Here is a 67,436-nt window from a genome sequence, read left to right as displayed (position 1 = left end):
GAAATGTAAAATTTACTTTCATCTGAAAAGAGGACTTTGGACCACTGAGCAACAGTCCAGTTCTTTTTCTCCACAGCCCAGTTAAGATGCTTCTGACGTTGTCTCTGGTTCAGAAGTGGCTTGGTAGCCCTTTTCCTGAAGATGTCTGAGCGTGGTGACTCTTGATGCACTGACTCCAGCTTCAGTTGTCTCCTTGTGAAGCTCTCCCAAGTGTTTGAAACGGCTTTGCTTGACTGTATTCTCAAGCTTGCGGTCATCCCTGTTGCTTGTGCACCTTTTCCTACCCAAATTCTTCCTTCCAGTCAATTTTGCATTTAATATGCTTTGATACAGCACTCTGTAAACAGCCACACCTTTCAGTAATGACCTTCTGTGACTTACCCTCTTTGTGGAGGGTGTCAATGTTCGTCTTCTGGATCATTGCCAAGTCAGCAGTCTTCCCCATTATTGTGGTTTCAAAGAACAAGAGATACCCAGAATTTATACTGTAGGGATGGTCATTTATTCAAACTCAAATGTAAATATTCTAATATTTTGAGATACTGATTTTTGACTTTCATGAGCTGTAAGCTCTAATCATCAAAATTAAAAGAAATAAACATTTGAAATATATCAGTCTGTGTGTAATGAATGAATATAATATACAAGTTTCACTTTTTGAATGGAATTAGTGAAATAAATCAACTTTTTGATGATATTCTAATTATATGACCAGCACCTGTATATATATATATATATATATATATATATATATATATGTATATATATATATATATATATATATGTATATATATATATATATATATATATATATATATATATATATAAACTGAAATAATGGTATGTAACAATAACTATTGGATTGTTTCATTTTATACCTTAATAAAAAGATTTAAACACAGAACTGTGAAATTAAAACCGCCAGTAGGTGGCAGCAAATTACTGTTAATGAGTGAGTCATTGAGATTCAACCGATTCATTCAAACGACTGATTAATTCAGGAACAAATCATTTGACTGTCTTAACCAGTGAATCACTGAATCATTTATTCAACCGATTTGTTCAAAAAGCTGATTCATTCAATAAGTAAACACCGTCCTTTGCTCAGAGAAGCAAAACAGTGCTGTGATCTTTGTTTCGAACTATTTTCTTTGGCAAAATTGAGCAAAAAACAGTATTGTGTCTATTTGTGTCTATATTGTGTCAATATTGTGTCTAAAATGTAAGACATATAAATATATACTGTATATATAAAAAACATATAGAAGCACTTTTGTACAATTTAGAATGCCTTGAATTTTATTAGACTAATAAATCACATGTGTGCACTCTCTGTGTGTGTGATTTGGTGATACACTCGATAATGTCATACCACACATTATTACAACAACACACCAATAACACATTATCGCAGACAATATACTGTATATCGCACACCCCAGACTCGACTTGACTGGAAAATGAACCACTGGTAATAACAACTAATGCTGTTCAGAATTTGGCTCTATAGATAACTTAGCTGATAGGTAGTAATTGTAATGGCAAGCATTGTCTGGCCCACCACATGTTATTGTCTTGAAAAAGTAACCTGACATTTGAATATACTTGAATTCTCATCATAAAAAATATTGAAAACCATAACAATTTACCAAACACAGTTCAAAGTCAATCAGTCTGCTCTTTGAAAAATGATTATTGTATATGAAATTCTGTAAATAAATAAATAACCATAACATATAACGCATAACATCATGATGCTGCTGGTCATAAGTGTTATGATAAACCATTTTTGGTTGCAGGGGCTTGTGTTGCTTAGTAACATATTTGTTAACACTTTTGTGGGCATGAATAGCCTATATTCTTAATTTAAAGAAAATGAAATTTAAACTCTTAATATCTAAACAATTGAAATATTCAGAAATTAATAGACAATGTTGACTAACTTTTTTTATTCATTATTTTGAACTCAAGAAACACTCACTTAAAAAAAATGTACACTGCATAATGTGTAATATAAGGGACATCAAAGCAGTTTCAAGCAAACTGAAACATAGAGTGCACAAAACATTTGTGTGAGATTATAATAGATTATTACTAAAGCAGAATGCTTTAAATGCAGTACATGGGCCTATGTGCTGGAAATGACACTGTGGTAGAAATGTTCATAACTTTCTGGGGGAAAAAAAGAAAATGACAGAATTCTCCTGTGATGCATATGTATCCACTATGTTGGACATTGTTTGTGAGAGTGTGAAAAGTGTGTTTTAAGTACCTTTATTTGCTTAAAATCCACAGGGTCAAAAGTGCCCATAGCTGAAGAAACACCCAGGCCTGAAATGTATCAGTCCTGCCAGTGAGGTATGGACTCAAGTCAGAGACGTGCAGTTCGTGACGCACAGAAAAGGTGGACCTGAGAATTTGGTGATTCACCATGTCAAAGCGTCTGTTATGGCTTTCTAGTTATGTATAATGGCAATTTGTTAATTTTAAATGATTAATTATTAATAAGATTGCAGTGAAATGTTAGTGGGCACATAAAACCACCACTTTTTAGATTTTACTGGAAAGCTTTACGCAATTTGCCATTGTCACGCATATGTTTGTTTCAGAGACACATTTATTTAAACACTCTGTCTTCCTGATTCTGAGACAACACACACACATAGGTAGGTACAGGTACACCGTGATACACGAATGCCATTCCTGAGCAAAGATCTTATAGCTGATGTCAGCACTATCTTTTTTTTTTCTCAGAGCCTCCTCTGAGGACTGAGCATTGGCTTATAAGTAAATTTTTGCCAGTCTGTTTGTAGCCTGATCACAGCCCACATAGTATGTCAAAGTTTGGCTAGGTGGGGGTCACAGTGAGCTTCTATGTCACTTATGAAAAGCACATTTTATAAACAGCAAGGTCAACAACCTGCACATAACAAGGCTCCTTATTGAGCAGCCTCAGGATGCAAAGCACACCTTCTTGCTCAAACAGAAATCTGTGCAAATGTTTACACAGAACTTTTCTTTTAACAGACTTCCAGTTTTGTTTTGAGTGGGTAAGTGCAATTTGGGAAAACCGCAACATGATTTTGATCACAGATACACCACAATGTCTATATGTAAATAGAAAACAAGAATATAAGCGTATATGAATGTGACTATTAATGCATTACAACTCTGCCTTGTTCATGCTTCCTATTCTTTTGGCGCTCAGCAATTCACTTTTTAATATTTTTTAGTTTTTTTTTTTATATATATTTATTTATTTATCGTATTTATCAATTTACCAGTGGATAATGGTATACATTTTTTTTTTTTTTTTACAATTCTTATTTAGGTATACTATTTTTACATACAACTAATCACCACACATCTGATAAGCTTTTAACCAACAAGCAGCCATTCAGTAAATTCAGATCTGATACTTTCAACCTGGGATCAACATACAGAGGGAAGGACTGTGCGTTCAAGTGCTACAGTTTGGCAGATTTCATCACTTTGGCCCCTCACTCATTTTGACAAAAGCGTCTCTGTTGGAGAGGGCTCAGGAACGCACCTTACATATGTTCCTTATTTAGTCAAACCAGAAGTGTGCTGCTGATTGAGTGATTAAAGAACAATAGATTCCATTATAAAAGTGCTCTGTCCTCCTCTTTTGGATCTAATCACATAACTGATGTCGCCCCTTGGATAGATGCATGCATTTACGCGTGGTCGTAATCTTGATTGGCAGCTAGCACTTAATTGTCTATACTTGATTTTAAAGGGATAGTTCACCCACAAAGGAAATTTTGGTCATCATTTACTCACCCTCATTTCGTTCCAAACCTGTATGAGTTTCTTTCTTATGCTGAACATAAAAGAAGATATTTTGAAGAATGCTGATAATCAAACAATTGATGGTCCCCATTGACTTCCATAGTATTTCTTTCCCTATGGAAGTCAATGGGGACCATCAATTGTTTGATTATTCAAAAATCTTCAAAATATCTTCTTTTGTGTTCTACATAATGAAAATGTATACAGCTTTGGAACGACATGAGGGTGAGTAAAACAATAATCCACAATTAATCCAAGCGACTCCAGTACTATCAATTAAAATCTGTGTGTTTTTGATAAAAAAAAAAAAAAAAAATTAAGGCATTTTTAACTTCAAACAATTCCATCTAAATCAGGAGAACAATATGTATAGATCGAGCACAGTTTATATTCTGAACAAATATGTCAGTGCATTTTAATATGACAAGACAACAGGGGATGGAAGTTTTTACTGGAAGAAGCATTATTATGGATTATGGACAGTTTAAAGTTAAAACACATTAATGATGGATTTGTTCCTTACAAACATGCAGTTTTTCACTTCACAAGACATTAATTGGTCGATTAGAGTCGTGTGGATTACCTTTGGATTGTTGTGATGTTTGTTTTATCAGCTGTTTGGATTCTCATTCTGACGGCACCCATTCACTGCAAAGGATTCAATGGTGAATGAATGATGTATTGCTAAATTTCTCTAAATCTGTTCAGATGAAGGAACAGAGTTATCTACACCTTGGATGGCCTGAGGCTGAGTGTAAGTAAAGTTTCAGCAATTTTTTGGGAGTACTATTCCTTTAATATGCTATTCAATGGCTTCATGTATCTTTATATTTACATCAACCACTTTGTGCTTTTCAATTCATTGCTTGTAGTGTTTATTGTCCTCTACATTTAAAGTTCTGCCACAGTAATGACTCACCAGGACTTTCTAGATAAATGTTGTTGTATATATATATATAAGTTGAATTAAAGAAGTGATTTCATGGTGAACAATTTTTGTAACTTTTAAAACCAAAGCAATTATATTGAAATTTACATTCATAATTATTGTACATCAGATCATCGTTTTCATATTTACATTGTCTTTTTCTGTCACTCACTGGAAAAAAAAAAAAAAAAAAAGCCAAATTAAGTTAATGCTGTGAAACATTATATCAGGAAAAATGTATTATCATGTAACTACAAAGAAGTGATGGATATATATACCCACCATACGTCTTGTTATCAGTATGTCTCATGGGTTTTAATTAGAGCCGATTTTTATTTGAAGGAACAGACGCATTAAAATGCATGGAATGTCCTCAAGTCATAATCCAAACAAATGCTGTATTTGCAGCAACGGTGAACTAAAGCCAGCACTGGTTTTTTAACCATAAAAGGTGTCTGTGTTTTTTAAATGTTTCTTTCTTTCCTGATGCAGACTTTCTGCAGAATCGTTAGAGTATTCTTGTTGTCCACAGTTCCACAGTCAAATGCAAGTGTGCACCATACATGCAAAAACATGTGGTAGTGGTAAACTAACAAGTTTTCCAGTTTTTATAAGTAATATTCCATAAATGTGATTTCATAAACAGACAGTAGCTGGTGAGATGGGTTGAAATGTATAGGTATGTGAAACACGCTAGCAATGATCTCAGCTGTGGATAGAGGCTTTAATCAGCTGTTGAACTACAAGAATAATGTCAGGTCTGTTCCTGTGGATAAGGAAATACTGTTCTACGTCTCCCCTTAAACGTTCACACACTTAAGCAAACACACATGCTTGCATAGGAACTGCGTCTGCTCTAAATTCCTTATGGGACGTGTGGAGTGGGGTGAATTCATGCAAAGACCATTTCAATTTGTGAAATCTATCCTTTAAAAGGTATGGTGGGTGGTGGGTAGTGGATAACGGCAGTCCAGTTCAGAATTTCAGGAATTGTGTTTGCATTGATGATGGGGAAAAGTATAAATTTTCAATTTATATGATTACTTTTACATTATCTTATAATTAATATTAAATTTTTGGATTGCATTTAAATTCACCTTTTTCTTGAAATCCTTCAATAATTTTACAAATAATCAAATATTTACATATACAATTATTAGAATTCTGTTAAGGCTTGTTGGATGCAATTAAACAAGCTAATCATATGCTTTGCATCTTCTTGCATTTTTGTCAATAATATATAATATTATAATAACAGTAAATCTGTGTTAGATGCACAAAACAGTGACAATTAACAGACTAAATGAGGCATGCAGCAGCTTTAAGTGAGGGGTGTAAATGGACACTATTGAGAGAGAGCTGGCGTCCTTCTCCTCAGCTCTGGGACTTACACGGTGCTCTAGAAACCTATGGCGTACAATGCACTGTTCAGTTCCAGTTGGAAAATAAATATGTTCTGTGCTTTCCAAAAATACCATGTGAAGGCGCTCCCTGTGAAAGAAAGCCTATTTCCCGACAGCAGGGAGCCACTGAGTGCAAAACATCTTGGATCAGATTATGTTAGATATAGCAGCAGCAAAAACTCCATAAAACTAATTCAGTCATTCATCTATGTCAGGTTCAAACTTGCTCTAGAGTCAAATGTATAAAAAATCTATTTCATGGAGTCAGCAAGACGCATAACTGCACCAGTTAAATTCAAAGCTCCATAATGTCTTTCTAGATTGGAGATGAGGCAGTACTTTACCACTCCTCATTCTTCTCGGTAGGTAGTAGGGAAAACAGTCCAGTGGCACCACACAGAATGACAGAAAGCACCTGGAGTGACAACTGCCCTGAGGAATTCTGTTTCCTCACACAGGCTTGCGAAGAAGCTTTTGTATCTCTCCAGAGACCTGAGTTTTCTCTTCCTTTATAGAAACAAGATTGTCAGCGAGGAGAACGCCTGATGTCTTTCAATAGTTTGGCCTTTTTGATGAAAAGAGCCCTTCAGGACAGCTAAATGTGCACAGGTCCCTGAAGGCTTCACTTGGAACTGTGCGTGTTGTCAACGTCAATCACCAAACATCAGCTTGATTGCTTAAAATCTGATGAATATGCTGTCCCTAAGCTTGCAAGATTTTATACCTTCATTGCTTGTCTACTCAAACTCTTCTGAAACACAGCCATATACTATATCAGAGCGAACTATTGTGTAATAATAATTGAATTGAATTTACTTTTTAATTCTCTGTTTAAGATTTTAATTTAAACGCATTGCTTTCTGGACGTTAGAAGATATATTTAGTATTTTGAGGGGGATTTAAGGTAATGTGTCTCTTTAAAGGTGTCAAGGGACATAGGTTAACCTGAGCAGGTTAACAAACCAGGGCACATTTCAAACATACCTTTGCATCTCATTTCATACACACAAACTGCAGAATAAAAGCAAAGAGGACAAAGCACTCACACAAACTCACAGTAGGAACCTCCTCTTTGAAGTCCATTCCAAGCAGTTCAGTTACCGTTTTTAATCACCATCCAAAAGAAACAGAGAATGTCCCTCCCAAACTTAAACTGAGTTTAAACGCCAGCTCATGATTGGTTCTCTTTGTAGCTCTGCAGTGTAATCGGTATGTTAATGATGGAGAGATGGATAGACTAGGAGAAGGTGAGACTTAAGTTTTTATATTAGCATGTAAATCTCAAATTAAACACCTTCAGGAATAAATGAAAAATAGATCTTAAATGTCATGCTGCAGCTTTTTCCCCACCCAAACACAAAGCACACAGCGTTCTTTATTGGGTACTCTGTATTCTTATGCCTATGTCTTGTGAGACATTGCAAGGTTCTCAAATAGTGAGTCTAGTCAATGGGTTACGTTGTCATGTTCCTCTGAGAGGAAAGTTTGAGAGGAACAACGGGGTGGGCCAGGCTGCTGAATGAAGCCTTGTGTCTCTCCTTTCCACTCGTGTTAATGTTGCTGCTCTAGAAGACTAATTAATATGATGGATGTTTGTGACCAAGACACACAATATTTGAAAGCAGCACTTGGGATTTTGGGAAACTGAGAAAATGGGAAACAAATCTTGAAATAAATCACTTATTTATAATAAAATGTGAACACAGCAAAAAACTTAGATTTATTTTTTTCTTGTTTCCAGACAAAATATCTAAAAGTTCTTAAATCAAGAATAAAAAAACAAGTCAGAATTAAGTGAGTTTTTGCTTGAAACAAGCAAAATAATCTGCCAATGGGGTAAGCAAAATGTTTTCTGTTTGAAATAGGATTATTTTGCTTACCCCATTGGCAGATTATTTTGTATGTTCTAAGCAAAATCTCACTTAATTTGGATTTATTTATTTTTTATTTTTTTCTGAAAACAAGACAATTTACAAAAAATCTAAGTATGAAAAGCATTTTTTTTGCAGTGTAACATATACGGGGCTGGTGTCAGATTTTACTCCAGTGAATATTCTAGGCTGGAAAAATGAATAACAGTAAACAGCATATCTGTAGTTTAACAGAATAGTTGAATGAAAATGTGCCAAAATGTGTTCATTTACTCATCCTCAGGCCATCCAAGACGTAGATGAGTTTGTTTCTACGGATTTGGACAAATTTAGCATTACATCAATTGCTCACCAATGGATCCACTGCAGTGAATGGGTGCCGTCAAAATGAGAGCTCAAACAGCTGATAAATCACAATAGCCTAAGTAGTCCACAGGACTCAAGTCCAAGTTAACCTTCTGTGAAGTGAAAAGCTAATATGTATAGGTGTAAATAAAGTACAAAGATGTACCTTTTAGCTTTTGCAATTTCATAAAATGAATAGCCTACCTTGAATGCAATATGTAAGTGAACTGGAGTTGTTACACCAATGCCAGTGTCGTTTTATTAATTTGCTAATTATTTTTTTAAGCAAAAATGTGATGCATTTAGAGTTCAAAATTCTTAGAAATGATTCTAATTTAATTGGGTTTTGAATAAGTTGTTTGAACCAAGCCAATATAGCATTGCATTATTCAAAAGCTATAGGCCTATTAGTAAAAAGGCCGTCTTTGTTCCGTCCGATGATGTAGCTATTATGGCTCAAAACGGACCGTTGACACAAATATCGTCAGGATTTGCGCATGTTAGCCACAAACGTTTATAACCAAATTACATCATGCGTGGAAATTTTATGTGCGCCTTCACTCCACCTCTCATCCCCTAGCCCCCACTTCAGCTCCTGTTCAGTTAAAGTATTTCCCCTGTGAGCGGAGTTTCTTTCTGCTTCTCAATCTTCTGCCAGAAGCGCCTCTGAACTTCGCTGCACACGCGACACTTTTATTACGGGTTTGGATTGAGAGACGCGCGTGCCATCAGAGAGCTGGAAAGCATCTGCAATCAAGGAATATAAGAGTTTCAGAGGGACACTGCATCATACCGGTAATGTACAGTTTGGCTTTACGTTGTGGTTTCGCTGGTTGTACAGGTGAGCACTGTTACAGCATCTCTGGCTTAATTACAAGAATGCAAAGGTTCGGGGTAGATTTAATTGTTAAAGTAATGTGAGACTACAAACTGAAAGTTGTGAATTTTCACGCTGTTTTGATATTAAACACTAAAATGTCTGACAGAGTGACAGTAAAGTGAATCAGATTTCATCATTTGGAAATTTGAGCATTTGGAGCATAGCAATGTTTGTGTAATTGTTTTTGCAGGATGTTAATATAAATCGGAATAACCGTAATAAATGTGAAAAATTACCATTATGTTTTCAATCATGACTGAAGGTGGTTTTGTAATAGGACTTGTGTCAGATAGGCTTAACTGAGTTGAGTTGAGTTGAGTTGAATTGAAGTTAATTTTGTTGCTCTGCCATATCATATAGTTATTACAGAGAAACACAATTTATATTTTAATGTCTTGTTAAGATGCTGATGTTGTTATATGCAACCTTCCTGACCTAAAGTGACAAATAACTTGTCAATACACTTAACTTTCAGAAACACTGTCACTAGGTACCCTTTAGAAAGGTACTAATATCATTTGGTGGTAAATAAGGCAAATATTTTAAGGCACCTTTTAGCTTTTGTACGGTACGGTTTTGCAGTGATAGCTTTGTACCTTTTTTTTTCTGAGAGAGTTCTTGTGCCTATACAGGGATGCCTACTTAAACCTTTTTCTTTCGGTTGCTGTGATGCCTTAAAGTATCTGCTGAAGGTGATATTGCAGATGAAACTTTCTGTCTTGAGCCCTTTTCAACGTTGGCTGAAAGATGCTGTGTTTCATTTCATTGACTCTTCCTACTACTGTAATGTTGCTGGCTATGTAAAATGGTTATATGATATTATCGTCAATGAAATGCATCGAAATGTACTTGTTTCATCCCATTGTATTGTTTGTGCCATGTTCACAAACTGTTCGTGATCAGGCATATAGAAATAATGCTCACTGTAGTGACATCTTGGTTTGTTCATGTCACATACTGTATACTTAAGCAGGATTAATTGACCCATAAGAGCATTTTTCCAAGTGGGTTAATATATATTATATTTGCTTTACAAACTAGGTTATTATGTTGGACTTATAATGGCAAAACCCTAAACTACAGTTTTGTTGTTGACCCTTTGACATCCGCATGGTGGCACATGTTGTCTAAGAATTGCCTAAAATTAATTTTAGCATATTTCTGTCTGTGGGGATTATACTGAGATTAACTGTTGCAACATTAAATGATTCTGCCATTCAACTCACACTATATGTGACTTACAGTACACTCATTATAGGAATAATGTTGTTTATTAATCCTTGTTTTATGTGTTGTTAGCTGAGTTTGACAGGAACACACACAGCTTTTAATGTTTCACGTTTGAGCAATGATTAATATTTTCATAAGTCTTTTATCTTTCTATGACCGTACAAATCTTGAATGATTTCCATTTAAGCTTTAACTGGGACAAACACTGCACTTTAAGAAGGACTTAAAAGGAAAAAACAAAAAAATAAGACCAACACATAAGCCATTAAGCCCTTTTCCCATGAAACCAACTTTGGCAACTGACTTTATCTTATCTGTCTTTTTCCTTTGTGCATTCTCTAAACACAGTCCAGAGCACTTTAACAAAAACACTGCACACATTTTTCAAATAGCTTAATTGTTTTTCTGTGCTTTTTATAAAATGACATAATACTTCTAAATAGATTTAACATAATTTGTTTTGCTAATTTGAGGGACCTCGTACATTAAAAATGGCCTGTTGGTCATGCATGTATGCTCACTTTCTCAGGGTTTTTTTTATGTTGTTTGCTTTACAAGATTAGATTTGGATTAGACAAGAAGGAGAGGTGGGTGAGGACAGACTCGATATGGAATAGTGTATAAAAAGCTCTAGTTCAACTAGCTATGAATAAGTGGCTCTCTGCTCTAGCAGTATGTGTAGATAAGTCTATGTATAGGAAGCACTGTTGAATGCTTTGCAGCAAGTCAAAAAAATATAGCGTCACCCCTAAAAGCGAGCCAACACTGGCAAATATTTATAAATGTTGTATGTTTGTTAACTAAGGGCAAACCTTTTAAATTATTTTACCCAAAACTCTGTGAACTAGAAGAACAGAATATCTCTCTCTATCCATGCATGGCAGACATTCAGTAATTAACGGTAAATTAATTCCCAAACCGCCCCGGTACAGATACATCCAGCTTGTATTGGCATGAGAGCTGTACTGTTGCTGTGGTAATTTTGGGAACTGAAAATGACATGTTGGTTTTCTCTCTCAAAAACCTCTTATTTTACCAAACCATTGTTATGAACATGGAAAACCACATTTGGTCCATCTGATATGCTGTCGGAATAAAATCTTTTGAGCAAAGCACAGTATATAAGTTGCCTTCTCATGGATATTAAAAACTGAGAATATCACAGTTTTTGCTGAATATATTTGCAGATATGATGGTCATAACATTCTTTTAAACCTGTAGGTGAACGATGCTGTCCTTGCTTTTGCTGAGTATGTGTTTCTGGGTCTTCTCGGCCACAGCATCTTTCAATCATGTTTACACTGGTGCGTATTCATTGTGTAAATTACATATTGAAATTGCTAGTAATCTTGAAAAACTCATTAACCTGTATATGTTATCACAGAGCCTGAAAGCACACTGAGCGTCAGCATACCCAATGAGCTTCCTCTCCGGCCTCTGATGGGTGACACATTAGTTCTGCCCTGCTACTTCCAGGACAACACAGTCAATGACCCTGGTGCCCCCACCATTGGCCCTTTGTCTCACCGGATCAAATGGAGTCTGGTCACCAAAGAAAAGACCACAAACATCTTAGTGGCATCTGAAGGAGTAGTAAGCATCGACAAAGGGTATCTTGATCGGATCACCATGGTTGGATACCCCATGACACCCACAGACGCCTCCATTAAGATCACTGAGCTCCATTCCAATGACTCTGGAGTGTACCGCTGCGAGGTCATGAATGGGATAGAGGACGATTATGATATTGTTGACGTTCAAGTTCAAGGTACTGTTTGTGTGAATTAAGATCCTTAAATTACTTTATGACTGTATGCTTTTTTCTCACAGAAATGTGACATAGATGTACTTTTATTTTGCTTAGGTATTGTTTTCCACTATCGTGCCATCACCACACGATATACCCTTACCTTTGAGAAGGCCAAGGCAGCCTGTATTCAAAACAGTGCAGTGATTGCTACTCCAGAGCAACTCCAAGCAGCTTATGATGAGGGTTTACACCAGTGTGATGCTGGCTGGCTTGCAGATCAAACCGTCAGGTCAGTTACCTTCAATTTAAAAAAAATGCTGTAAAATTTACGGTAAAAATGGCAGCCGTGGTGTCCAGAAACTCACCATAAAAACATACACTGAAAATGTTTCAGGTGTTACTGGATGGCATATTGGTGGATGTATATTTTACAACTTCTGCATATCACTAAATAATGTAATGTGAATATATCAGTCTACTTGAAAACCTTAAAATGTAGGCCTTCAGATAATAACAGAGGTAGTTCAATAAAAAGCCACATGATGAATAAGAGTTCATTGTAAGTGGCCTGTCCGTAAAACATGGCCAATGCTTGTTTGTAAATGATGCACAGGACAAACACATAACTAAAATAAACATTAACTAGATAACATCAAATATAACACAACACACCCTAAAGGTCTGTTCACACCAAGAATGATAACTATAAAGACTATAAGAAAACTATATTAGCATCCACACCAGCAGACGATATCGTCTGTTTACTTGAGCGCAATTTGTCTGCCGCTTTCAATTCTCGAGCTCGTTATAGCAGAATTGATTCTGATTGGCTGTCAATGTTTTATCGTTCATCAGCTTGAAAAAAAACATACTGAAAGTTATTCCAACAATATATTTTCTCTGTGTCTTTATCGTTAGAGCCGTGGTGTGGACTCGGCTATTCTTTAATATTGGTAACAATTTTTAGAACTAAATCTGTATAGCACCCCCCTCCCCCCTCAATTTTGGTATGGGGACATAAATGACATACCCAAAATAAAAAGGTTGCTGCATGACTAAATACATAATCAACATACAGTGAGGAAAATAAGTATTTGAACACCCTGCTATTTTGCAAGTTCTCCCACTTAGAAATCATAGAGGGGTCTGAAATTGTCATCGTAGGTGCATGTCCACTGTGAGAGACATAATCTAAAAAAAAATCCAGAAATCACAATGTATGATTTTTAACTATTTATTTGTATGATACAGCTGCAAATAAGTATTTGAACACCTGAGAAAATCAATGTTAATATTTGGTACAGTAGCCTTTGTTTGCAATTACAGAGGTCAAACGTTTCCTGTAGTTTTTCACCAGGTTTGCACACACTGCAGGAGGGATTTTGGCCCACTCCTCCACACAGATCTTCTCTAGATCAGTCAGGTTTCTGGCCTGTCGCTGAGAAACACGGAGTTTGAGCTCCTCCAAAGATTCTCTATTGGGTTTAGGTCTGAGACTGGCTAGGCCACGCCAGAACCTTGATATGCTTCTTACAGAGCCACTCCTTGGTTATCCTGGCTGTGTGCTTCGGGTCATTGTCATGTTGGAAGACCCAGCCTCGACCCATCTTCAATGCTCTAACTGAGGGAAGGAGGTTGTTCCCCAAAATCTCGCAATACATGGCCCCGGTCATCCTCTCCTTAATACAGTGCAGTCGCCTGTCCCATGTGCAGAAAAACACCCCAAAGATGATGCTACCACCCCATGCTTCACAGTAGGGATGGTGTTCTTGGATGGTACTCATCATTCTTCTTCCTCCAAACACGTTTAGTGGAATTATGACCAAAAGTTCTATTTTGGTCTCATCTGACCACATGACTTTCTCCCATGACTCCTCTGGATCATCCAAATGGTCATTGGCAAACTTAAGTCGGGCCTGGACATGTGCTGGTTTAAGCAGGGGAACCTTCCGTGCCATGCATGATTTCAAACCATGACGTCTTAGTGTATTACCAACAGTAACCTTGGAAACAGTGGTCCCAGCTCTTTTCAGGTCATTGACCAGCTCCTCCGTGTAGTTCTGGGCTGATTTCTCACCTTTCTTAGGATCATTGAGACCCCACGAGGTGAGATCTTGCATGGAGCCCCAGTCCGAGGGAGATTGACAGTCATGTTTAGCTTCTTCCATTTTCTAATGATTGCTCCAACAGTGGACCTTTTTCACCAAGCTGCTTGGCAATTTCCCGTAGCCCTTTCCAGCCTTGTGGAGGTGTACAATTTTGTCTCTAGTGTCTTTGGACAGCTCTTTGGTCTTGGCCATGTTAGTAGTTGGATTCTTACTGATTGTATGGGGTGGACAGGTGTCTTTATGCAGCTAACGGCCTCAAACAGGTGCATCTAATTTAGGATAATAAATGGAGTGGAGGTGGACATTTTAAAGGCAGACTAACAGGTCTTTGAGGGTCAGAATTCTAGCTGATAGACAGGTGTTCAAATACTTATTTGCAGCTGTATCATACAAATAAATAGTTAAAAAATCATACATTGTGATTTCTGGATTTTTTTTTTTAGATTATGTTTCTCACAGTGGACATGCACCTACGATGACAATTTCAGACCCCTTCATGATTTCTAAGTGGGAGAACTTGCAAAATAGCAGGGTGTTCAAATACTTATTTTCCTCACTGTATGTTCACAAATCTGACACTTGAAAGTTTACTGTTTAAGATTCTGAATTACTCACTGTTATGAATATGAAGATATATAATCTCAAACATAAAAACAAAACAAAAAAAATATATATACTGAATATACTGTATTTTTTAAATGTATAAAAAATTATGTGAATGTGGTACACAATCTATGCGTGTTAAGAGGTTAACGGGTTTACTGTAGCTTTTTTTCCGAAAACATTACAAAAAATTTTAGATTTAGTTAATGTTCTATAGTTTTGTTCGAAAATGTGATGGAAGTATTGTTATTTGTTGTGGAATAAAGGTACCCTATTCATGATCCTCGTGAGGCTTGTTATGGAGACAAGTATGAATTTCCAGGAGTGAGGACATATGGAGTAAGAGACGTGAATGAGACGTATGACGTGTACTGCTTTGCTGAGAAAATGACAGGTACTTGTTTGAGATGGCAGAGAACTAAATGCCTTCTTTGAAGAACATCGAAATGCTAAAAAACGTTCCATTTCATCTCACAGGAAAAGTGTTCCACACTACTTCCCCTAACAAATTCACTTTTGAGGAGGCAGAACCTGACTGTGCAAAGCTGGGTGCCAAGTTGGCCACCACAGGACAGCTGTACCTGGCATGGAAGGGTGGTATGGATATTTGTAATGCAGGCTGGCTGGCAGACCGGAGCGTTCGCTACCCCATCAACATCGCCCGACCGCAGTGTGGAGGTGGCCTGCTGGGAGTGCGCACCGTCTATCGGTTTCCCAATCAGACAGGCTACCCTCTCTTAGACTCCCGCTATGATGCATTTTGCTACTCTGGTACAAAATTCTCTATTATTTAGCTATTCCTTCTTTATCATTTATGATTGTTTATCCACATACATATATGTTATTTGATTGTTTTATCCTTGTTGATCCACAATAATGTGTGTTTAATAGCTGGTGCTAATTGATTAGGTACCAACAGGTGTATACTGTTCATATATTTTCATTTAGAAACGGGAGAGGAAGGTTCAGGCCTATTTCCATTCGACATAGAGACGACCACAGAAGCTGAAAGTGGTGTCCTGAGCGTGGACACATTCACAGAAAGCCCCCAGGTCTTTTTAAAGCCCACCTCCACAGGAAGTGAATCTCAGGGAAACGTTGTAACATACAAGCCATCAGTGACCACAAGTGTCGAGTTCCCATATACTGCACTAAATAATTCCCAGCTGCCCCTTTCACCACCCCCCAGCTCTGTGGACACTGTGGAAGGGGTCACTGATAGGTCTGATCTTTCCTCTGATTTGAATGAAACCGAAACTATCATGTCTGCCACAGGTATGTATCAATATGAGAAGAGTAAAAATGAATGTGAAGCATTATTTGACATACGTATGTATTGACTGCAAAACACCATAATTTACGGTTAATATTAATTCTATATGTATTAATTCTTATTTATTCCCGTGTACCACCTTATGTATTTCATTCATGATGGCTTCACTTCACCTTACAGTATTTGCATAATCAAATTTATCATGACAACAACACATTCAAAGACCAATGAAGTTTATGAGGGTTACACTGTTCCTCTTCCAAGATAAATCCTTCCTTGTTCCAAGATAAATCATGAAAATGCATGATTTTACTGTTATATAATGTCATCAGTGTCAACGTATTTATATTGCAACCACAGTAAACAAATATCTAGATGCTGAATTAGACTGAATGCAAATTAGTATAACTGGAGTAACAGCTTACTCTAAAACATATTGAAATATCCAAGTAACAAACTAGATTTTTTTTTTTCTGAAGACAATTAATATAGCATGTAAGAATCTTACACTAGATTACATTTTTTTAATTACAAATAGACAATTAAGTGTTTCAGTTTTACAAACCTATGTAACTTAGATAAATCTGTTGACACCCATTGTTATTAATTCCCTCTGCAGGGGTGGTCTTCCATTATCGTGCAAGCTCCGGTCGTTATGCTTTTGACTTTGTCGAGGCTCAACTGGCATGTCAGAGCATCGGTGCAGTCATTGCCAGTGCCCAGCAACTGCAGGCAGCCTTTGAGTCTGGTTACCATCAATGTGACGCTGGCTGGCTGTTAGATCAGACTGTCAGGTACGATTCATTGCACAGTTGTAACATTGTGGTGAACTGTTCAATTTTCTGTCTATTTTTATTTCTATTTTATAAATTATAATGTTTTCATTATATATTTACCATATATAAACTTATAAGTGTAAAGCAAAATATTTGTGGCAGGGTTGATGACAAGTGCTTCTAGTGGAATTTTCTGCCTCATACTGCAAGTATATACGGTATGTTTACAAATAAATGTAAATGGTGGTTATGCAGGTATCCCATTGTGTCTCCACGTGAGAAATGCTCTGGTGATTTGGAGCATGTTCCTGGTGTGAGGTCTTATGGACTGCGTTCTGCTGATGAACGCTATGATGTGTACTGCTATGTGGACAAATTACGGGGTAAGAGGCTCTACATAAATATATAAAACTGTTGTGTGGACAAAGGGTAGGCAAATAAATATAAATGACTTCCATTTTAAATTTCTGAGAGTGAAACAAAACAAAACAAATTTAAAAAGCTGGATTCTCTCATTGGAAAAAAATAATTACGAATCACTCTGTGCTGTGTTCACATTTTCAGGGGAAGTTTTCCAAGCTAGTTCATTCGAGGGATTCACTTATGGTGAGGCAGTGGCTTACTGCCAGGGAAGGAATGCCTCCCTGGCCTCCACAGGAGACCTGTATGCCGCTTGGAAGCAGGGCTTTGATAAGTGCCGTGCTGGCTGGCTTCTTGACCGCAGTGTACGTTACTCCATCAATAACCCTCGGCAGCAGTGTGGTGGAGGGAAGGCTGGAGTTCACACAGTTTACAAGTTTCCTAACCAAACTGGCTCTCCTGACATGCACTCCAAATTTGATGCATACTGCATCAAGGGTAAGTACATCTACAGTGTAGTTATATACAGGTCATAAATTGTAGATTCTTTTAAATGTAAAGCATTAAGTCTGTTGAGTGTTTATAAAACATACATTATTCTTTACATATTTGTCATTTCTTTTATACATAAAGTGGATCTGGATCTGTCTCTGAATGAAAGTGAAACAAATATGACGGTGACAGAGGAAAAGATAGTGAGCGTGACATTCCTCCCTGCTCTTCTCAAACCTGGTAATATACTGTAGCTCAGGATACATATGTAAGTCAGTGACAATAAAGATAATAAAAAAATGCATAAATCATACATCTGAATAATTATCTTAAAAATGCTCAAATATATTTTGTTATATTTAATATATATTACAGTAATTCATAAATATTATTAGGTTTTGAGGAATCACAGTTGGTGACATTTTACAACTTGAATTAGCATTGGCTTACCATAAGAAGTGAAATAAGAGTCAAATTGTCTGATCAATAAACTCTTATTGACCTTTGATGAGGGTCTGCAAAGGTCCTCTCATTTCCTGATTATTCACATTTTCTGAATGTTTTTTCTAATTTTCGGCGTGTTTTTTCATCTTTGTTTTTTGATTCCACCCACCCCCCTTCACATTAAATGTGTATGCAAAAGGATAGATCACCCATTAATGAAAATTCTGTTATCATTTACTCTCGTCTGGTACCCTCATCTGATTCCACACCTGTATGACTTTCTTTCTTCTGAGAAACACAAAAGAAGATATTTTAAAGAATGTTGGTAACCATAATTGACTTCCATTTTATGGACCAAAACCAATACATTTATCAAAATATAATGTTTTATTTTGCACAGAAGGAAATAAAATCATACAGGTTTATAACAACGTGAGGGTGAGTAAATGATGTCAGAATTTTCATTTTTGAGTGAACTATCCCTTTAATGGAACTATCCCATGTATTTTTTAATGTATTTTAATGCATGATGAGTGTTAATTTTGATGCAGTACCTTAGATTCTGTGTGTATCTGTGTTTCCTCAGAAGGAGCTACTCCTATTGCTATCGCTGCGGAACCCTCTGGATCTGGCGCATCTGGGGCCAGTGGCACTGATGATCAGTTGAGCAGTGGGAGCGGGGATCAGCCAAGTGGGTCACCTGCTTCAAGTGGAGACTCTTCTGGGGCTAGCGGCACCGATGATCTGTTAAGCAGTGGAAGCGGGGATCAGCCGAGTGGGTCACCTGTTTCAAGTGGGGACTCTTCTGGGGCCAGTGGCACTGACAGTCTGTCGGGCAGTGGGCGGGACCAACTGAGTGGATCATTTGTGTCAAGCGGAGACTCTTCTGGGGCCAGTGGCACTGACAGTCTGTCGGGCAGTGGAAGTGGGGATCAGCCGAGTGGGTCATTTGGGTCAAGTGGAGACTCTTCTGGGGCCAGTGGCACTGACAGTCTGTCGGGCAGTGGAAGCGGGGACCAACTGAGTGGATCATTTGTGTCAAGCGGAGACTCTTCTGGGGCCAGTGGCACTGACAGTCTGTCGGGCAGTGGAAGTGGGGATCAGCCGAGTGGGTCATTTGGGTCAAGTGGAGACTCCTCTGGGGGCAGTTGGAGTGGGGATCTGCCAAGCGGGTCTGGAGGTTCTTCAGGAACTGGCAGTGGCTTAGATATCCTAGTGACCTTTTCAGGAAGTGACTCCGTTTTTTCAGGAGTTGGATCAGCTTCAGGAAGACCCGAAGAGGCTGGGAAGGCAGGCACAGAGATCTTCACCTTTCCCTTTGGCCAGGGCTCAGGTCTCTTCGGACTGGACACCTCTGGATCAGGATCAGGAAGTGGGTCAGGGTATAGCTCTGAAGAGAGTGGATCTACCTCAGACTTTTCCAGCAGCTCAGTAGAAAGCGACGAGAGTGGAGACCTTTCTGGCATCTCCTCAGGATCAGGTTCTGCTGAGGAGTCCTCAGGATTCAGCGGTTTCCCATCAGGAATTTTTCCCTCTGGAGGATCCAGTGGCATTTCATTCATCGATGGCAGTGGTGACATCATGGTGGATAGCCCATGGGTGAAGGTGTCCACTGCTCCACATTTAACAGTACAAGAGCTGGGTGGAAGCCATGTGGATTTCAGCGGATCAGGACATATCTCAGGGTCTGGGATGAGCATTGATGTCTCTGGGATGAGCGATGATATCTCTGGGATGAGTGGTGATGTCTCTGGGATGAGTGGTGATGTCTCTGGGATGAGTGGTGATGTCTCTGGGATGAGTGGTGATGTCTCTGGGATGAGTGGTGATGTCTCTGGGATGAGTGGTGATATCTCTGGGATGAGTGGTGATATCTCTGAAGTTAGCGGTGTCCACAGTGGCTCCGGGAGTGGTTTAGAGTTTTCTGGTCTGACATTTCTGGGGTCGGGCTTCATTGATCTCACAGAACAACCTCGTGAGCAGGAAGCTTCTGGACTTTTGCTGTTTGGGTCTGGTGACGGAAGTGGATTTACATCTGGAGGCTATGCCATTGAATCAGGGGAAAGATCAGGGGAATCAGCTAGCGGTGATATAATCTTCTTCACCAGTAATGGCCTGGTGGAAATGTCCAACAAGCCCTTCCAAGGCATGGAGCTAGGAAGGGGAGAGGTGGAGTACAGTGGCACCCTCAGGTTGTCCTCAGGGAGTGGAGAAGACCAAAGTGCCTTTGCTAGTGGACAAGAACATGAATGGATCCCAGTCACTGAAGTTACGCCAGCAGTGAACTCCAGTGATGCTCCCTCAGATGTACTATCTGCTCAAGGGCCATCTGGCCTGTACAGCGATGCTGCAGAACCTCCATTGACTCCATTGTCAGAACCAGAGGGAATCACAAGTAAACTTGACACTGTTACTTCAGCAGCTTTGTCTTCTACCACAGAACCTACTTCTTTACTGAGCCCTTCTGTCACGGAAGGGCTTGTTGTGAATGGTGAGATTCCTTTTATGTAAAATTTGTTAAAATATAGAACAGAGATACGTGACTTATTAGTTCCTTATACATTACTGGCCAGTATTAATGATTTTTTTTAATGTGTCGTCTGTACAATTTTTATATTGCCTATTTATTGTTATCATCCATGGTTTGAAAATAATGACTGGCTCATTGGTGGATCATAAATATAGAAATCTATTTCTTCTCACCTCTTGAGAAAAAAAACCTGCTCCTTTTTTTTTTTTTCATGTGTTGCTCTCTTTCTTTCTCAAAAACCATAATAGCTTCTGTTAACCCATGTGAACCAAACCCTTGTGGAGCTGGGGTGTGTTCGGTGAAGGATGGGGTGGGCATTTGTCACTGCCCACCTGGACTGCATGGAGAAGAGTGCAAGTTTGGTGAGTCAGACTGAATTGACTAAGCTATTGAATTGGTCACGTAAATTATGGTTACTTTTTAAAATGTTGTATTTTGAATATTGGACATTTTGATAAACATTCTTATTATGAATAGCCATCCTGTTTGCTTTTAACAGCTGTTGTTGCTTTTTAGGCTTATATTTGGGTTCAGATAAATCAAATGATTGTCTCTAAGTGTCTCACTGTTTTGCATTTTATTTGTGAATAACTTCTGTTCAGTTTGCTCTTGCCTGATTAATGTCCTCACAGTCCATTTTACAGGTTATGTGGCATGTGTGTGTGGTTAAATACTTCTCAACTTACTCAGCTCTTGAGTCCAGATGTCTTTTCAGTGACTGTTCACCTGTGTTGTTTTTGTTCAGCTGTGCCTTTGCTGCAGTCTGGTTTAATCAGCACGCCTGCTAACACCTGGTACATGCTCATACTTCTCGTCCATGTTCATATGAATCTGAACTCTAAAATTCTGCTTCTGTTTCTGGGACTGTAAGAGTGCTGATCTGCTCACCTCCTGATGAGAGGCTAATAACTGATCCCAGGTCAGCGCTCTTACAGCAGCTGCAACTGACTCTGATCTCTCCTTCAATTGACCACAATTTCAGCTTATCAAAATATTGATGGTATAATTATGCAAGAGATTCGTTTAGAAGCAGCTCCAAGAGTTCTGATTCAGTGGTGCTCTCTGCTAAGCTTGGCCTTCCTCAGGGCATCTTCATAGTAGTCAGCTTTAATCGCTAAACGTTTATTTGCAGAGGTTGATGTTTGCCATTCAAACCCTTGCGCCAATGGAGCCACCTGTGTGGAGGTGGAGGACACTTTCAAATGCTTATGTCTGCCCAGCTACGAAGGAGACCGCTGTGAGATTGGTATGAGGCTGCTTCAGCTAATTCTACTAACGGTCTTTCAAAAACAACCTTAAGGTGATACAGAGCTCTAGATGTTGCTGTAGTGGAATGAAAGTCCCTGGAAACAGGGCATATTTGTGTTTCGAGTAAGGATTGGTGAGGGGTTTTTTTGTGTGTGAGAGAGTTTTGCCTGTCCATTTATGGGAATCTGTTGCAGTTAAACATCAGCGTCATTCAAGACGCAATGATGCATCTGTAGGTACTGTAAAAATATAGCAAGAAGAAACTATAACCGTTTAGTAACTTACACAGGAAGGGTCTGAGGTAAACAGAAAGTGTCCGAGGTAAACAGAAAGTGTCCAGTTCATATTCCCATCTGAGCAGCGACTAGAAATATCTCATTTGTTCATTTTCTGCTGGATGTTTCTCTTGGCGTAATATATGGAATTTAATCGTCGGTCTTCTGGAATACTTTTACACGTTTGTGGAAAATCACTTTATCTGATATTATGCCACGTTAAAGGCATTTGTCGCTTACTTAAAACACTGGTTTTAAACACTGAAAGATAAAGTGACTTTATCTGAATCCCTCAGCACATTCCATCATACATTTGTCATTTATTTCTTATTGGTCTCTACAGCAACTATTAAAGCGATAGCTCACCTAAAGATGACAATTCTGTCATTTACTCGCTTTAATGTTGTTCCAAGCCCATAAGATTTTCGTTCATCATCTAAACACAAATTAAGATATTTTTAATGAAACCTGAGATATTTCTGTGCCTCAACTTGTAGTCCATTCCACTGCCTGAGAATCAGTGAGGCTTGATATCATTGGTTGAGCTTCCTTATGACCTTATTTGATGAGCTTTATGAATGTGCATTGATCAATGTTTATATGGGAATAGAAGGCAAATTAAATCTGTTCATCACATAAAGTGGTCTTGTCTCTTCACGAGACTTGATTTACACTGCTCGATTCAAATGGATTACTTTTATGATGTCTTTATGAACTTTTTGAAACGTCAATCGTATAGATTTTTAATGGAGGGACAAAAATCTCTCAGGTTTCATTAAAATATCTTTGCGTTTGTGTATGGGTTTGAATCATGAGGATGAATAAATGAAGACAAAATTTTCATTTTTGGGTGAACTAACCCTTTAAGCCTATGTCAAGGACTATACATCTTGCGATAATGGTCTAAGTGGATATATGGTGAAACAGCGGTAAATATGCCATGTGATGTTGCTTCAGATGTGCACAGCTGTGAGGAGGGCTGGACTAAGTTTCAGGGCAACTGTTACTTGCATTTCTCGGAGAGGAGGACCTGGCAGGATGCTGAGCAGCGCTGTCGAGACTTAAACGCTCACCTGGTGAGCATTATCACTCCAGAGGAGCAGGCCTTCATCAACTGTGAGTGTGTGTCTGCATGTTTAAGCTCCTAAGTATCTTTGTTGTTTTTCTGATTACAAACAATCACGCTCTTGAAACAGCATACACGCAAGACTATCAGTGGATTGGACTGAACGATAAAATGGTGGAAAATGACTTCCGCTGGTCAGATGGGACTCCGCTGGTAAGCCTGACTCTTGCTGAGAAGCTGTATTTCTAATAATAGAGCTGTTTGATTGAGATACAGTATAATGCTTGATTTTTCTCTTCCTTTCCTTAGCAATATGAGAACTGGAGGCCTAACCAGCCTGACAATTATTTTAACTCTGGTGAAGACTGTGTTGTAATGATCTGGCATGAAAATGGTCAATGGAATGATGTGCCCTGCAACTATCACTTACCTTTCACATGCAAAACAGGTCCAGGTATGCTCACCACCAAACACAAACAAATCGCATCACTAGTGATTCAGTTTCAATTTGACTTCCTCTTCTTTCAGTGACATGTGACCAACCTCCTAAAGTGGAGAATGCCAGGATGTTTGGCAACAAGAAGGATCGTTACCAGGTGAATTCTATAATCAGATACCAGTGCAGTGAAAACTTCACACAGCGCCACCTACCTGTGATCCGCTGCATGGCAGACGGGCAGTGGGAGAAGCCTCAAGTGCAATGCATAGCCAGTAAGCTACTTAAGCATTACCAAAAACATAACCATTACCACCTTACCATTAAAAAGTTTGGGGTTGGTTAGTTTTTTTAATGTTTTTTTTTTTTTAAGTGTCTTATGCTCACCATTTATTTGATCAAAAACTTAAAAAAAGTGTAATTTATTACTGTTATGGCAAAGCTGAATTTTCAGCAGCCATTACTGCATGATCCTACAGAAATCATTCTAATATGCTGATTTGGTGATCAAGAAACATTTCTTCTTATTTTCAATGTTGTAAATGATTTCAGTTGTCTGTAAATAAGTTGCTTACATTTTTTTAATAATTCTTTTTTTATAATACAAATGTCTTTACTGTATATTTTGATCAATTTAATGTGTCACTGATGAATAAATGTATTTCTAAAAAAAAAGTACTGATCCAAAATATTTTAAAGGCATAGTTCACCCCCCATCCCCAAAAAAACCTACGCACCCTCATTGTCGTTCCAAACCCGTAAGACCTTAGTTCATCTTCAGAACACAAATTAAGATTTTTTAATGAAATCCAAGAGCTTTCTGACCCTGCATAAACAGCAAAAAAGAAAACAAAAATAATGACTTTATTCAACAATTCTTCTCACATGGACTATTTTAATGATGTCCTTACTACGTTTCTGTGCCTTGATCATGGTAGGACCCTTGCTGTCTGTGCAGGGTCAGAAAGCTCTCAGATTTCATCAAAAATGTCTTAATTTGTGTTTTGAAGATGAACGAAGGTCTTGCGGGTTTGGAACAACATGAGGGTGAGTAATTAATGACAGAATTTTCATTTTTGGGTGAACTATCCCTTTAAATTATAAATCTATAAGACGTCATAGTTTAATCATATTTAATCATATACGATTTAAAATAAGAATTAATTTAAAATAACTAATTATTTAATCGTCTTTGTATGTTGTACACATATATTCTATACATTATGTAAAAGGTACTGACATGATTTCTTTTGTTTTTGTATTTATAGAGGTCAAATCTGGACTGCAAAAAGAATCTTCTGGTCATCACTCTCATAAATCTAATACAACAACATTGGAAAAACATCTCTAAGGAGATCTGAAGAGCTTGAGATTCATTTTTAAATCAGTACGAGTTTTATATTTATTTTCCAAGACACTGAATTATGAAGCATTTGTGATTAAAAAGTGTTTTTTTCAAGATAAGTGCCCATCTAGTATATTGCTGCCCCCCTATACATTAGATGTCAGTTATTGGCCATCAGCCATGATGGAGTGATTCATCTCATCCCTGCAACAAAAGATCAGAGACCAAAAGATCAAAGACCAGCAGCATTCTTAAAGATGTCTGTAAATATTTGCAGGTTTTCCTTTTGGACCAGCTAGTGTTTTATGTTAAAAGGTACTGAGTGAAGAGCTGGATGTGCCCAGTTTTTCCTCCGTGAAGGACAGTGAAACGTTTTTGTCTTTCTCTGCTAGTAAGCCAAATTTTAGGTACATGCACAACATAAATGATTGGATGAAATGTGAAGTATTATTTTCATCTAGTTTGTGGAGAGGAGATGCAAACCTAAAAAAAAGTCTATAGCCATAAAAGACGTTTACAACAAAATCGTATTTATTTCTAATACCTAACAAGACAGATTAAAAAAACAACTTGCACAAGGATGTCGTTAATTTGTTATGTCTGAGTTGGAAACTAATGTGAAATGAGATCTATTTATTTCTCACAGCATAAAACATAGTACATCCATCTTTGACTGGGTGTGTCCATCTTTTTCTTCAAAAAAGCCATATGTAATTAAAGGAATAGTTCAAAAAAAGAATATTTGCTTAAAATTTACTCAACCTCATGATGCAGATGAGTTTATTTCTCCGTTAGAACAGATTTGGACAAATTTAGCATTACATCCTGGCTCACTGATGGATCCTCTGCAGTGAATGGGTGCCATCAGAATGAGAGTCCAAAAACCTCACAATAATCCAAAGGTATTCCACACAACTCCAGTCGATCAATTATCATCTTAAGGTTTTTATCAGCTGTTTGAACTCTCATTCTGACGGCACCCATGCACGGCAGAGCATCCATTGGCGAGCAAGTGATTAAATGCTAAATTTCACCAAATCTGTTCCTATAAAGAAACAGACACATCTACATCTTAGATGACCTGAAAGCGAGCAAATTTTCATTTTTAAGTGAACTATTCCTTTAAACAACATCAGACAGAGATGACCAAATCCAGTTAGATTATGAATGTAAACCCAACAATGAAAATGTACTTGTTTGTTAGATGTTCTGATCTGTTGCCCAAGACTGTGCAGGGCACAGTACTACATGGGGACAAGAATGACCCTGGATCAGCTAACAGCTTTTATTTTATATCAATAGTTCAGATAGAACTATTAATGACAAGTGCCTTGTGAATATTTTACATTTTGCCTGTTTCTGTGATGAGACTGCTTACTTAGTTCAAGAGGCTGTGCCTCTTTCATCCCAAAGGCACTTTTATACAGCATAGCTTTATTTTCATCTGATACAGCTTTAAATGACGAATGCAGCATGAACTGCAGAAGATGCACAAACATTTCTTGAAAACTTTTTTTTTTCTCATGAATTGCAAGCGGTTTGATACTCTGTGGCATAGAAAACCTATCATTTATTTAATTGAGATGGATGAGTGACCAAAGTCAACAGTGAAAACGGGAAAATATTAGATGATACGGTCATTGTGATAATCTGCTGTCTACTAGTAGGAGAATTTCAATTTATCCATGAATGTCTTCAGATGAACTTTGTTTTTGAATACCTGTATTACAGTAAATGCAACAACGTACCATTAAAACATTCCATACATCATGTTTAATACAGGACTGATTTGTGTGTTGGCCGGTAGTCTGTCATACAGAGCAGGAACGAAGGGCAGAGTACTCAGAGAGGTTATTCACAATATACAGGTATGTAATAGAAAGAAAATGTTTTTTACCTCACCAAACCCAGTCTAGAAATGTATTTTTAAACAGATGATAATGTTTGCCTAATTGGGTGGAGTGGAAGGAATGGACTTCCCTGTGACTGAATGGACCCCTTTTAGGCTGTTTGTGATGCCCTAACCTGTTTCTCCCATGTCGCCTAGAGAACCTTGTTGTAGAGTATGAAGCCTAAAGCCTTCTGCCATCTTCTGGTTGATCTGAAGCATGACATCCTCTCTGGTAGATTTGTGTTGTCTACAAATGGCAGAATAAATCATTTACCTTTGGAAAACAGCACTACACACTCAAATTTACAAATGATTTATTTCATGTGCATCAACTAAATATTAAATGTATTTAAAATCTTTTTATAATACTACCGTTTCTCAAAATATTTGCTGATATAATATTATTTTATATTTTAAGATAAAACACAAATCTATTACTAGCCCAGGGACATGATACTTATGTGGCAGTATATCCAATGCTTTTGACCTAAAGAAGGAAATTGGAAGCTCATTTCATCATGACATTTACTGAAGCCAGTTCTTTCAGGTTTTTAGGAGATTACAAGACTAATCACCTAGTCTCATGCACATTTTATATTTCTGAAAAAGCACATATTGAATTAAGGAAAAACACAAATATTTAACATGTTTATTAATACTGTTAAAGACGATGTGTTTTACAAAAGATAAAAATACTCAATATTTGCACAATTGTACAATTCTATTCGAATTTGGTTGACACAAATAAAATCGAGTTATAAAATATATAAACTGTAGTATAAAGTGTAGAGCAACTGCAGTGCAAATAGGTCAACTGATTTGAGCAGCTCTACCATGCCTATTTTAAACCTTTACAGTGACAACTAAGAAATTTCCCTGGAGGATAATGGTGTTTTCAATTCATTTCTAATTTACAGCACAGTTTCTGACAGACCCATATATCAAGATTATTTCTAAAAAAAAAAAAAAAAAGTATTGTAGACAGCTTTTGTGTGCTTACCCTCAAAAAAGGAAAAGAAAATGTGACCTTTTCCATTACAGATCAGTGCTGTACATGTGCTAGAAGGCAGAAAGGTTGAATCAAGGATAGGTTTTACTCATCCTGGTCACCAAAGATGAGGAATAGCAGTAAAAGAGTTTGTGTATTTCATTGTCAATTAGACCATGCATTTTTAAATACAAGAATGGTCGGCGGTTATGAGACTTTCATTTTTAGTAAAAATTAGATTCAATCTAATTTTTCCATACATGTTAACGGTTCTTCTGATTTTGTAATATTCTCTGACACTCTGACACCCAGGAATGAAATTCTTAAGTTGTTCCAAATCTGTATTAGTTTCTTTCAGCTGTTGAACGCAAAAGAAGATATTTAGAAGAATGTTGCTAACCCAACTGTTGATGGTAGCCATTGACTTCCATAGTACGGAAACAAATACTATGAAAGTCAATGGCTAATCTCAACTGTTTGGTTACCATCATTCTTCAAAGTATCTTTTTGGGTGAGCTCAACAACATAAAAATAGTGACATTGATACAATAAAATACAAAGCAATACAGATGAAGCTAATGTATACCGAAACGAAGCATCACCTACAACCAGCAGAAACACTTCAGGTGAAACCAGAGCAGAGAGGGGCAGTGTGCAGCCTTCAGCACATCCGCTAATCATCACAGCCCAGCAGCTCCATGCGTACAGTTATCCGTTCATGCCACTCCCAGGGCAGAAAACGCACAAATCGAGCAAAGAACGGAGGCTCAAACAAATTCTTCTTGTGTGTGTTGTTGTCTATGTTGCCTTGGAAAATCTGCAGGAAAAAACATTTCAATTAGTCAGATGAAATGACTATAACTGAATGTAAGACCTATGTGCTTTGAGGCCTTTGTTATATATACATAACTAAAGCTGAGTTAGTAGCTTGATCATTTTTTAATTTCCTCTTGAGTATCCAGATCCTAATGTGTAGAGCTTGCAGTTCATAAAGAGAGATTTACTGTACCCAGTAAACAAAACCATGTGATGTTGCACCCAACACCCAAAACAAAATGAATAATTTTATTCAGCAAGTATACTTTAAGTTGATCCTTGCCCATTGTTACAAAAATATATATTTCAAATAAATACTGTCCTTTTGAACCTTCTTTTCAGCAAATAATCCTTAAAAAAAAAAAAGTATCACAGTTTAAACAAAACTATTAAGCAGCACAAGTTTTGAAAACTGTTTTCAAACTGATAATTACCAGCACCAAATCAGCATATTGGAATGATTTCTGAAGGATTACATGATACTGAATGCTGCTGAGAATTCAGCTTTGCGATCCCAGGAATAAATTATACTTTAAAATATACTGAAATATAAAAGTTATTTTCAATTGCAATCAAATACATCAATAATTTTACTGTTTCTATTTTTGATCAGCCTTGTCAAGCATTAGATACTTAAAAACATTAAAACAATCATTCTTACAATCTCTTCCTTACTGACCCCAAGCTTTTGAACAGTACTTAAAATAAAGATGTTGTCATTGCTGTAACCTTATCTGTTCTCGTTATTTGATCCTTCACGATGCTCCAAGATTGTCCGTCATCACTATATGCAATCTTAAAGGCTGAAACAAACTGCACAACTCCAAAGTCTTTTGCTCCCTGAGTAATGATGCCTGTGATTCTTTTAGGTTTCTCCAAATCCAGCTGTGACATGAGAGAAAACACATTAAAACATAAGAGACAAACATGCAGTCCACAATTAACAAAATAATTGATAGCAAAGCTAAAAAATAGCTTAGTGAAAATGACTAAGTTCGAGTGTTATTGTCTTTAGATAGATCTATGCATGTCATTTTATTATAGTTTTATAGCATCACACGCCTCACCTGGAGCCACTCTGAGCGGTTGTTGTTTGCTGCTGCCCAAGCGTTAGTCTTGCCTTGTTTGTCCAGGCGAGCGTAGAAGGGATACCATGTAAAGGCATCTATACCCCAGGTGCGGAAGCTGCTAGATGCTGTAAGCTGCACATCAGAGATGAGACGGGATTTCATGCCCAGCGGATCGGTGCAACCAATTGTGCTGGAGTGCACTGTCATGTTAGGGAAAATGAGAGTGCTAAATAGCTAAGAATGAGTAAAAACAAAAAAACAAAAAGATAAATATAAATATAATGATTTACAGTTAATTCAACTGAAATTACCATTAAGTTCACAGCCCACAAGTTCCATCCGGAGAGTACACGCTTTACGACACACCACAGGAATGATGCGAATATACTGGGCCACAATGGGAGGCTCAAACATGTTTGTCTTAGTTTCATCGTTATCTGTATTTCCCACAAACACCTGAAAAAAATAAAGAGTCATAAGGATAAACAATAGCTTTTAGCACATCAGGAAGACTTTAAAGGGATAGTTCATCCAAAAATGAAAATTCTGTCATTAATTATTCACTCTCATTTAGTTCCAAACCCAAAAGACCTTTGTTCGTCTCTGGAGCACAAATTAAGATTTGGTAACACTTTATTTTAAGGTGACCATAATACAGAGTAACTACCTAGTTAAGTACTTAGTAGTAGCCATTGTACTTGCATGAAATAAAATGTACTTACCATGTAACTAAGTTATGGAACAGCCTGTAATTACAGTTTGTAATTGCAGCTACTGTTACACATATGTAACAGGCCGAGTCTGTTACACAGCTACTTATGTAACCAAAAGATTGTTACATATGTGTTGCGCACTTCATACAACGCAATTATAAATGTAAGTACACAGACATAAGCTACTTAAAATAAAGTGTATCAAGATTGTACTTAAGTGTACTAGTAACAGACTCGGTCTGTTACATATGTGTAACAGTAGCTGCCTATTACATCTACATAATTACAAACTGTAAGTACAGGCTGTTCCATAACTTAGTTACATGGTAAGTACATTTTGTTTCATGTAAGTACAACGGCTACTACTAAGTACTTAATTAGGTATTTACTCTGTATTATGACACCTTAAAATAAAGTGTTACCAATATTTTTTTTTTGATGAAATCTGAGAGCTTTCTGACCCTGCATAGACAGCTACACAACTGACATGTTCAAGGCCCAGAAAGGTAGTAAGGATATCATTAAAATAGTCCATGTGACATCAGTGGTTCAACTTTAATTTTATGAAGCTACGAGAATACTTTTTGTGTGCAAAGAAAAAAATAATGACTTTATTCAACAATTTCTTCTCTTCCGTGTCAGTCTTTGATGCATGTTCATGAGAGTAGCACCAAAAAGTATTCTTGTACCGTCATAACATTAAGGTTGAACCACTGGTGTCACATGGACTATTTTAACAATATCCTTACTACCTTTCTGGGCCTTGAACATGTCAGTTGTGTTGCTGTCCATGCAGGGTCAGAAAGCTCTCAGATTTCATCAAAAATATCTTAATTTGTGTTCCGAAGGACTTGCGGGTTTGGAACGTCATGAGGGTGAAAGAATTTTCAGTTTTGGGTAAACTATCCCTTTAATACAAAAGGAAGACAAGATTTATAATGTTTCTTACTTTGTCTCTTCTCTGGCCATCTGCTCTGTACACGGTGTATGATTTTCCATCAAAGCTGGATGCAACCTTGAAAGCCTTAACAAACTCAGCTGTCCCCATGCGGCTGGCTCCTTGTGTTATGATTCCAGTGAGGCGCATCTTCTTCTGCATGTTAACCTAAAACGAGAAAATCGTGGACAGGAAGTGTGAACATCTTTTATGTTGTGCATGAACATTCTGGTATTGTGCACCAGAAATGGCCTTTAAAAAAAACATCCACACCACCAACATGGATGTTTTAAACATTTTTAAATGTTTGCAGTCAACAGTTTCTTGTATGTTATGAGAAATTGTTTTTACTTACGTTTAAAGTATGTGGCACTAGAATGGATATGAATTTAGTGAATATAGATGCAACACTGCAGCCTCTATAGAGAATTATATATTTTGTTTGTTTTTGTATTATCCTTTATCAAATATCAACCTGGTTTTAAAATTTAAAGTAAAAGTAAAATTTTTAATAAAACGTTCATCATCAATTCTATTAGTTTCTCTTTCAGATCTGTGCGTTTTTGCCATTATCAAAGTTCCAATTGTCACAATTTTCTTATAGTAAAGAGGTCCATTTTGTGCAAGAAATAAAAATAATAATAAAAAAGTGGTTTCAGTAAATGGGGTGATTGGCAAACCTCAATCCAGGGGTTCTTGTCTTGGGGTGCGGAGCTCCAGGCATTAACAAGGCCCTGATTGTTGAGGCGTGCAAGCTCTGGTCCCCAGTGCTGCAGCCCTAGAATGCCAGAGTGTACAGAGGAAGCCGAGATCTGGGACTCTACAATTCCACCTTCCTCCATCCCCAACAGAGATGTACAACCTGCACCATAATATAGTGTGAGCAACATTTAATAGGGCATTAAGTCTACATTATATTGTCTTTTCTGGCTTACTGCTATAGTCATTAAGCAGCTGTACCTCAGATACTCTGGATTTGTAATAAAACACTCAGAACTCAGGGTCAACAATAAGGTATCCTAAAATGTATGTTATGTCATTCAAAACTGAAATTAAACACAGCCACCAGGAAATCATTAGCTGTATATAAAAACTCACGTAGCTGGCATTGCTTCCCAACGTATGGAGAAGGGCAGTGGCAGGTGTAGTCCCCATCCAGATCACGACACAGGCCTCCATTCTTACAAGGCTGGTTAGCACAGTCATTCACATCTGTGTAAGAACACCAAAGATAATACAGTAAGTATATACAGTAATTTGGAAATGTTGTAATGGGACTTTTCTCTGCAGAGGAAGGGAGATGTCATGTAACTGCAGCTGATGTATGTATAATTATAAGTGTGGCGACTGAGGTGTGGGGTGGCACAATGCTCAGCCTGTGCACTCACACAGGTGGCTGCAGGATCTCTAATTTTCCTCAAAGGGGACAAAGAGTTCTGTGTGGAGCACAGGGTGGGATGGGATGGTCTGTATTTCCAGTAAACTGCTGCAAACTGCAACTACAGCATGTTTACTGAAATTAAACACTTTACAGGATGTTTGTTTTTACAATTTTCTTAACATAATAAAGTAAATTTTTAATAAAAATAATTAAAACGGGCTTTTTTGCAATTATTATAGAACTTCACTAGGGGGCAAACTTCTTCGCTCAGAAATATATGGTATTAATCATATAATTGTAAGAGGAATATTATTTTTCACTTTTTACATGACCACTCAAAGATTGGGGGTTAGTCATTTTATTGGTGTGTTTATTGAATAAATGAATACATTTATTCAGCAATAATGAATTAAATTTATTAAAAGTGACATTAAAGATATACATAATATGACGCAATATGTATATTTCAAATAATTGCTGTTCTTTTGAACTTTCTATTCATCAAAAAATTGGGAAAAAAGTACAGTATCACAGTTTCCACAAAAATATTAAGCAGCACAACTGTTTTCAACATAATAGTAAGAAATGTTCCTTGAGCAGCAAATCAGCATATTAGAATGGTTTCTGAAAGATCATGTGACACTGAAACCTGGAGTAATGGCTGCTGAAAATTCAGCTTTATTATCACAGGAATAAATTACATGATATAAAATATCATATTAAAAAAAATTTGCAATAGTATTGCACAATATTACTGCTTTTACAGTACTTTTGATTAATGCCAATAAACTTAGCCTTGGTAATCAGGAGACTTAAAAAAATCTCAAACATTTGAACATAGTATATACAGTGCCTATAAAAGTATTCATACCCCTTCCATTTCTTTCACGTTTTGTTATGTTGCAGTCTTATGTTAAACTGCTTTGAATTACTTTTTTCCCCACATCAATCTACACTCCATACACCATAATGACAAAGCAAAAACAATTGTCACAACTTCGTAAATGTATTAAAAAAAAAAAAAAAAAAAAAAACTGAAATAAGTATTCATACCCTTAACACAGTACTTAGCTGAAGCACCTTTACAACCTCAAGTCTTTTTGGGTATGATACGACAAGCTTTGCACATCAGAATTTGGCAATTATCTGCCATTTTTCTCCTCACCTCTCAAGCTCTGTCAGGTTGGATGGGGGCAGACGCATATTTTCAGGTGTCTCCAGAAATATTTGATTGGTTTCGAGCTCAGGCTGTGGCTGGGCCACTCAAGGACATTCACAGAGTTGTCTATAAGCCAGTCTTGCTGTGTGCTTAGGTTCATTGTCCTGTTAGAAGGTGAACCTTCTGCCCGTCAGAGGTTCTGAATGCTCTGGACTGGGTTTTCATTAAGGCTATCTCAATATTTTGGTGCATTGAGCTTTTCTTCTACTCTGATGAGTCCCTCAGTCCCTGCTGCTGAAAAACAGCCCCACAGCATGAGGCTGCTTCCAGCACACTTTACTTTTGGGATGGTACTCTGCAGGTGATGAGCAGAGCTGGTTTCCTTCGAACATGATGCTTGGAATTGAGGTTCATCAGACCAGATAGTCTTATTTTTCACAGTCTGAGAGTCCTTTAGGTGCTTTTTTGCAAATTCCATGTGTGTTTTTATGTGTCTTCACTGAGAGGATTGAGTTTGGCCACACCGCCATAAAGCCCAGATTGGTGGAGTGTTGCAGTGATATTTGTCCTTCTGTAGGTTTCTCCTATCTTCACATGATCATGGAGCTCAACTAGAGTGACCATCAGGTTCTTGGTCACCACTCTAACCAAAGCCCTTCTCCATCAATTGCTCAGTTTGGCCAGGAGGCCAGCTCTAGCAAGAGTCCTGGTTGTTTCAAACTTCTGTGAACCTTCAATGCAGCAGAATGTTTTTCTGAACTCTTCCCCAGATGTATGGCTTGACGCAAACCTGTTTCTGAGCTCTACAGGCAGTTTTTTTTTTTTTTATCTCGGGGCTTGGTTTTTGCTCTGATATGCATTTTCAGCTGTTAAACCTTTTATTAAGATGTGTGTGCCTTTCCAAATCATACCCATTCAATTGTATTTGCCACAGGTTATCTTCACTCGAAGTGTAGTAACATCTACAAGCAATATGAATGCTCCTGAGCTAAATTTCAACTGTCCCAGATAAGGGTATGATTACTTATGCAATGGAATCATTTAAGTTTTTTATTTTTAATAAATTAGCAAAGATGCTAAAAACCTGTGTATGGAGTGTAGATTGATGTGGAAAAAAAGTAATTTAAAGCAGTTTAAGATAAGGCAGCAACATAAAATGTGAAAAAAAATTAAGGGGTATGAACACTTTTTATAGGCACTGTATTATTTAGTAGGCTGCATTTTACCTTGTTTGGGCTGGGAAAAGTATTACAAAACAAACAGCCTAGCTGATACATGCAGAAACAATGTGTTTCTTATTCTTTTGTTCAGCTGTAATAGAAAAGAAAACACCAAATTCATGCCCCAACAACAGAAGTTGTTTTGCTCCTAAACTGTTAAGAGGATTGAAGAACACAAAAAACATCATTCTGCTCAATGTCTGGATACACATAGATTCAATCAATCTAGGTCAGATGTGCTGCTGAAGAAGGTGTCTTGAGGACTCTACTTTATTGTGAGTTATTAAATTTTATAATACTGAAGCATCATCTATTCTGAACCGAATACTAAAAGACTTAAGAAAAGGGACTTAATTAGAAAGCAACTTCACAGTCAGCCAAATAATAATAATAAAAGGATATTAGATGGAAATATTTTAGAACCTCCATAATCCCCAAAGGCTGGTCCGTACTGTTCTTCTTAAGTATAAAACCTCTTTGGCTTGATTAAGTCTTGCCTAATTGCTGTCTGTCAGGAATGTTCCTGGCTGCATTTGAAGGCACTTTTGGATTATAGCTCCTTTGATGCATGAATTATTAAATACCAAAGTTATTTTTTTCTTAATGTTTCTTTTTCCTTCAAAACAAGATTATAAATATTCCTAATATCCTTTTTAGTTTTACAAAAATATGTATTGTGCATTGGTCCACTGCAATTCAGTATTAGAGGAGTTCAGAGGTGTGTGGGCTTTCATCAGCCGTATTGAATTTGTCATAAATAAAAACCACAATGCCATATAAAGAGGGCAGTTGCTGTGTTCACGCCATGTCATAATTACCATAATTACTATGACACCCCGGACATTCTACTCAGAGCTGTCCTCGAATTCTCGGACTATGAATTATGCATTTCTATGGCAACACTGTAAACTACTGTGACAACAAGTAACAGTCGTTATGCAAATACCTTATTAATAAACTTATAGTGGGTTTAGCGTCATTTAACTCCGTGCTAGCTACATTAAATTGTATTGTATGTCTTTAGTTTAGTTTCAGAAAAAAATCTTCCATTCAAATATTAACAAGAGTCAATTATAGCAATTCTAAACAGAAATATTACGAAATCACTACTTAACTACATTTTACTGTTAATGCCGCTGCTATTTTTGAACATTTCCACATGATGTTGCAATGGTCGGTTTTAATGCAAGTCAGAATCTTGTAATTACATAATTCCGACACGGAATGAACACACCTATTTATATAGAATTACGAGTATGGATCCTTTGTAATAATCTGTACGGTTAAAATGGCTTTAATAAATGTGTCTACTATAGAGGACCTCAGGCAGCAGAGAGTTAAATCATACATGGAAAGGAACTTGTGTGGACTGGAAAATTTTAACAAAGCCTATTTAAAACTCACTATAGTTACAGCTCTCTTTAACCACCACTGACTGCTCAACATCCTGGGTGTGTCTGGTGTTTACACCAGTGCCATTGTATATCCAGTATATTTGTAAGCATGAGATCGATGAAACAAAGTGGAACAAATGACACGGCACGCAGTACCTGAAATTTAGTCTCTCTTCTGTGGGCCTGCAGCCACAAGAAGATTCGTCATATAGGAGAATGAAGTTTTAACATGAATTAACCACCAAATGCATCATAGGAACTCCACGTATTTAATAACTGGGCACAAATGAGTCTCAATCATTTTGTGTGCAAGTTGCTGGTTTTAATAAAATGGGACAAAGAACTGGTATTATTGTGTTATTTACACAGAAATTTGTTCTTCTACTTTTTATGAATAAGGCACAATGCGTGTTTGTTCAGTTTTGTTCAAATTGAAGTTTTCTTTTTTATACAAATGTCCCTCTAAACTCTTCGGCTGGCCATCATGTAGTTTTAATTAGTGCAACAGATCTGATGTAAATCTGAAATAAGAGGTACAAAACTTACTGATATGGCAGTGTGCACCTTCAAACCCAGGTTGGCATTTGCACACATACTCATTAAAAACGTCTCCTCTTCTGGAGTTAGAGATCACCTCGCACGTGCCATCGTTTTTACATGGGTTTGGATTACAAGGACCTGCAGTGAAAAACAGTTAAAATTTCTGATGTGAATATCACAAATGGACAAACCCATAGGAAAAAAAATAATGAAATCCCTCGAGATCAAGATTGGTTCCATAGGTGCTAGAGAGTGCTAAGCAGCGTCAAACAAAAGCAAGATCACCCTCATATTGGCAAAACAGTGAGTATATGTGTTTGCTTCAAAGGTTTCTATTTACAACATGTTTTTGCAGTGATGAGTAATGTAGCTAATCACAGACATATCTGTTGACTTTTTTTAAAAGTAGAATCCTGCTCAAAATGACAGTTTTCGTTCAGTGCCGAGTTATGCACGCTCACAAATCATCTCATTATAACAAAGTGTTAACCTTATGTAAATAAGTGGAGAGAGCTTCATTAATTATAAATGGAACTCTTTGTGAGATCACAGTGAAATAAGATGAGTGTGAGCTTTTTATAAAGGGAGCACTCTTTGCAAACTTTATAGACTATATAACTACAAACCATTCAGAATTTGAATTAAAGTTTTGTTCTTCATGCTGCTAAGAGGACCAATGGCCACATACACACTGCAAAATTCCAGGAATGACATTTACATAAAGTCATGGCCAAAAGTATTGGTAAATATGATCAAAGAAGGCTCTAAAAATAAACCTGCATTATTAATCCTTTTGATCTTTTATTAAAAAATTAAATTAAAATCACAAATATCTAACCTTTCATTGAACTAAAACAATTGAAAATAGGGGAAAATCTCATTATGAAATTAATGTTTTTCTTAAATACACGTTGGACACAATTATTGGTACCCCTAGAAATTCTTATAAGTAAAATATCTCTGAAGTATATTCCCATTCATATTTACAATTTTGAGCACATCAGCGTGATTATGAACATGACATTATCCAGCCATGGCTTCCTGTTTCACAGAAACATAAATAGGAGGGAAAACAAAGGCCAAATTCCCTTATTTATCCATCACAATGAGTTAAACCAAAGAATATATTAATGATGTGCAGCAAAAGATAACTGAGCTTCAAAAATTAGTGAAGTGGCTTTAAGAAAAGAGCTAGAGCAGTGAAAATTCCCATTTCCACCATCAGGGCAATAATTAAGAATTTCCAATCAACATAAAATGTTACGAAACTGCCTGGAAGAGGACGTGTGTCTATATCGTCCTAATGCACGGTGAGAAGGAGAGTTTGAGTGGCTAAAGACTCTCCAAGGACCACAGCTGGAGAATTGCAGAAAATAGTTGAGTCTCGGGGGTTAGAAAACCTTTAAAAAAAAAAAACAGCCCCTACATCACCCACATGTTGTTCGAGAGGGCTTCAAGAAAAATTCTAGCTCATCCAAAAACAAACTCCAGCATATTCAGTTATCAGACACGACTGGAACTTCAAATGGGACTGGCTTCTATGGTCAGATGAAACAAAAAATTTAGCTTTTTAGCAGCAAACACTCAAGATGGGTTTGGTGAACACAGGGATAAAAAGTACCCCATGTGTACAATGAAATATACTGCTATATTTTTGATGTTGTGGGACTATATTTCTGCTGGAGGTCCTGGACATCTTGTTTAGACACATGGCATCATGGATTCTATCAAATACCAACAGATAAAAAAATCTAAAAGTGACTGACTCTGTTAGAAATCTTATAATGGGCCATGTTTGGATCTTCCAACCGTACAATAATCCAAACACAAACCTCAAAATCATCACAAAAATGGGTCACTGAGCACAAAACCAAGCTTCTGCTGACCATTCCAGTCCTCTGACCTGAACCCTATAGAAAATGAGTGGTGAACTGAAGAGAAGAAGCACCAACATGGAGCTGGGAATCTAAAGGGTCTGGAGTGATTCTGGATGAAGGAATGGTCTCTGATCTCTTGTCAGGTGTTCTCTAACCTCATCAGGCATTATAGGAGAAAATTTAGAGCTGTTAAACTGGCAAATGGAGGTTTCAAAAAGTATTGAATAAAAGGGTGCCGTTAATTGTGGCCAATGTGTATTAGAGAAAAACATTTATTTCATAATGATATTTCCCCCCATTTTAAATTCTTATTATCCAATGAAAGGTTAGACTTTTGTGATTTTTTTAAATAAAAGATTAAAAGGATTAACAATGCAGATTAATTTTCACAGCCTTCTTTGATCATATTTACCAAGGGTTCCAATACTTTTGGCCATGACTGTATATACAGGATTCACTCTCATAATTATGAGACATGGTGATATCATAATAGATGTGCATAAAGGCTAGAACACCCTCACTAATTTCAGAAGCACCCTCATTGATTTGATTCTGGAAGTCAGCCTACTTGAGAATTTGAATTGGTCTTCCTAGACAGCAATGAGATTCCCATATCTCATATTTTTCTTCTAAAGAAAGGAGTAATATGATTTCTGTCATGACAACTCTCAAAGGGATTGGCATGGTAATGTGCATGACAATGTTAATGTATTTGGTCTTGGCACGAATAGATCTGCTATGCTGCTGCTGAAATACATCCACAACATGCTGCTGTGAGCATGTAAGAAATACTGCTGCTGCAAATACAACATACATGAAATAACCTCCATATATAGCATACATGAATCACCTCGTAGCAGATCTATACAGGTGGAGCTGGGGAAGGTGGAGGGTTCTGAACCACGCTACAAACTGCTACAGCAAGCACTAGTGATGGGTTGTTCTTGAACGATTTGTTCATTTTGAACGAATCTTTAATGTGACTCGGGAAGAACGAGTCATCTCGGGGTATGATTCGTTTAGTCGCGCATGCGCAACATCCTATAGGTTCTACACTGAATTAGTTCACCTGTTTCGAGTCTTCGGGTTTTTCCGAGTCGTTCGTTCATCACGTGACAGCCTCATAAGCTAAACCTATGCAGTCTGAGGGAAAAAGACTTATTAATAATAATAATAATAATAATAATAATCAACTCTTTAGTTTATTACATTTGTTACCACATTCAGTGTTATGGGAAAGAACCATCATGACAGAAATTCACAATAATGAAAAAATTCTGCAATAAATGAAAAGCTACAATTTGAGATCAGAAACGCATCACGTAACTGTAAGAGTGAATAATAATAATAATAACAACAACTATGCACCTGTTTGTAAGGAAGGTTGTAAATTAATTCATTTATCTATCCAATGTTGTCACGTCACATGACAAAAGAACGAACGACTCGAAAGACTCAAGAGATGAACTAATCAATTCTCTTTCCGGCTCAGACTGCATTGGTTAATTTTATGAAGCTGTCACGTGAAGAACGAACGACTCAAACCCGAAAACTTGTCAGATAAGAGGTGAGGTGAGCTATTCATAGACTAAAGACCCAGGTAAACAATGAATTAATCTTTTCTGTTTCTTATAGCATTAGTTTTGTATTGTTTGTAGTGTGATCAACGTTTGCATACGTAGTAGATGTGTTAAGGAAGTAGCACATAACATTTTAATTATATTTTGCTAAAATGAACGAAATGACTCAAAAAAAGATTCGTTCATTTTGCTGAAAGAGACTCAAAGGTCCGAGTCAGTAATATGATCCGAACTTTCCATCACTAGCAAGCACTAGTCATATATTTGAATGTTGAGCAGCGAGCTCATTGGCTAATGATACAGGAGAGAACCAATCAGCTGTGCTTTGTGATAATCATGTCATTAGGTCAGATTGGGTTAGACCTATCAGACTGCACCATCTAGAGTTTCATACCAGAACTCTGTATGTGTCTCCTTGTTTCAGAAAAATAAAATAAAAATCTCAACAAGGTTTAAAACTGTTGCCAAGACACCAAAATCTGCCATCGAAAATCAGAACACAAATCACAAATTTAAAGCATTTCCCAATTTCTATGCTAGAGACAAAGTTGATAATCAAATTAAACAACTGAGAACCTCATTAAGTAAGCTATGAAAGAGCAACCTCTGAGCAGTAAGGCTTTCCACAGGGAACAGGGTGATCCATATAAACCTAATCTGAAATTCAAATGAGCATTAAACCAGGAAAATTCAGACAAACAACATTTCTGACCATTCTCAGTGGCATTGCACGTATCTCCAGCAAATCCTTCAGCACAGATGCAGAAGAAGGGACCTTCTCCAATGCCAGTCACACACGTCCCTCCATTATGACACAGGTTCACCTTGCAGTAATCTCCTATAGAGACACACATAAGCAGGAGTGAATGGAATTACAAAGATTAGACTGGAATTAGATCTTATTTTATAATTCGGCAACAGACGGAGTGGTCCTGCATATTAAGCTTCGAGAGATACAAAGGAGTAAAAAGGGAAAAAACGCTTTTCACACTTCTCAACAGGATCAGGAGAGTACAAAAGATAAGAGATGTGAGCAGCATAGCCAATGCACATGGTTAACTCAAAAGCAGATGTATACTTTTCAAGGGTAAGAAAGGTTCTATTATATTTCTAGATAAGTGGACAAGGAAAAAAAAGCTTATATTGTGTTACCAGTATGTGCATAAGTGCAGCACAAAATATATCCAAAGCAATCAGATAAATGCCAAATAATAAAACATCCACCTAATTAAATGCTGCTCATGTTTTGTTTGGGAAGCATCAGCATTTATTGCGCTTCAATCTGGCTGACCAACATGATAGAAAAGGCATGAACAGAACTCAAGAAGATAAAATGCTCTTAGGCACACGTTTCTAAGATGAGTGAAACGTTACACAACGTGCTTCCTGAAAAGCTGGGAGATTTGTGCCATGTTCACCCTCTGAGCTCATTAAGATTAGATGTAGAGGTTAAGACGGGGTTCTTTGACTATGCTTGAGCAAGAAATTAAAGGCACTTTCCTATAAAACAAATTTACTTTCCAAAATTTTGTAGTTGTGAATCATACTATCCAGTCGATTGCAAATCTCTTTCTACCTCCCTGCCGTGGGTTGGATTTGTTCTGTCCTCACAATGGACTGGACATCTCATTCGGACGGTTAACACTTATTGAGATCCACCCTATATTAAATCCATATGCATTCCATTTAACAGGATAATATAATTACTTGGATAGAATAAATAAGATACAATGAACAAGACAAACAAAGAGAAATCATACTACAGAACTGTTTTTTTTTTACAGAAGTTCTTAAAAAAAAAAAAAACTACTACCAGTATGTTAATTTAACAATACAAATGCCAAAAGAGGGTCTAAACCTAGACAGAGGGAAAAAGACACTGCATGAAGTACAAATCTGTGAAATGTTCATTAACCACAAATAAACTCCTTCCCACAATTAAAACATTCACTATTTAAATAATGTAATACTTGCAGTATCATTTCCTTATGTTTTATGTATTATATATAACAGATAAAAAGATGACCACACTATTGTCAAAAGTAAAAAAATAAATAAAAAAATAAGCAAATCGCTCAAACTATTTTAACTACAGTGAAGCAGTGACACCCAATACTTTCAGGAAGGTTCAGCTGGAAAAAGAGCATTAGGAAAAAACAGTTCGAATTTAAGACGTTACTCACCATTCACAGTACAAATGCTGCAAATGACTAAACTGACAAAAACTACTCTACAGGATCGAGTGAGCCCCCTGGTCTTCATATTGGTACTCTACTGTCTGTTTGTTTCTTCAGTCCCGGAGCGGCTCTTACAGCTGGGTCGCCTGACGTCATCCTCAAACGTGGAGCAGCACAGGGCGCGCGCACTGTTCACGTGCACGATACTATTGATAGCCTGCGCTGTATAAAACTGGTCAACAGTATAATGTAGACCTATTTTCTGGATGTTGCGTTTACCCTGAAAAGTATCCGCACTGCACTATGCATCATTTTTGGGTAATCAATTTCAGTTACATTAAAAATCTTCGAATATTGACCAGTTCAGTAATCCTATTATCCCCTATTGAAAGTCATCAGTAAACACCCTACGGCTGTGTTGTGAACATGCTTTGTTTTTAAATTATACAGCAGGGTCCACTCAGCCTTCACTTCCGTGTTGGGCATGCGGTGAAGCACGTGATCCTTTTATGCTCTCCGTTTGGTTACTTCCGGCATTTCTCAACGGATCTTCTTGGATGATGAAGGTCAAACCCTAATGTCTAATAATAAAAATCCAAGGTATCTGGTATTTATTTTATATTTAAATAAATCTGTTTGCACGTAATTTCAAAATATTTTTAGTTTATACTATTTTGTAAGTACAGCGTTTTAGCCATATGGTTACTGGAGAGTGGGCGGGCTATAGTGTCTAGTGCTCTGTCTGTTAAAGAAACAGACGAGGGAAAAATCTAGCAAGATAAACGTTGCTGTCCTGAACTGGATTAATCGTGCCATATAATCGAATGCATATCCGATTGTTCAGTTAATTTGATCAAGTTCACAGGTCTGGCTGGGAGAATAAATAATCAAAAGACGGTAAGTCTGGCATGTGGCAGTTTGACATACGTTAGATCAATTCGTCATCGCGAACGTAAATAACAGTCCGCCGGTTAGCAATAGCTCACTAAGTAAACACCCACATGTGGATAACAAATCCAGATCGGATTTGTCTTCAGCAGAGCCAGATTCAAAGGTGTTTGCGAGTCATTTGACGTTACAATTAATGTCTCTTTGCCTGTATTAAATCACGTGATTTAGTTGTGTTTGATTGAGGAAAAGGCGGCCACATCGTCGGGTTTGTATGCATCGCTATGTGCAATTACATCTGCAACTTTCTAGATAAATAGTTAGTTGTTTTTAAAAGCTCTCTAAGGTCGAAATAGGCTTCTTAATATGTAATAAGCCGGTGTGATTTGAAAATGAACTTGAATGGGTCAGCCAATGATGTGAAGCCTTCAGCCATGTTCGATTTAAAAATATGAATGACTTTACTGTAATTCAGAAACTTAGAGTTTTGTGCTTGCTTGTCATATATGAAGGCAAATAGTTAAGTGTTGGTTAGTCATTGGATAGTAATTTATTAACAGCTAAAAAAAAGCAGGTCATATCACATATAACAATGATTTTTCTAAACAGCAAAATGACAGCATGTTACAGTAATTTGTACTTCGAGCTAGTCATCTCTTGTGTCTTGTATTGAAGAATGTTGTTCTTTCACAGAATTGTTAGCGGCGATCCAGCATGGCAGAGGCTCATCAGGCTGTGGCCTTTCAGTTCACTGTTGGCCCTGATGGCATTGACCTTCAGCTCAGTCATGAGGCCCTTCGGCAGGTCTACCTCTCTGGAGTTCACTCCTGGAAGAAGAAATTCATTCGCTTTAAGGTACTAGGATACATTTTCTGTGGAAGTGTTACCTACCGTTTCAAGATAACTTGTAGAATTAATATGATTTTTCATTGTTCCCACAGAATGGGGTTTTGAATGGTGTTTACCCAGGGAGTGCACCGGGGTTCATGCTGGTGTTGGCAGGGTACTTGGGAAGAGCTCATTATTTAAAAGTGGACCCTTCCTTAGGCCTGCTCATCAAACTTGGCAGACATGTCCCAGTCAGGTATGTCTGGCTTATTTGTGCTGTATGTTATTTCATAATGCAATAAAGTGCCTGTGGAATGATGTTTTAAAATATATGTGTGTGTATCAGAGGTTTTTCTCAGTAAGACATCTGTGAATACACTACACTACTTTTGTACAGATTTTTGCCCCAGTTTGCATGAGTGGGAAGCAATCTGTAGACTTTGGGTAGTTGGAGTCGACAGATTTCACAAAAAATTGCATGTACAACATATACACAATTCAGTATGTCAGGTACCTTTCACCTACTGAATACTGTATGAATTCTATGGAAGCTTGTTTCCACCACTAAATAATTTCAGAACTGTGAGCTTACATCGAGTTATGAGTTATGTCAAAATTGTGAGATCTAAACTTGAAATTCTGACAATTCTGACTATTTTTGAGAAATGCAAGTCTATTATAACACACAAAAGAAAACACAAAAAAAGTCAGAATTGTGAGATATAATACCTGTCACATACTATTTTTCACCTGGTGTGTAGTATTATTATATAGTAATTGTTATTATATAGGAAGTAGGCATATTCCGAAGCAGCGTACGATTCCATCCAGGTGGGGTATATCAAACACGCTTAATATTTTGAGACAATTTTAGAACGAATAAGTAGTGTTTGGACGAGTTGCAGGTCTGGTAGTGTGTGATTCTTAATCATTTACAGTATGATGCACAGTTTTTCTCTGGAACCAATTACAAAGTCGGCAAGTTTATGATGCCTAGTGTTTTATCCTGTTTGTGTAGTGTATTCCAGCCTTTATGCTTCTCTTTGCAGTAGGTACATGTCTACACAAAAGCAGATGTTAGTTGGGGGTGTCATGGTGGGCACGGGTCTGTGGATTGCTATCATATTCAGCATGAGGACTGTCCTGAAGGGTTTGCTGTCCTGGCACGGCTGGATGTTTGCTCCCCATGGCAAAATAACCTGGCAAATTCGACTATGGCTGGTGTGTATTTGTGATAACTGTTTTCTGGAACAGTTTATGCTCACTAATCCATTCTTGGTTGTTTTGAACTTTTCTGTTTGTTCTCTGACTTTGCAGATTCTAATGAAGATTTTTTCTGGCATGCAAACACCAATGCTATACAGCTTCCAGAACTCTCTCCCTCATTTACCTGTGCCATCTGTGAAGGACACCATGAGAAGGGTAAGTTATTTGTCTTTACAACAACCTGATCAAAACTCTTCTTCAGTTTAATATTGTTTTTATTTTTGAGATGTTTTATTCAGTTATGTAAATGTCAGATTGGTAAGCCAGGAACAGCTGCACTCCATTTAGTTTTTCAATGTGAATTTTGGTCACTTGTTTTCAGAGTTAACTTGCTCAGGTGATTATCTTCTGATTTTGGAGGTAGGTTGCACAGCGTGGATGAAGTGAGTTAACTTACTAAAACATGCACGCTGTTCAGAACGGTACTAGAAAAACAAAACTAGCTTAGTTTTGATTTGACCTTATAAAGCATCATGATCAGTTGTTGGCATTCATTATGAATATGCTTGGATTTAAGTTAATACTAATTCTTTGACCGCCCTGGCAGTGAGATTTTGCTTTTAGGTATGAATTTTAGCTGTGCTTTCTTTTTGAAATGTTGGACCTGTAGTATCTTGAGTCCGTTCAACCACTGCTGAGCGAAGAGGAACACCAAAGAATGCAGAGTCTTGCGCTTGATTTTGAGAAGAACCTTGGACCAAAACTTCAGTGGTACCTCAAGCTGAAGTCTTGGTGGGCCACCAATTATGTAAGTAAAACACATTTCTCAACATATCAATGACCTTTCAATAAGGAACTGCAGCAGGAGTTTAAGTTCTTGCATTATATTGTTATGTTTTCTCCTTTATGCATCAAAAAGATGCAAACTACTTGCCTTTTGGCAAATTTTGACAAATATTTACAACATATTTCAGTTTTTTAAAACTATATTACAATATATAATATAATATATTTATATAATACATTTTCCATCTTTAAAATGGCAAGCTTATTTTATCCACACTATCATTCAAAAGCTTGAGGTCAGTATTTATTTTTTGTAGCAGAGATGCAGTAAATTGATCAAAAGTGTCAGTAAAGACATTTTCATTGTTACAAATATATATTTTTTTAAATAAATGCTGTTCTTTTGAACTTTCTATCTTTAAAGAATCCTGAAAAAAATTGTGGCTTCCACAAAAAATAATAGGGTTAGGGTTAGATATAGGGTTTGGTCTTGGGTTAGTTGCATGTAATTATGCATAATTTACTGTTATTACTATAGTAAGTACATGTAACATGTAACATGGACACTGTAAACACTGGTTTTCAACTTCAGTCCAGGGGACCCACTGTACATGATGGGATCCTGGAAATGTACTTTTTAACAGGAGTGACTCTGTGACTGTTTGTGTCACTGTGTGTTTCAGGTCAGTGACTGGTGGGAAGAATATATCTACTTGAGAGGTCGTGGGCCAATCATGGTTAACAGCAACTATTATGTAATGGTAAATAGTTCATATGCATGTGCAGCCACAAAGTGCAGTATACTACCTACAAAGATATATTATAGTCTGCTAGATCATTTTAGCTGCATACTTTGTAGCAGTATGCAGAGTTTGACTAGATCATATTTTTGTTTAGATTATACATGCGTTCTTGGTTTCTGAAACCTTTTTCCTCTGAACAGGACTTTCTTTACGCCTTTCCCACACATCTGCAAGCAGCAAGAGCCGGCAACATCATTCATGCAATCATGCTTTACAGGAGGAAGCTGGACCGGGCTCAAATCAAGCCGGTTAGACAAACTACCATACTTCTACTGCATCTTTACTATCAAATAAATAGTTAAATCATTTGTTTTAATCAGCTTGTTTTTGTAAGTAAACCGGTAGATTTGTGAGTCTCTTTACCATTTTGTCCCATAACATAGAAGTTAAAAAAGAGTTTAGACTTTAAATGGCTCAACACTGTAATAACTTATACTATAACATAATTTGTTGTCGTCTATCGTTTCATATTATGTTTTATCGTTTATTTCGTGGTGTCGCAAAATACATTGTTTACGGTAATACTTTTTAATCATTTGGATGACTGAGATCTTTACACACCACCACGGGGCGTGAAGGGGAGACAGAACCAGGTGGAGAACGACCAGAACAAAACGAGGAGCTCGTTTCTAAACGAGGGACTACATCTGTAGCATGGGCACGCGTTTTTAAGCACTGCAGTTTTAAAACAACCAATTTTAAGCCATTGAAACACAAACAACAGAGATATGCGTGCGCCGTCTCCGTTTCTATGTGAGAGGACCGCACATTTATTTATTTTTTTGCCGCTTTATTGACTTTATTGAAGCTGCCCAATATTCGTTCTGTCTGCCATTCATATTAATCATAGCACATTGCTAGAACATCTCTCACTGCTCTTGACTAAATCACTTTTGTAACTTTAATAAGAAGTTAAAAATAATGATATATATATATATATATATATATATATATATATGTATAGAATCTATACATAATACACGTGTTAATTATATCTATCATAGATGGTGAAGACTAATTAATTTACACAGTGTGTAGCGTTTATTTATTGTAGTTTTTTGCAATTAGTTTCTTATACTTATTTCATCACTGACTGTTTATTTATTTTCAGTGAGCTTGAATTTTTTATTTTTATTTTTTTAATCTATTTTTAGGCTTGTATTAGTTTGATATTGACATTGGTGACAAGGATTATGAAAATTCTATGGTATCAAAGATTTTAATATCATAACCTTTTTAAAAGAAAAAATTACTATATCGTGATATATATTGTTATCTAAGATTTTGGTCATATCGCCCACCCCTACTGCACGAGCTCGCGGCGCCGTCTGCAGGACGGTTTGAAGTGTTCAAATGGTTCAAAGCACCAAACGCGAGTAGAATCAGCTCTGAAACATGTTACCAAAGACTATAGAATACCCTTAAAGAGACTTTGGTGTTATTCGACCCGGTAACTTTCTATGAATGGCAGTGAGAATTTGATATTACTAGTGCTGTCGTAAAACTCCCAACGGTTGTGATGTAATTATATAACAGGCCGTAGTCTGATGCGCTACATGTCTGCTGTTACAGTACTGTTTTTAGTTTCGATTCACTGTTAATGCTAGCTGCGCTGCGTGCAATTGGTTCCAGCTGCTTTAATTTGCATTTAGGAACGTAATTAGGAACATTCCTCATTAGAAACATTTATAAATCTGTTGTTGTTTACAAAGAGAAGTTTCAGTATCACATAATCCTTCAGAAATCATTCTAATATGCTGATTTGCTGCTCAAGAAACATTTCTCATTATTATCAATGTTAAAAACAGTTTTGCTGCTTAATATTTTTGTGGAAACAATGATACCACTCAAACATTTGTATAAGATTTAAAAAAAGAGAGGGAAATTAATCATTTTATTCGTGCATGAAAGTGATAAAAAAAGTGAGTGAAGACATTTAAAATGATTTCTATTTAATAAATGCATTAACACATTTAATTAATGTATTTGATAAATGCTGTTCATTAAACTTTATATTTATCAAAAAATAATATATATTTATCTATATATATATATATATATATATATATATATATATATATATATATATATATATATATATATATATATATATATATATATATTAGTTATCACTATTTCCACACACAATATGAAGCTACAAAATTGTTTTCAACATTGATAATAATCAGAAATATTTCTTGAGAGTCGAATAAATTGTAATGATTTCATACGATACTGAAAACTGGAGTAATGATGAAGAAAATTCTGCTTTGCATCACAGGAATAACATTACATTTTATAATATATTAAAATTGAAAACTTTTTTTTAAATTTGTAATTATATTTCACAATATTGCTTTTTTTTTTTTTTTACTTTAATCAAGTAAATTCAGCCTTGATGAGCAGAAGATATTTATTTCAGAATCATTAATTGTAATGTTTCCAAACTTTTGGCAGGCACTTTAATAATAATAACAATTCTATATACTATATACTTTATTATAGTACTTTATTATAATATATTATATTATATTGTTATAATGATTAAGTGCTGCTTTTTATTTTTTACAGGACAATAGTATGTATTCTTACATTATAAGATATATCTTTTAATGTGCTAAAATATATATTTTCAATAAGTGCTGGGGGCGTGGCTTGTGGGCGTGACTTGTGGCGTGGTCAGATTTTCCTTCTTTTTTGTCTCTAGCTGATCACATGCCTGCTTAGGCCTGTTACTAAAGAGATTGATCTCTTTATTTATTTCTGTGAATGTTTCTATATTTCATGCCTCCTGATCATATGGTCAAAATGGTGCAGGTTTTTGCACTAATGAACAGCGTTCCACTCTGTTCTGCCCAGTGGGAGCGGCTATTTAATACATGCCGCATCCCAGGCCAGGAGACGGGTAAGAAGAGCCAGTATGTGCACCATAGACCAACTTCTGCCTACTCCACTGGTCATGTGTCATCAGTTAATTTTGATTAGCAAAATTATTATTGATGTAGACATGTTTTTGTATTTGTTCACTGGCAGTTCCACTGACAGTTTGTTCTTATTCACAGTAATGTAACACCTTTGCAGTGACCAGCTGGTGACACAGGGCTGTGCTGCTTAAAATTCCTCTGTTCATTCCATTTTCTTCCATTTATTTTATATAACATAATTTTTTCTGACTAGGAGCCCAGTCAGTCTTATATCCTAATGATTGCCTAGTTCTCTAGAGCGTCAAGTAGTGATTTGTGACCTTTTTCTCATCCATTAGCGTTGTTTATCACCAGTTCCTCGCTCCATCTTTTATTTGACCTCTTCCTCTCTGCTTCACAGCTTATGCTTCAAAACACCATCCCTATGTGCTCATCCCAATATGAGCGCATGTTCAACACCAGTCGCATCCCAGGCATAGAAACAGGTACTGAACATTGATACAGTTTTTGCGCAGAAAATTCGTCTTTGCTCCAAAGTCATGTTATCGTATTTCAAGTATTTCCAATCCCACAATTCAATCTGCAACTGGAAATGATAACAAGCTTATGATTGCTAATGGAAATACTCCAAAGGCATGGATTAGTTATTTTGGAAGTATATTGTTGTTGCGTAATATATTAGGTTACAAGTGTAATATGCCATACTACTACTAATGATGCAGAAATTACACACTTCAGCTTTAACTTTCACCATAGTTCCTCCCTTGATCAGTTGCACCCCATTTGTTTTATTTTTTACACGTATAAATGTTTTATATTCTGTCAGAGTCCCTTTCAAGGAAAGTCCGTTCACTCGGCGCAATGCCTCCGGGCAGCTCTAACAAGACCAAGTCCTATCTAAATGAATGGGGGAATCCTGAAATCTCAAAAACTGCTTGCTGAACTCGCGATTAAATTACATATTTCAAATCAGCAACAAAATCTGAAATGAACTGCCCCATGAATGTTGTTTCTTATGCTCAAATAGCATTTAAAAAGCTTATTTTTCAGGTTAGACCAGCCAATGCGCATGCATAGTTCCAACACGCTTATGACTGTGCATGCGCATCGGCTTGTCCAGCCCATAGACTGTATAAAAACAGGTCCAGCCTCAGTTTTCTATGGGAACTGGAGCTTCTAACGACCGCTGCAGTGACTCAATTACTTTACCAATCAACGATTGGCTCTTTCATTTAGAAGGCGTTGCAGTTTCTCCCATTCATAAGTATAGGAGTGAACCGTCTTTGTATTTCTATAGTCTTTGATACTGTTCAAACGTTTGAGGTCAAAACGATTAATGTTTAATTAATATTTGTGAAAGAAGTCTCTTATGATCACCCAGGCAGCATTTATTTCAGTAAAAATATAGTAAAACAGAAATATTGTGTTCTATGTTAATTGTTAATATATTTAAAAATGTAATTTATTCCTGTGATGACAAAGCTGAATTTTTAGTAGCCATTACTCCAATCTTCATGTCACATGATTCTTCAGAAATCATTTAAATATGCTGATTTGCTCAAGAAACATTTTTATTAATATTATTATAACCAATAATTACCTTATTACCAATGTTAAAAACAGTTGTGCTACCTAATAATTTTGTGGAAACTGTGATGCTTAGATAATTAGAAAGTTCAAAAGAACAGCATTTATTTGAAACAGAAATATTTTGTATAATTATAAATGTCTTTACTGTCATGTTCAAATTAATTTTCAGTTTAATACATTTAATGACCCCAAACATTTGAATGGTAGTGTGTGTGTATACTTTTTTTAATATATATATATATATATATATATATATATATATATATATATATATATATATATATATATATATATATTCATTAGAATGTTATCAATGTTTGACTTAATGACCTTAATGTAAAATGTAGCATTCTATATTGTTGCTCACATGTGACTTTTTTTCTTTCTTTCTTCCCTCCCTCCTCCCTCTGACTGTAGACACAGTGCAGCACATGTCTGACAGCAGGCATATTGTGGTGTATCACCGAGGCCGTTACTTTAAAGTATGCATGTTTTATGATGGGCGGTTACTGTTGCCACGGGAGATAGAACAGCAGATGGAGAGGATTCTGGCTGACACCTCAGAGCCGCAGCCTGGAGAGGAAACCCTCGCCGCCCTCACCGCAGGGGACAGGTATTCACAACACACCCAACAGCAGGAGTCGCTACCGTTTTCCTGTCATTCATTTGTCTGATCTCTTGTAACCACTGTAAAGTTTCAGTGGTATGTCAGTCTGAATTTAGGTTATTTTTTCTTTCTCCTTAACTATTATTTGTCACCATTTTTTACTGGACAGTCAAAAAACTATTTTATATAGAGTAAAAGCTTGTCTGTATCTATTATTTTTATATTTTTTTTTCAGAGTGCCTTGGGCCTGTGCCCGTAATGCCTACCTCAGACACGGCAAGAACAAGAAGTCTCTGGATGCTGTGGAGAAAGCCGCTTTCTTTGTTACACTGGATGACACAGAGCAGCGCTATGATCCAGCAAATCCTGTGGAAACCCTGGACCGTTACGCTAAATCGCTGCTCCATGGGAAGTGTTATGACAGGTGAGGAAGAAACCATAGGTTAAGAGAGACCACCTCCTTCCATGCCCCTTTGAAAGGGTTTTTGTGAGTCTCTAGGTACCAGTACTGTACCTCAGAGTAGCTTTTATACAACATGTACATTTTTAATGGTAATTTTCCCTTAGGTGGTTTGATAAGTCCATAAACTTAATTGTCTTCAAGAATGGAACCACGGGCCTTAATGCAGAACATAGCTGGGCTGATGCTCCTGTTGTTGGCCACCTCTGGGAGGTACACATGCACACATACACTACCATTCAGAAGTTTGGGGTCAGTAAGATATATTTCTTTTTTTAAAAAGGACTTTATTATTTATGAAGCAATTAAATTGATTATATTGATTACATTAAATAAATGTTCTTTTAAACTTTCCATTCATCAAACTGTCCTGAAAAGAAAACCTTTTTTCATTTAATTTATAATAAGTTAATAAAGTTACAAATCACCATATTAGAATCATTTCTGAAGGATCATGTGACACTGAGGACTGGAGTAATGGCTGATTGATAAAAATGCAGCTTTGCCAATACATTGCCATAAAATTACATTTTAAAATATATAATAAAATAGAAAAAGTGATTTTAAATTGTACTAATATTTCAAAATATTACTTTTTTACTGTAATTTTGATTAGATAAAAGCAGGTGAGCATAAGAGACCCTTCCGTTGTGTACATCAGTTGTATTTCACTTTTAGTTCATGTGTGTCATGCGTAAAATGTTAATCTGCTGCTAATGTAAATTTTGATGGCATTTTTCATAAAGCAAGTGCTCTCGATGGACCCTGTTAAGCTGGGCTACACAGCAGATGGCCACTGTAAAGGAGATCCTCACCCTAATCTTCCTGGACCTCAGAGACTCCAGTGGAATATCCTGCCTGAGGTCAGTGTGATACATTTAGTAGTAAAAATGCTGATGATAGCTCCATTTTTCTCATCTTGCTTGAATGGATAGGTTTGTTTGACGTTCTCTCTTTTGTGTTTTGTATTTCATCACAGTGCCACACTATGATTGCCAACTCTCTGTCTGTGGCCGTGGTTTTGGCTGATGACGTGGACTCGCACATCATCCCCTTCAATGACTTTGGGAAAGGCCTGATCAAGAAGTGCAAGATCAGTCCTGATGCCTTCATTCAGTTTGCACTGCAGCTGGCCCATTATAGGGTGAACTTTCTTATCACTGAACATCTGAAATGTAGCAAAACATGCCTGCTTATCGTTCACTTGAAAAGGTGAAATGATGTCAATGTTTTTTCATTGTACAGGACAAAGGAAAGTTCTGCTTGACTTATGAGGCATCCATGACACGTTTATTCAGAGAAGGCCGTACTGAAACTGTGCGCTCCTGCACCATGGAATCCTGTGCTTTTGTCCGTGCCATGATCAGCAATCAAACGGTACCATGCCAAAAGCAACCCTTAAAACCCGCAGGGGAGGGCGAATCAATATGTACCAGTGTTGTAGTACTTGAGACCAAATCCAAGGCCGTATTTTCTTTGACTAGTCATTAACACTTTCATTAATAAATCATTAACATACATTATATAATGCTCTAAAATACACTCGTGCACCTTTTAAAAATCTACAAATGATTTTAACAGAAATTATACAATGATTAAAAGTTTATTTGTTAATGTACTTTTGAGTGCTAACAAATGTTATTAAAACTTCAGTTCCTATATTACCTAATGCTCTTTTTTACATTTACAAATGTTGTGGGAAAAATAGCTTAATTAGTCATTTTGAGCACTTCACAAACTATTCATTAATATATTATTCTTTAACTCATAATCACAGTCTGTAAATGTCATATATATGAGTTTTTGTTTGGTGTGTAAACTTCTATTTTCACATCTTAAGAAATCACTGATTAGTTATTTGTCTGTTTTTGCAGTACCCAATCTAAAGTGGAAACTAACGCAATAAGTTTCTTTTTTATGTATTACTAATGCATTACTTTTAAAAGTAACTTTCTCCAACACTGGCTGTAGCTACTGCTGCCATTATTGAAAATGAGTCTTCTGTTCTTGTTTTGTAGAGAGAAGAGAAGCTTCGTTTACTAACCCAGGCCGCTGAGAAACACCAGCAGATGTATAGACTGGCAATGACTGGTCAGGGCATTGACCGCCATCTCTTTTGCCTCTATGTAGTGTCTAAGTACCTTGGACAGGACTCCCCATTCCTCCAAGAGGTGGGTTTTAGCATTTAAATGAATATAGTCTGAAAAACCATACCTCATGAGAATTAACAGTGTCCTGATTATTATTATTATGACAAATTAATGATAAAGGACATTTCTGCCTTTGAGTGCATGACATGAGACATGAGTACATTTGCCTTGCTTAGGAGTAATGTAGCATTTATTCTTTAACAAAATTCATTTGAATACAAAACTTCCCACTTCCTGTCTCTTCAGGTGCTGTCAGAGCCTTGGAAACTCTCCACTAGTCAGACTCCTTTTCAGCAGGGGGAGCTGTTTGATCTGGTGAATCACCCAGAGTATGTAACCACTGGAGGAGGCTTTGGACCTGTGAGTCATGATCTGGTAATAATAAAATGCTTTGGTGAAAGGATTGAATTTAACCTTCTTTTTTTTTTTTTTTAAACTGTGGTAGGTTGCTGATGACGGTTATGGTGTGGCCTATGTGATTTTAGGTGAAAAACTCATCAATTTCCACATCTCTTCCAAGCATTCCAGTCCAGAGACGGTGAGAACACTCACAACCAGAGAATCTGTCAAAATACAGAAAATGCTGCTCCTTTTTCATTCTCAGAGACAGTAGATATGTTTCATGTTTCATCGAATGGAATGTGAATTTTGGGGTTTCACTTAAAAAAAAAAAAAAAAAAAAAGAAAAGAAAAAACTGGGTGGGAATGTCAAAATGCACATACAATTTTAAAAAGCACATAAAATATATGTGCTCAACTGAGGTTTATAATTTATTCCGATAAGAAGGCATACACATAAATTCGGAAAATGGAAACACATTTACAGAATAAATTCCAACCAAACACATGTGACTTTGACTCAACAGATCATGTGATTGGATAACTTGACTAACCAGTGGACCAATCACATTGCACACTTCAGTATTAAGTCATTCTGAAATGCCTATTTAATCAAAATGATTTGCTATAATTACCTCCCAGATCTACACACGACTGCATTCCCAAACATCCGGCATCTGCCTCTTAAAGCAAGATAGCATGACAGAATTTGCATTGTTGCATATTTTGGAATAATACATGGCTAGTGTTGTTCTTCAATGCTTGGTGATTTATATTTACATTTTTTGTTTTCATCTCGTCTTTCTTCAGGACTCTCATCGCTTTGGAAACAATATCAGGCAAGCAATGCTTGATATCCTGAATCTGTTTCAGCTTGACAAAAAGAACCTAAAGTGATTTGAATGGTGAAATGATTATGCTTTTAATGACTCCTTTCACCTTAATTATATATGAGCAGTGTTGAGAGAGGCTTGACTTTTTCTTTTCTGTTTTTTGCTTGTGTTGTCTTGTTTGTTTGCATGTGTCTGTGAGATGCAGCGTATAAAGGAGAGAAGTAGGTAGGGAGTGTGAGAATCTCATTCTGTCGTTATATATGCTGGTGCCTTAACATATGTCTTAACTGAACAGTTCAGTGCAGGTGATCTAAAGTAAAACTGCATTTCATTACCAAGACTGCTTTCAGTATATTTTACTGAGATGTACAGATTCATAAATACTGTAATAGATGACATTCTCTTGACAAGATGTCAAGGAGCATAATAATCGCTTGGCTGAAGTGTTGAGCTTACGAATCAAGCAAGTTTATCAAATTTAGTATTCAGTAATGAAGAAAGATGAGATTAAGCAGATGATAAGTTTCTGAATTTCCCAAGTGTGCACTCATTTATTTTGGATTTTTCTCACTTTTTGCTCTCCAACTTGATTTTATGGGTTGATATCGTGTTGATTCAGCATTGAAAGGTCACCATGTTTTAATGTGGGATGTGTTAATGCTTATCAGAGGCTTTATCACATTAATTGTACATTTATTTTTATTTGGTTTAATTTCATTTACTTCCATGTTTTACGTTCCATCTTGAGTGTTATACACTGTAATAATTTTGGAAATTATTGTCAAAAAAAGAAGCTCTGGGAAAAAAATCTCATGTATTTATTTTGTACTCATAATAATGTGTTAATGAGTAATTAATGAGTGTCCTCTCAAAGTACATGTACATTTATTTGGAAATTCAGAAGAAGCATTAAACGTACTATAATAATACATATTAATAACGTGAATAATGGAAGCAGTTTTTTTTTCTCAGTTATTCATGTCTGGTCTGTAATAAAATAGTATGGACTTTTAAAAAAAAAAAAAAAAGTTTCATACAGACAATGTTTTTGAAAATATAATCTAGAGGCTTCACTGAAGAGAGACTCTAGGAAATCTTAAACATGATTTACTTTTACATTAGAATTTTATTGCATTTATTGCTATTTCCTTGCATTTCCTATTTTCCACTGATATTTTCAAAGCTGGATGCATCATTGTGGTGTTTCTTCATATGGGCAAGAGTTCAGTCATTGACCTATTAAAGCAATCGGCTGCATAAATTGAACTGTGTTCCTGTGTTAGAACTCTGTCATCATCCTAAAACAGAGAGAGAAATGTGGTTAAGCCTTTACCTTTCCTCTAAAAGTATTCCTCTTAAAATGATAAACCAGCAGAACTTTGGAACAGTGTCTCTATAATGAATGCTGTGTACTAAAACTACTCATTTAATGTTCGTTCCCACTTTATATCAAGGTGTATTTTACTACAACCTACTAAAATATAGGTGCAATGTACTTAGTGTTTATGCTTTTGCTGCTATTGAGATGGGATACAGGTAAGGTTAAGGACAGGTTTTGTTGTATGGGTAGATTAAAGGGGTTGGGTCAACAGTGTAATTATAGATGCAATTACAGAAATTAATTACATGCGTATTTGCATGCAGTATTTCTTAAATGTGTTCCCAGTTAGTCTAGGGTTAGAGGAACCAGTAACAGAATAAAAAGGTGATGTGCGGAGGCAGCAAGGTTCAATTCCCAACTCCAGTGCTTTAACAAATGTCAACAGACAACTCAATATCAAGAAAACAAGCTCATTTATTTTACAGATATGGGAAGATATCAAGGCTTCAAGAGGGGGCAAGGCCAAAATAACAAACAAAAACCCTCTAACTACTAGGGAGAAACTAACTAAGGGAACACAAAGAAAAAGAAACAAATACAATCAATACACTAACTCCCTAACTAGCATAAACAGGAAAAAAACAAGGTATAAAGAAAATGGCACCCACCTCTCTACTAACATATTCCCAATAAATTAACAGTAACTTTATAAATAACAAAGAATATCAGAAGAAGGTACAAAGAAATTATAACTTCTAAACCAAACCAAATTTCTTCTCTTAAGCAAGTCACCACAAAAGTGTTAACACTATAAAGAAATCAATTCAACAACATATTAAATCAAAACAACTAATAAAGCTTGTGGGGTTGAGAATAGAAGCCTCACGACGCAACACACACACACACATGTTCGTTTTTGTGAAAAGTGGGGACATTCCATAGGCGTAATGGTTTTTATAGTGTACTTACTGTATGTGCTATTGCCCTACACCAACCCTACACCTAAACCTACCCCTTACAGGAGACTGTGCATGTCAACTTTCCCCAAAAAAAACTCATTCTGAGTGATTTATAAGCGTTTTGAAAAGTGGGGACATGGGTCAATGTCCTGAGATGTCACCTTCACCTTGTAATACCTATGTCATACCTTTGTCATTATACAAATCTATGTCCTGACTTTTCACAAAAACGCGCGCACACACACACACACACTCACACTCACTCACTCACTCACTCACTCTCTTATGGGAAGTAAAGGGAAAGAGAGAAATAAAACAAATACGTCCTTGGACGTAACAAATGTACATAGTAGTTAAAGAAGTGGGGCCAAGTACTCAATGTAAATGTGCAAAAACAGCATAGCTTTACAGTATTTGACAGCACAAAACTACTTGTGAAATTGTGCCAATAGTCTCTAAGACATCAAGAATGCATTCTGTTTAAAAAAAAAGTTGTTTTTCAAATACTTCACTGTAACCTTGTTTCTAGTCCTATTTCTGTGATTTGCTTTGAGCACTTGAATGTATGTCAATTTCAATCAAAATCTTAGTCCACATGAAAGGTTTAGTATGAATATCTTCACATGCACCAGCATTTATCTGAGCCTGTGTTGCATTTTACTGTCATTGTTCTCAGTAATAAGAGGAATGTTTGGATAGTGTTTCGGATATTTTTCTTAACTGTAAAGCAGCAGTTGATAATTATGTTCTTATTTTTGCTTTCTTTCGAGAAAAAGCAGACAGATCTGCACTCTTTTTATTAAATTTTTTTTCATTATGCAACATGGCACATGCAAAGCAGACGATATTTTATTGATTTCAGTTGGACGTTTTAATCAAAATCTTTCTTTTGAGAGCCTTGAAGACCACGGATGCTTCATTATTTTCATGTATACCAAAAACTACATTTCTAAACCACACCACTTTTTACAACTGTGCATGAATTGCCTTCAACAAAGCAAAGTCACTGCAATTTCAGAGTTTGTTTTAAGATGCCTTGCTTCAAAAGAAGAGGGATGTAAGATCTTGTGATGCTAAAGTAAAGAAGAAGCAAGGCTAGGACAATTAAAGTTTAAAACAGTTATTCTATGAACAAATGTAAGAACACGCCCTCTTTATTGAACAGAACAGGTGTGTGAAATTAAACTAAGTTGACAGACAACTCCTCGACAATGTCTGATGGTTCATCTATTAGTGAGCCTCCTAATGCCAAGAAGTACATTTATTTTAACTGATTTATATTTGGTTGTGTTCCTATCATTTTAGTTGCCTCTTAATTGTCGAAGTAAACAACTTGAAAATGTGAATGTTCAACTAAAACTAGTTACATGCTTATTCATCTATTTGTCTAAAATTAAGACCACAAAATATTGTATTTTTCTTCAAATTTATATATAAAAGGATTACCCCTTGCAGTACTGATTATGAAGAAGAGGTCTCATATGCAAAAGCACATAAGACCAAGGCACTGGCACTATATATATTACTATCTATTTTTTTAAGAACAATCACCAGGGCCATAGCTGAGGTATGCAGGGCCTTGGTGCAAATAACAATTCAAATTAAACAATGCTTTAATTTTTCAGGTTTGTCTGTGTTCAGGTACAGAAATTTAATAATTAAATGTAAAATAACATTGTATAAATTAAATATAGAATAATAACTGCTAAAGCTACAAAGTTATTCAGTCAAGAGCAGTGAGTGATTTAAATTTTTTTCTCTCTTTCTTTTTGTCTTGGATTAACATTAAAGTACTCACAGCAACTAATAAATTAGGAGTGGTCACTTTAAGACAAAATGTTCAAATTGGCAAAATGTATTTGTCCATTCAAGGGCAAGATGTCGCAGAAGAGAACTTAATTGTGGTCTCGCACGTTGTCAGTGTATTGAATTGAGTTGTTTTGTGTCTTCTTGCACTTGAAAAATTTAATTGGCAAGGCTTAAAAACACATGCCGATGATAAACTTTCATGACAAGGTGCGGCAGTGACCCGATTGGCAGTCCATCAACTGTCCCTACTGTCTTTCATGCTGGCCCCGGATAGCCCATTAAAATCGCCGTGGACCACCTGACAGCCATGGGCCCCTATAATTGTCATCATCTTCCACCCCACTATAGCTATGGCCCTGGAAATCACATACAACCTCACACCGATACGTTGTGGCTAAAAAGACTTTATCAGGGTGTGGAAAACAGACATAATCAAGGTCCTCATATGACCTTTGACCCTCAGCAGGTCCTCTTTCAAAATGGCTCTAGGATAGGAAACAATTTAGAGACAACCTTACAAGAGAATTTTATCGACAATGGGTGGCCTCTTCAGGCAGCCATTTTACCGCATTGTGTATTTCCCTATAATGAATTTTATTTTCTTAGAGCGCATTTAAACTTTATTAAATATTTATTTTCCCATTATGTAATGACATTTCATATTTATTACATGGGACATTTTATCAGTGACAAGCAATATGTGCCTATACACGCTGTCTAAAATAGCAAATACCATAGCAACATGATAAAGAGCGAGGCTTTTCCACTGTCATTTTTTTTTTTTTTTAAGTTTAGGAGGTACAACATTAACATGCATTGGTTCATCTACTTCAGTGAGCACAGAACGTCCATGCAACATGGGTAATGGTTTTATTGTTCAGGTAAACATTGCTGTTCTAATAATAAGCTAGTGAGTTTAAGAGGGTGTTTGGTGTAAGGATTAGAGAGGGACTGAGTTACATGAGGAATGCAAATAGAGGCTTGAGCAGTTTCTTGATGGCAGAGAGTGCCAAACGTCAAAAACAGTATGTCTCAAACAGCCCAATGGGTGACTGTATTCAGTGTATCAGATTAGCATGCTGTAATTGTAAAAACAGTACACACATAACATAAAGATCCTCTCTAGAAGAATTTATTTATTTAAGTAAGTTTTAGTTAATCCAATAATTAATTCAGTGACTGCCTCATTTTAACCAGAATTTTAATTTTACAATGGCTTTATTACTTTGGACCACTAGAGCGTGCTATAGCGTACAATGTCACAATATTTACACACTATATTGAACAGTAGTTTACATAAACCATTTTCCTTTGTGTACTTTGTCTCATACATTTTCACAGGCTGTTTAATGAGTGGTGTTAGGCCTGTCTATTTGTAAAAATAACATCTTATGAACTTTTAGTATATAATTGCCTAATAAAATTAAACATTTTTGTCCTAATATCAATGATTGGTACTATTAATGTCCAATTCAGGCCATTTCCACTTTTAGAGGAAGGTAAAATGAGCTCATTTTGCATGACACTGGTTGATGTTTCAGGCAGACAATGAAAGTGTTTTTGCTAAAGTTCCATTACATGCATGTCCAGTCTGAGGCATGTCAGGACATGTTGAATGTTCATTCATTTCCATCTAACACTTTGTTTCTAGACTGGGATTTGTTTTAAGTACAAATTCTATGCATAATAATGTTTCATTGTGTTCATTACTGGGTCGTAATCGGCGTATAAAACGGATTGAGTTGCTTTTTAAAGAAAATCCTTTTAGGTTTTCGCCTCAGATGTCTCGCGCGCACAAAAGGTCAACACTGTTGTCGTGTGAGAGTGAAATTTCAGCACGGTGTCTGTCTGCATTCACTGGAATGCGATTGCAACCCCCTTTGTTATGGTGAGAAGCTGGAAGAATGTTCCCTCAATTAAAATTCCTTAGGCTGACCTGTTGCCAAAAGGTATTTTAAAGCTGGGCTATTTGACTAAGAATGCGCCTCGTCATTGGTGAGCAGGTACTCCATCAGCTGAGTGTGCATTCAAACATAAACCAGTAGTGAGCGCTGCACTTTCACAATAATTTGGCATCAACACAAGTATATGTACAAGAACGGTTAATAAGACTGCTTTTCATCTGTGACAGAATCAGACGAGGAGAAAACGTGTGTGGCCATAGTTATATACAGTGGCAACAATTTGGGAAAATCTAAATATTAAGTTTGAACTTTTTTTTTTTTTTTCCTTTTCGGGTTAAGGACAATGTTTGCAGCAGAATGCTGCTGATTAAGAGAAAAGCATTCCAGTTCACATGCACAGTGAGCAGTAATTGGAAAATCATTTCCGCGAATCGGATCTTTTGAACACTTCATTTCAAAGAAAAAAGAGAATCGTTACGTCATCACGCAAAGCGTTCCAAATAAAGGCATTTGTTTTCTTAATAAGAACGTTTTTCGTCACTTTATATAATATTATCTAAGTATAATTTGAAGAATCAAGACACAACAGTAAAAACGTATATCTTGATTGAAATGCTATATGTTTATAAAACTATCACAAAACAAGTTCTCGTTCAACGAGTCGGCGATTTGTTGACTCGTGAACCGTTCTTCTTACTAATTCAGTGTACTGATTCTGGTCGGTTTTGTGCAGCGGTTCAACCAGTTCATTTAAAAAAAAAAAAAGAGAGAGAGAGAGAGAGAGAGAGAGAAAAGATCCGACTCAAAAGAACCATTCGTTCACGAATCGGACATCGCTACTGGGCTGGGGGTGCGAGGGGCGGGTGTTAGTATAAATTGCCTCTCACTACATATGCCTTGCCTGTCCTCTGAACTTTGAGACAGCCACAAGCATCACTCAAAGAAATGCAACAGACTGGAAATTAAACAAAGCAACTCTTTAGTACAACAACTAGTGAACGTCGTTTTCCACAAACCGCCTAGCATGGATGATTACCATCTATTCTGTGCGTCGTGCCGAAAAACGGGGAAAAAACAAACAACGGTAAGAGAAAGTGACAATGACATGACTGAGGTTGCAGTATAGTTTAATCGTTTCTTCGTAATTACAGTTGCACGTTTAGCAATATTCACGACGGTATGTAAAACTTAGAGAAAAGTTGAGGAAATCATCATTGTTTCAAGCGTAGCCGTTTCTTGATTGTATCACCGATAAGGATAATCGCGTCTCCACAGTTACTTTGAACTTTTTGTGTCAGTCTTTGCTCGCGTGATTGAAATCAGCACAATCACATCAGTAACCTCTGTTAAACGATACGGTTTGACTACGGACCTATGAACTGACTCGCTCTCGAATGTGTTTTCATTTCACAGATGCGCTCACTGATACTCTTCATTCTGTCATTGTTCATGGTCGCATCCCCCGTGAGAACAGGGGAGACTCTTTGTGGTGGAGAACTAGTGGATACTCTTCAGTTCGTGTGTGGAGAAGATGGGTTTTATATCAGTAAGTGTAACTCTTACAGTGCTGTGTGACGGTTGTGAGGAAATCTAGACATTTACATAGCTATTTGTCATGTAGAAGTAGTCACAGTATGTCATTGTCATCTGTCTTGTCTTTCAAATTGCTGTTTGCATAGTTACATGTGCACTAATGACTGTGGCAAGGAGGGTGTTTATTAAAGGGGAAACGTGCCTCTTATTGCTTTCTAGCAAGTATTCCCAGTGAAAGCCATTAGTGCTGTTAAATGTCAGTATTTGGGGTAAACAAGGAATTTGTGTCTGCAAGTTATTTAGTTGTTTGCTCTGTCTCTCTCTCTTGTCCCCTATATTCCTATCAGATGACGGTGGACTTCCCCCTTTTGTACCTCTCCTGCTGTTCTTTATCTCTTATCTCTGTTTAGTAGGCAAATGGCAAGGTTAAAGGATCCATTTTGCTAGCTATTCACACATCCCTGGGAACACAGAACAATATTTGTTTTTCTGTGTACTGTTCTTTGTGACATTCTAAAGTCCTTATCAAATCGGTTAGTGCCAGAAATAAAAAGGGAGTCACGAACAACAGGAAAGAAAGAAGGGATCTGTTGATGCAGTCTCCGATTTCAGAAATCCTAGGAACATGCCAGCAGCCACATGTGGGATTTGGTGAAATACAAACAATAGGGTGTGAATTGGTAGCGTTGGTCGCTTTCCAGGGGAACCCCGGAGTTGATCGCTTACCTTCTCTTCCCCCACCCAGGCAGGCCGAACAGATCAAACAGCCGCCGTCCTCAGAGAGGAATAGTGGAAGAATGCTGCTTTCGGAGCTGCGAGCTGCGTCTGCTGCAGCAGTACTGCGCAAAGCCCGTGAAGTCCGAGCGAGATGTTTCCTCCAGCGCGCTGCAGGCCTTCCCAGTATCGCAGGCTCTTCACAAGGTACATGGAGCTGTTTATCTCCCCCTCCCCCCCGTCGAAAGCCCAGCACAATGATTTTGCTGAACCCACAAACACAGACTCAGACTAGACAGGCTAGTCAGACACGCAGCCTGTTTTTATCACGCCAAAATCAATATTAACCACGTCTCCACTCTCAGAATCGCTGAGCAATGTAGAAAATGGCAGAGATCATCAGAAAGCTGTAGACTGCATTAAAGATGATGTAGGAACAACACTGAGGGAGATAGTTAGCTACACAAACAAAAGCCCATGGTAACACCATAAACTCTGTTGGACAGCATGTGCAATGATGTCATTATTCCAAGCACCAAAACAAGTACAAGTGTTATGCCGCATTCTGGCAAATTTTTGTGCCATGTGCTCTTGGCATGGAAATATGTTAAGCGTTGGCAAGACAGTTGGCCAGCTGGCCATGGCTTGGATTTGAAAATAACAAAAACAAACAACCCAATAACAACACAATAGTCAGCCCCACTTGAGAACAGTACGCTCACACTGTAAGTCGAGGAGGGTATTGTTTCTCTCACCCTGTTCAACAAGTAAAAGTCTGTCTTTGGTCAGTCTATAGTTGGGGATGTGTTTAATGTACTGGGGTAAGAGTGACGCATTCGATTTGAAGGCTTTGTTCATAATCATATTGAAGTTTACATGGACGCATTTTTCAGACACTTGCATTCAAGATACACATTTCATCAGTTGAACCCATGACCTTTCTGTTGGTAGCACGATGCACTATTGTTTGAGCTACGGTGTTTCAAAACCTCAAAGTCAATGAATTACAGAATCTACAGCAAGTTCTTCTGTTTTGCAGGACATCCCAGGAGGGCCTCTTGCTGTGAAGTATTCCAAATATGAAGTATGGCAGAGAAAGGCCGCCCAGAGGTTAAGGAGAGGGGTCCCATCCATCCTGCTTGCCAGAAAGTTTAGGAGGCAGGTGGAGAAAATCCAAGAAGAGGAGCAAGCCAGTTTCCACCGGCCCCTCATGACCCTTCCCAACAGACTCCCTGCCATCCTTCCACACATTCAGATCAACACGTCCCACAAATGATGGCCACCTTTCCCAAATGGGAACAAACAAGGGATTATAGCCAAGTCTTGGTCAGTAGAGGCACGTTTTTCATGAGTCATACCACTCGCCCACCGTCTTTCTCAAATCCAGATTATGAACACTCTGTGTGTTATCAGCCTTTGAAACACTAGAAGTTAACGTTGAAAGTGAATGTAATGGGACAAGAGAGATGAATGCAGTCTTGATGAATATCATGGGGATGCCCAGAACTGATGCTGAGGAAGCTGCCACAACGCAAATGTCAAAAGTCTGCCGTCTGCAAAAGCATTTATGGTTCTGTCTTGCTTGCACCCTATTTTAAATGTCATATTTTAAGGAATGAATTTATTGAGATTAGAGTCCTTTACCTGCACCTTTAAAATGCCACACCTGTGGCATAAAGACAGAAGAAAAGTGAGGAAAATGTTGGCTGGCTGTGCAAAGCCAAGGACTGATGTTAACAGCACTATTTTTTATGGACTGTTAAATACGATAACATTATGGTGCTAACTTGGACTCAAAAGGAGTTTGCTAAAGAGTTTTTCCGTTTTAGGAAAAAAATAAGATTGTATTCAAAAGACAATTCAGTAAGACTGGTTGTTTGGAGATGAGCTCAACCAGGAAAAACTGTATCTGTGCTTGGCTGTTCGAGATCCATAATCTGTGCCCTGGAGAATGAAGGTGAAGCCTTTGCTATCAAATGACATAGCATTGCGATGGAAGTCAGAAAACATCACAGATATATCAATCCGATATCATATCTGAGGACATCTGCAATCAAGTCATCTTGGACTTTGGGCAAGAGCAGTCTGACATGTTTTGAGGTGTCATATATTGTATCCATAACATTCCTGTTTCTGGTTTGAGTTTCTGCCATTTTATCCTTGCAAATCGTCTTCACTGTTATTTAGACAGTATTTTACATATATACACACACAAAAAAATCAAACAATCTTTTTAAAGGGAAAATCAGCAATAACCTCTTGCATATTTTCAACATACATTTCATAGTATTTCAGTGCTTTTGCTTAAAAAAAAAAAAAAAATACTTGAATATGTATGAATAGTCTCGTAAGATGTTGTCATTGACCCTAGTATGACCAGTCTTGCAAATTGAGCCACCAAACATTTTCTTTAAGTAATGGCACTGTATCAAGGCGTTATTTATTTTGATGTAACCCATAAAATTCAGTCCCAATGAAAGATTACATGCACAACTGGCAGTTTTTTGTATATTATCTTTTTTTAGTTGTTCTGCTTATGTATGTAGATGCTATGTACCAAAAAAATTTATGTCTCCTTTTATAAGTAAAGTCAATGGAAGCTTCTAAAGTCGTCCTGACTCACTTTTTCAAAAGCTTATTTTACTGCATGTTGCCTAATCTAAAATAGGTGGATGAGTCTATAGCTTTTGGAATGCTTTTGGAGCGGCAAAACAAGTGCATACGTACACAGGCAGTGACCTGGCTGCCCTAAGGGAAGGGTGAAGGCTGGGGAACACTAACTCTTGATGATTTGCTGACTAACCTTGACGAAATGCCATAGGTCAGCTCAGAAACATGCAGACTCTACATCACCTGTGCACCA

General features: G+C 37.0%; 4 protein-coding genes across 15 annotated transcripts; 3 read left to right on the top strand and 1 right to left on the bottom strand.

The window, feature by feature from the left end:
- The first annotated feature begins 8,987 nt into the window (after window positions 1-8,987).
- acana (aggrecan a) lies at window positions 8,988-27,087 on the top strand. 7 transcript variants are annotated; one of them, XM_058781041.1, is made up of 20 exons: window positions 8,988-9,155; window positions 11,692-11,774; window positions 11,855-12,238; window positions 12,335-12,509; window positions 15,198-15,325; window positions 15,409-15,702; window positions 15,880-16,206; window positions 16,824-16,998; window positions 17,236-17,363; window positions 17,545-17,838; window positions 17,974-18,072; window positions 18,863-20,767; window positions 21,055-21,168; window positions 21,939-22,052; window positions 23,287-23,445; window positions 23,526-23,608; window positions 23,705-23,849; window positions 23,924-24,106; window positions 25,100-25,218; window positions 26,959-27,087. In XM_058781041.1, exons 2-19 carry the CDS (start codon window positions 11,699-11,701, stop codon window positions 25,180-25,182), a joined length of 4,866 nt encoding a protein of 1,621 aa, XP_058637024.1. In that variant the 5' UTR covers window positions 8,988-9,155; window positions 11,692-11,698; the 3' UTR covers window positions 25,183-25,218; window positions 26,959-27,087. The 7 variants fall into 7 exon arrangements, with proteins under 7 accessions (XP_058637024.1, XP_058637025.1, XP_058637022.1 ...); XM_058781042.1 differs by lacking the exon at window positions 26,959-27,087 and having other exon boundaries at window positions 18,866-20,767; window positions 25,100-26,939; XM_058781039.1 differs by lacking the exon at window positions 26,959-27,087 and having other exon boundaries at window positions 25,100-26,939.
- A 94-nt stretch (window positions 27,088-27,181) lies between these two features.
- mfge8a (milk fat globule EGF and factor V/VIII domain containing a) lies at window positions 27,182-43,065 on the bottom strand. Of its 2 annotated transcripts, XR_009271933.1 has the most exons (11): window positions 42,926-43,065; window positions 41,455-41,580; window positions 37,292-37,423; window positions 32,690-32,803; window positions 32,272-32,453; window positions 31,604-31,759; window positions 30,253-30,397; window positions 29,939-30,141; window positions 29,601-29,756; window positions 28,658-28,872; window positions 27,182-27,314 (listed from the first exon to the last, which is right to left on the bottom strand). XR_009271933.1 is itself a non-coding variant. In XM_058781052.1 (10 exons), exons 1-10 carry the CDS (start codon window positions 43,002-43,004, stop codon window positions 28,729-28,731), a joined length of 1,437 nt encoding a protein of 478 aa, XP_058637035.1. In that variant the 5' UTR covers window positions 43,005-43,065; the 3' UTR covers window positions 27,425-28,728. The 2 variants fall into 2 exon arrangements, 1 of the variants encoding a protein (XP_058637035.1); XM_058781052.1 differs by lacking the exon at window positions 27,182-27,314 and having other exon boundaries at window positions 27,425-28,872.
- Window positions 43,066-43,382: 317 nt separating this feature from the next.
- cpt1aa (carnitine palmitoyltransferase 1Aa (liver)) lies at window positions 43,383-57,262 on the top strand. Of its 5 annotated transcripts, XM_058781051.1 has the most exons (20): window positions 43,653-43,816; window positions 44,501-44,662; window positions 44,749-44,891; window positions 45,685-45,856; window positions 45,953-46,057; window positions 46,512-46,649; window positions 47,311-47,388; window positions 47,571-47,678; window positions 50,755-50,839; window positions 52,362-52,557; window positions 52,787-52,975; window positions 53,119-53,224; window positions 53,758-53,874; window positions 53,991-54,155; window positions 54,257-54,388; window positions 55,030-55,182; window positions 55,408-55,521; window positions 55,607-55,699; window positions 56,311-56,405; window positions 56,539-57,262. In XM_058781051.1, exons 2-19 carry the CDS (start codon window positions 44,522-44,524, stop codon window positions 56,395-56,397), a joined length of 2,322 nt encoding a protein of 773 aa, XP_058637034.1. In that variant the 5' UTR covers window positions 43,653-43,816; window positions 44,501-44,521; the 3' UTR covers window positions 56,398-56,405; window positions 56,539-57,262. The 5 variants fall into 5 exon arrangements, with proteins under 5 accessions (XP_058637031.1, XP_058637034.1, XP_058637030.1 ...); XM_058781048.1 differs by lacking the exon at window positions 43,653-43,816 and adding an exon at window positions 43,383-43,519 and having other exon boundaries at window positions 56,311-57,262; XM_058781047.1 differs by having other exon boundaries at window positions 56,311-57,262.
- Window positions 57,263-63,171: 5,909 nt separating this feature from the next.
- igf2a (insulin-like growth factor 2a) lies at window positions 63,172-67,175 on the top strand. Its single transcript, XM_058783104.1, has 4 exons — window positions 63,172-63,410; window positions 63,740-63,872; window positions 64,605-64,780; window positions 65,613-67,175. The coding sequence occupies exons 1-4, from the start codon at window positions 63,351-63,353 to the stop codon at window positions 65,847-65,849; spliced, it is 606 nt and encodes a 201-aa protein (XP_058639087.1). The 5' UTR covers window positions 63,172-63,350; the 3' UTR covers window positions 65,850-67,175.
- The last annotated feature ends 261 nt before the right edge of the window (window positions 67,176-67,436 follow it).

This window comes from Onychostoma macrolepis, chromosome 07, assembly GCF_012432095.1.
Source record: "Onychostoma macrolepis isolate SWU-2019 chromosome 07, ASM1243209v1, whole genome shotgun sequence".
In the NCBI taxonomy this organism is placed as follows: Eukaryota; Metazoa; Chordata; class Actinopteri; order Cypriniformes; family Cyprinidae; genus Onychostoma; species Onychostoma macrolepis.
This window is presented reverse-complemented; position numbering and strand designations above follow the sequence as displayed.

Excerpts from the sequence above, each read along its gene's own strand:
- cpt1aa (XM_058781048.1), top strand. The coding sequence starts at position 44,522 with ATGGCAGAGGCTCATCAGGCTGTGGCCTTTCAGTTCACTGTTGGCCCT. Across the intron at positions 47,679-50,754 it reads ACCGGGCTCAAATCAAGCCG|CTTATGCTTCAAAACACCAT; the intron begins GTTAGACAAACT and ends TCTGCTTCACAG. Across the intron at positions 54,156-54,256 it reads TGCAGCTGGCCCATTATAGG|GACAAAGGAAAGTTCTGCTT; the intron begins GTGAACTTTCTT and ends TTCATTGTACAG.
- acana (XM_058781041.1), top strand. The coding sequence starts at position 11,699 with ATGCTGTCCTTGCTTTTGCTGAGTATGTGTTTCTGGGTCTTCTCGGCC. Across the intron at positions 12,239-12,334 it reads TGTTGACGTTCAAGTTCAAG|GTATTGTTTTCCACTATCGT; the intron begins GTACTGTTTGTG and ends TATTTTGCTTAG. Across the intron at positions 16,999-17,235 it reads CTGTTAGATCAGACTGTCAG|GTATCCCATTGTGTCTCCAC; the intron begins GTACGATTCATT and ends GTGGTTATGCAG.
- igf2a (XM_058783104.1), top strand. The coding sequence starts at position 63,351 with ATGGATGATTACCATCTATTCTGTGCGTCGTGCCGAAAAACGGGGAAA. Across the intron at positions 63,411-63,739 it reads CGGGGAAAAAACAAACAACG|ATGCGCTCACTGATACTCTT; the intron begins GTAAGAGAAAGT and ends TTCATTTCACAG. Across the intron at positions 63,873-64,604 it reads AGAAGATGGGTTTTATATCA|GCAGGCCGAACAGATCAAAC; the intron begins GTAAGTGTAACT and ends TCCCCCACCCAG.
- mfge8a (XM_058781052.1), bottom strand. The coding sequence starts at position 43,004 with ATGAAGACCAGGGGGCTCACTCGATCCTGTAGAGTAGTTTTTGTCAGT. Across the intron at positions 29,757-29,938 it reads ACCGCTCAGAGTGGCTCCAG|CTGGATTTGGAGAAACCTAA; the intron begins GTGAGGCGTGTG and ends CTCATGTCACAG. Across the intron at positions 28,873-29,600 it reads AAATAACGAGAACAGATAAG|ATTTTCCAAGGCAACATAGA; the intron begins GTTACAGCAATG and ends TTTTTCCTGCAG.